Source organism: Lissotriton vulgaris, chromosome 10, assembly GCF_964263255.1.
Source record: "Lissotriton vulgaris chromosome 10, aLisVul1.2, whole genome shotgun sequence".
NCBI lineage: Eukaryota > Metazoa > Chordata > Amphibia > Caudata > Salamandridae > Lissotriton > Lissotriton vulgaris.
Window position 1 is genome coordinate 293,567,807 of NC_141698.1, and position 72,089 is coordinate 293,639,895.

The following is a 72,089-nucleotide window of genomic DNA, read 5'->3' on the forward strand; positions in this document are numbered from 1 at the left end:
TTTCCCTTACGTCGGTCAAAAGTCTGACAGCATCTCACGCCCTTCAGGATTCAGGAACGAGCCAGCAGCCCTCCTCCCAAGGGGCCAAGTTTTATACCTTTTCTCTATCTAAAACTAACTAAAAGAATACTTTTTCTTTGACATTCAGCGTTACGATTGGCTGACAACTGTCAGTCTATGTGAGCTCATTGCCTTTTCAATCCATAATTGTGCCTAAAACGTCTTTGTCCTTTGTCCACAAGCGACATTAGCTTCCGAGGATTTTGCAACATCCTATTAAATAACAGTTCACTGCTTCCTCAGCTTGACTGTTCTGCCGCTTCCTGTCCTTGGAGTTAAACAACACAGAGCACATCTTGCACAGTTCCTCTTATTTGTTTACTGATGGACAAACTTTTCCATTATTTGACTGTGCTCGGCTCTTCACGACAGGATTCCAAACACCCATTTAAAAGCTAGGCCTCAGGCCTCTTTTTCGAGAACTAGTATGCAAAGAAACACAAAACATTAATTAATTTGAGTAATGAAAGTCATTCTGTTACCCACCCCCTTTACTAATGTTAACCCATTAGTTTATGTTATCTAGCTTTAAGCACATTTAAGCAGCGTTTATAAAAACCTTCTTCACATGGGCCTCAGGATTCTCCACAAGCCTTTACCACATAAAAGACACAACATAGACAAAAGCACATTTAAAAATATGCACATGCCATTATTTAAACAGACGCAATTAATGTTGACAAGACAAGTAGACAAAGTTAGTTGATTATTTTTCAACGTACTTGCAATTGCAACAAAGAGCACATAATGTTAAACCCTTATGTTCGTGAATGCATTTTAAACTAGGTTGATTAGTACAAATCGTGCATAAACTCATTAATATAATTAATTCATTGTGGAAGTTTAATTTTGTGAGTCAAAACGTATTTAATTTCTAAAACTCGCTTCATCAACTCCCTCATCTGGTGATTTTTAAATCACCAAACAATACCCAAAAATGTTACCAAAAATTTTAACTTTTGAAGACAACATATTTTGAACACTCTCTGTGTTAGTATTTCTAAACTCCTGTCTCAGCAGTTTGTCTGCAACTCTCATATTGTGCTCTTCGAAACTCTTCCATCTCTATCTCCTTTTCCTGTGCCTTTCTGAGTTTGTAAATCCTTCTCTTTTCCCTCACATGCCTCTTTCTCTTGTGAATCATGCAACTAATTTTTAACAAAAGAGTCACTATAACTATGATTATTACAGGATAAAGTATTTTGCCAATGATTGAACTGCCAATCTCTCGAAACCAATTTCCAATTGCTGCAAATCTTTTGCTCAGACGTTCTGAAAAATTGTCATTCTCCAGGGGTTCTATTTCTGAGTGAAATTCAGTGATGTTTTTGATAAGCATCTCTATATTCTGGCTCTTATCTGGGATGTAAGTACAGCAATGCTGGACATGTAAAATCCCACAAACTCCTCCTTCTTTTGCTAGCTGAATGTCTAATGCAAGACGGTTCTGCATAACCATACTTCTTGTGGCAAAAAGTTCAGTGTTAACTAATTGGAAACCACTTGCGGTGTCTGTGGACAATCTATCTACAATTGTGGAAACCTTTCTGATTTTAATTGCATTCAGGGTTATTCCCACCATAGCAATTATTGCACCAAATATGTCACCCATGATTTCTGAAAAACTTTCCCTCCTGTACCTGTTCAGGTGTTTGCCAATTTTGAATGAACCTTCTGCATTTCTGTCCACATGAAAATGTTTTGGAAAAACCAAACCAAGATAGCACGTACGATACCAATGGTCTGGGAGGCTAAAGTAAGCTTTGTTCCCACAGATAAAATAAATTCCAGGAAAAATTGGGTCTTTGCCACCTTTAAATCCCCATCCCCCTATGATACGATAAGTATCCTCACATTGACTAGCACCCACAATATAATTGTCATATAATGTGTTGTCTCTCCTAATACAGAATTTTCCACTAACAGGATCATCTATGTGAATAGCAGCGTAACTATTTCCACCATTGAGCTTCTCATCCTCAAGTTGCCAACATTTGGATTTTGTTTGTTTCAGCATCTCATTTCTCTTATAAATCGCCCTTCTCTCCTCAACCAATTTCAGAAATGATTTTTCTTCATCTCTCATTTTGCATGTTAAATTGTTTTTATAAGCGTATTCATAGGTAAGTTCATTAGTCACCAAAAAGAATTCCCTCATCCGTTTAGCAGGTCTAACTTTGTTCAAGCTATTTACAACTGCATGTAATGCCATAAGTAAGGGGAAGCATGTTATACTTAACCCCCTCTGAAACTGAAGCAGGAAGCTTCACACAGACATAACAATCCTTCACATCCATGACTTTTACATATTCTGACAAGAGTCTTGAGAAAGAATTAGTAGAAAAATCACTAACAGAGCTATCTTTGGTGGATCTCTGGTTTGTGCTCAATAACTCTATTAGTTTTGCCTGCAACATCATGAACAGCTTGTTTAGTCTCAACTTTACTTGTCATGTTAGCTTTGTAATCCCTCTTTGTCTATGCCAAAAAGGAAAGACGACTGCCAAAATTAGCCAAACCACAATTATTAGGATCACACAAATAGAAGACATTTTAGAGCATCTTCTAAAATTAGCACACCTTGAATTGTCAGTATTAGGCATCCTTTTTTTTTTTTTTACTTAAATCAAAAACAAAAATTAAATATAGTACAAACCCTCTTACACCTTTTCTTCGACCTTGCGTCTTACATCAATGTGTTTTTCCACTACGCCATATCCATACTGACTATCAGTCACTATGGTAACCTTTTTCCCTTTTGCTCTTTTACATGCACGAATTAAAGCAATTAATTCTGCCACTTGAGCTGAACGAATTCCTTCAAGAGATAAACCTTCAACTACTTCTGCAACTGTGCAGACTGAATATGCTGCTCTCAGAATGCCCTCATCTGTTCTTAGGTAGGAGCTATCAACAAAATAAACAAAGTCTGATTCTGGCAAGGGCACATCTTTTATGTCTTTTCTTGGTTTGGTTTAGTATTCCAAAACATCCAAGCACTCATGGTCAACATCAGTCTCGTTTCTGATTTCAGTAATAGCACCATCAGGCAACAATGTGGAAGGTTTTAGATTCACACATCTTGCAATCGAGACATTATCTGATCCCAGAATAATCTTTTCATATTTGGTCAACCTGTTACTTGATAAGTGTTGTGTCTTGCTTCTGGTAAGAAGAGTTTCAACTGAATGAGGTACATACACTTTTACAGGAAACCCCATTATGATTCCTTCACTTTGCTCAAGGCTTACACTTGTTGCAGCCACTGCTTTTAAACAACCTGGCAATGCTTTTGCGACAGGATCAAGAACAGCTGAGAAGTAAGCTATTGGCTTTCTCAGTTTTCCATGTCTCTGAATCAGAACTGATAATGCACAACCTTCCCTTTCACTGCAGTACAGCTCAAATTCTTTATCATAGTCTGGCATCCCCAATGCTGGAGCTTCACACAGACTCTTCTTTAGCTGCTCAAAAGCCTCTAACTGAGTTTTTGTTAGGGTAATCGGGTCTTTTATGTATGCTTTTGTCAGTCTCTGCAGTGGTTTTGCAATTACTGAAAATTCCCTAATCCATTGGCGACAATAACCTACCATTCCTAGAAACATTCTGACTTGTCTCTGTGTTGTTGGAGGTTGTATTGCTCGAATCATTTTTATTCTTTCAACTGTCACTTGTCTGATTCCCTTTGCAATTCTGTGACCAAGATATTTTACTTCTTGTTTGCAAAACTGTAATTTTGCAGGTAACACTTTATGTTCCTCATCTGCCAAACGATTCAAAAGTGTAATGGTGTCTGTTACACAATTTTCTCGTGTTTTTGTAGCCACTAGAAGATCATCAATGTACTAGACCAAGGTTGATTTTTCAGGCAAATCTAGATCTTCCAAAGATTTCTTTAACAACTGATTAAAGATAGATGGACTCTCAGTATACCCTTGAGGGATACGACACCATGTTAAGATACGATCTTGGAATCTGAACGCAAAAATTTGTTGGCTCTCTGGATGCAATGGAACTGTAAAGAAGGCATTACACAGGTCTATGACCGTGTACCATTCTGCATCATGCGGAATCTGATATAGAATTAACGCTGGGTTTGGTACAACTGGACAACAAGGAACAACTATTTGACGAACCTTTCTCAGGTCCTGAACTATTCTGTAAGTTCCGTTTGGCTTTTTGATTCCCATAATCGGTGAATTACATGGGCTGCTCTCAATTTCTTTTAAAACACCTTGTTTTATGAATTTTTCAATCACAGGAATGACACCCTCAATAGTTTCAGCTTTCATTTTATACTGAGGATCTTGGTTCGTAACTAGGAAGTGAGCGTTTTGTCCAGCGCTCTGTTTTGAATCACACGTTCCGCAGTGGCATTATCCCGTATATTCCGCTCCGCCATGCGATTGAGATCTTCGGTATTATCCTCCTGCTGCCTGTTACTGCAGGCTGTGGGTGTAGGACTCTTCCTCCGCGGCTTCTTCCCTCTTCCCTTCACCCATCCGCTCCCTAAGCCGCACGAGCGTTGTTGCTCAGAGTCCAGAGGACCCTTTTACCACAGGAGGGGTCACGCTGCCACCGTGACCACGCGCTGAGCTGCACTTAATCCACGCCGCTGGGTCCCTGACGTTGTGGTCGCCCCCGCCGCCATGAAACTCCATCAAACGGCCGCGGAGAGGAGCGGACCACAACTCCCAGCTTGCCCGGGCCACTGCAACGCCCACTTCCGGTTCACAGCGCCAGGAGGCGCACAAAAGGAGACGGCTCCCAGAGCTGAGCGGGGGTCTCACCTGAATCTTGTCTCGCCGCAGGAGGGGTCACGCTGCCACCAGTGACCACGCGCTGAGCCGCTGGGTCCCTGACGTTGTGGTCGCCCCCGCCGCCGTGAAACTCCATCAAACGGCCGCGGAGAGGAGCGGACCACAACTCCCAGCTTGCCCGGGCCACTGCAACGCCCACTTCCGGTTCACAGCGCCAGGAGGCGCACAAAAGGAGACGGCACCTCCGCCTCGCGGACGCGCGCGGGCGGCGCCGGGCGGAGCCCGGGCAGAGGGCGGGCCGTCTAAGGCCGTCCAAGGACGACCAGGGACGGGACGGGCCACGTCCCTTTCATCACTGACCATGGGTAAGCGCAAATTGGTTACATCAGCGGCAGACGAAGCTAAAGCGAAGGTGCCAAAGTACACAACTAGTATAATCACTTACCTAACAACAAAGGTGGGGGAGTTATCATCGCAGATCGCTGAGTCCGAGCGTGAGCTGGGCCTTGCTCCTAGCCCTGGGGCTGTTGATACATCCAATTCCTCTGCTATAAACCGCATTCCGCTGGAGCCTCGGGTTATCTTTGAGGCATGTAGACCTTCTCTGTCACAATCCGCAACAGTTCTTCCATTTCCGGTTTTACCTGAAACTGTGAAACCTCCATTCCCTATGACCCCGGGGGATGCTGGTAGGACTGCATTAACTGTGGCTGGATCTCCTCAGCCAACTTTTGTAACGGAAGAGGGCATTGTGGCATTACTGGAAAAATTGTTTACAGAAAGACTAGAAACCGCATTAATCCAGATTGCCTCTGACATTACTTAAACTTTGAAGGATTGTGTTAAGAACCTTATGGCAAAATGTGACCACATCAATGATGCTCTTATCATTCGGGCCCCTTCTTCATTTATGCCCTCGGCACCATGTCCTACAGTTGTGCAGGTGTCTGCTCCTCAGGTTGGGGACCCACTCACAATTAGGCCGGTTGTTACCCCTCTATTGCCCATCGTTAATCCTGTGCCACAAAAAGGGAAAGTGGATAATGGGATATATATTCCCACAGTGGAGGCCGCCCACAGTACAAGTTCTTCTATAAGGCCTAGAGGCCAGCTGGGGGCTGTGGCAAAAAGGGTACCCCCAATAAATTTACCCCCCGACGCAACTCCCTTTGTTGCAATTTTGGTTAACGTGCCCAAACTTGAAGACGGGGAGGTGGAACAACATGAGACCCTTCTCAGGCACGTTAAAAAATGGTGTATTGCTAACTGCACGGGAGAAAGTAACATCGCAGATAATATTGTAACAAGTAGAAGGGTGAATTGGGTGGGCAGAAGTAAGAAAGAGGTATCTGGAGATTGTGTCATTGTTAATTTTAAATCCAGAAATGTCGCTAGTCGACTCTTCTGGGATGACTCCCCTCTGGATCCTGTAAGTAAAGGTGTTCGGGCGATGCCCCTTGGCTTCTTTTATCCCTGACTTTATAGACCAAGTGTTGTCGAGAATAACAAGTCACAGTTTACTGATAATACTTGGGCAGAGGACAAACTTATCTCACCTATGCTCACTAATGAGTGGATGACAAAGCCAACTAAGGGCAATGGGTTAGTAAATGCTGTAAGGAACATACCCTCAAATGATTTACCATTGTCAAATAGGTTTACGGCCCTAGCTGACAGAATAGATATTGAATGACTAGAGCCTGAACACGAAAACCTGACTCCCCTATGCCTAGGCAATGCTGAGGCTGCCCCTTCTGATGTTAGGTTTGAAACTGTTATAAATGACCCATTACAATTAGGTAGAGGGCACATCCGGTTATTATCATGGAATATTGCGGGCCTACGGCCAAAACAGGATGACCAGATTTGGCTACAATCATTGAAGAACCATGATATAGTTGCCTTACAAGAAACTTGGACGAAAGATAAAGGCTTTTGGGTAGATGGTTATACCTCATTCTTTGTTGATGCCCAGAGCTCCACGTCGGGAAGGGATAGAGGGGGTTTGTTATTACTTGTTTCAGTTAAAATTGCAGGGAATGTCAGAGAAATCGCCAGTTCCTCACACTATTTTCAGCTGGTGGAAATTCGCTTGGCAGACAAGAACAAGATTGTGTTTATAAATTGTTATAATTCCATGCAGGGGGGGCCCCCTTATTTTGTTTTAGATGGTTTATCGGCCTTTTTAACCAAATATATGTCAAAACAAACCACTTTTGTTCAGTTAATAATGATGGGTGATTTTAATGTTCATCTGTGTGAGTTTCACTGCCAGATCGTAGATGATACCGGTCCTGATTATACATCGCTGCCTCACTTTGAACATAGCCCTAAGGGTGTGGCAATGGAAAACCTGCTATCATCTAATGACTTATATGAACCAGGGTTTTCAGATCCAATAAACCGTGTGGTCACGTATAACGCGAGGGGTAGTGAATCGATTATCGATTACTTTTTTATGTCCCCGGGGCTCCTACACTACGTATTGTTTTATAATGCAATTGTAAGTGGGTTCAGTGACCACAACCCTGTGCTGTTGGTTCTGGACGTTCTCTCTGGTTTGAGTAAAGGAGAACTAAGGGCTACCTCTACAAGGGACGTAAGGAGCAGAGATCAGGGAAGACGCCTTAAATGGTGTAAAGTCTGTCCAGAGGATTTTCATGGTCTTATTGTGCAAGATATGGCAGTCTAAATTGAGAAATGTAGGGATGGAGAGAGGAGGGGGGGGAGGTTGTGAGTGCCTTTGAAGCCATTTGTGCCAGAGTAGAAAAAGAGCTCAGAGCTAAACCAGGGAGGGGTTCTGCTCCAGTGTTTAGGTGGTTTGACCGCACTTGCTCGCAGGCACACTCGGCTTTGCTGAAAGCACTTAAACAATCTCCTAGAGATAGGTCTTTGGTGGCACAGTTGAGAAGAAAATATGCTTTGGCCGTTAAATTACAGAAAAAAGCCATCAAAGATGAAGCATGGGATTCTTTAATGGATCCTACAACCCTCAAACATAGCTCCAAATTTTGGGCCACAATAAATAATCCTTTGTTTTCCCATACTAACAACATGGATCTTGAAATTAATATCCCTGAAGCTGACTGGATTAACTATTTTTCAAACATATATGGCTCAAATGTAATAGTCGAGGCGTTTGAAATACCCCACTCCCCACCCTCTCCCACTAAATTAAATTTTAGCAAAACAGAAGTAGAGCTGGCAATTCTAGGCTCTGCTGCAAATAAAGCCCCGGGCCCAGATGGGGTACCCCTGGACCTCTACAAACTTAATTCTGAGATGTGGGCTGAGATTTTAGCTAACGTTTTTAATTGTGTGTATGAGGGGGGTTTGCCAAAAACTTGGGCATGTTCTATTATAGTACCCATTTTTAAAAAGGGCCAAAGAAGCGACCCTAAGTGTTTTCGACCAATTTCGTTATTGGATTCTTCTATGAAGATTTTGGGCAAAGTCTTGCTAGCTAGAATTAACACCTGGTCCCTAGACAATGATATTCTAGTAGATGCCCAGTATGGGTTCCGTGCTGGTAGAGGGACTGAGGACCAATGCTTAAATCTTCATTTGTTAATTTCGAAATACACTACTGACAAAAAAGGGTCAATTTTTGTTGCTTTCATGGACCTGTCCACGGCCTTTGATTTGGTTAATAGAGCCCGGCTGTGGACCATGCTGTTAAAATTGGGTCTTGATCCTCCCCTTGTATATTTTTTGGCAGAACTACATAAGGACTTAAAAGCTTCAATTAGAATGGACCAAGAAGGTAATCGTACCGCTTGGTTCAAATCAAGCAGGGGCGTGCGGCAGGACTGCATCCTTGCGCCCATGCTGTTCACTTTGTATATAAATTCACTTGAGGAGACTCTTTTAACTGCTACCTTGGACACTCCGCGTGCAGGGGACACTCGTATTCCTGTTCTCCTGTACGCGGATGACGCAGCCTTGATAGCTCGGACCCCCATAGGTTTGCAAAAACTCTTAAATGCTTTTAATGATTTCATGTCATCACTTGACTTAGTGATAAATAACTCCAAATCTCACGTCATGGCTTTTGGGGCTGTCAAAAATAATTCAAAACAGTTCTATTGCAATGGTGACGTGATCACTAATGTTAACATTTTTACGTACCTGGGTGTAATTTTTGACACCAAGGGGAGCTGGGCTCCTCAAATTGTAGCTAAAACTAAAGCGGTTAGGAGCTCGGCCAACGCTATTTTAAGTTTTTCCAGGAGACTGGGCGGGAAGCCAACTGGTGCTTTACTAAACTTGTACAGGGCGAAATCTGTAGCAATAGCCAGGTATGGCTCAGGTTTGTGGGGCTATGTTAACAGTGAACCAGTTCAAAGGGAAGAAAATAAGTTCCTCCGTTCCACTTTAGGGCTCCCCCAATCTACAGCCACGTTCTCAGTTCACCAGGAAGTTGGTCTTGGGTACATATCTGACATCCTTCAAATGGCTCCCATCTTGCTATGGATAAGGATCTGGACCAATAATAATCTAGGTCTGAATCATAAAATATTGGTGGACTGTTTAAAAGTGGACAATTTCAAAAATATTACTTGGCTATCATACATACAAAAGTGTTCTCTGGACCTGGGTCGTCCTGATATTTTTTTGGTCCCTCAGGGTCTAAAGAAATCTGATTTAGATTGGGTGAAGGTCAATTTTATTACATTGAAAAATGTGGAGAGGGAGGAACGCCAACTGCTTAAGCCCACGGTCAGAGCCCACTACTTGACCATTACCCGCCTTACTATACAACCGTACCTTACCATCGTCAACATCCCCTTTCATAGGTGGCTTCTGGTTAAACTTCGGTTTAATCAGATTTACACAGTCCTTTGTGATAGTCAAGGCTGGTATAAGGAGGAGGACGCCCCTGTCTGTAATTGCGATAACTTTTCAACGCAAGATAATATGCACTTTATGTTGTTTTGTAATTTTTTTACTCCGCCTAGAAAGAAATACCTGGTACCATTACTGAAGGATAAACCCTTCTACCAGGCAAAACCTGCCCTCCTGTATCTCCAATTATTGGACTCTGCTTTGGCTATGTTTAGCGTGGCCAATTATCTTGTTGCTGCTGTTAGGATCAGGAGGAGAAGACTTAGAAATGTAACATAAGGGTTTTGTACAGAAGGTTGAAACGGAAATGTTGTTTATATCCCAAAATTCTTTACTGAGTATTTACTCTTTTAAACTGTATTTTTACACTGTAAATTAATTAATTACTATTGATGTTTTTTTTTATCAGCTTTTATACTGTGAATATGTAAATATTATTGATCGATGATTTCTGTAATTCCTCATGAATTTGTATTGCCCTTTTCTCTTTGTGATTGTAGAATGCTTTTATGATTTTTAACTAAATCGAATAAAGTGGCTTTGACTTGACTACTGAGGAATGTTTGGAAAATCTATTCCTTGTTTTACAGTGATTTTTACTGGGTCCACATGTTTCATTAAACCCATTTAATCTCTAGTCAAATCCCAGATTTTTAACTGTCTCTTTCAATTCTTCAGGCAAATTATTTTTATCAAAAGCAGGAAACAATTTATTTTCTTCTTCAACCATTAGCATTGTTAATTTGTACAGACCATCTTCTTCCAAAATTTGGGCCTCAATAACATCCGGTGAGCAATATATTTTGCAATTCATCTTGCACAACAAGTCCCTCCCTAATAGGTTAACAGGACTGCTGTTACAAACTACAAATCTGTGTTTATCTTTGTAATTTCCAATCTCAATTTTAACTGGTTCTGTTAAGTCTGTTTTAATCTGTTGATTTGCTACACCAACTACTTGGATGGACTCACCAGAGAGAGGAAGGCTTTCAATTTCCACTGATCTAACAGTAGAAAGGGTAGCACCAGTGTCCACAAAAAAAGTGATTTCTACATCATTCACTTTACCATTTACAAATAGACCTGACTGATCTACCTCAAGAGTGGCTTCAAGCACACACTCTTCTTCCTCTCTCAGGCACCGTCATGAGTAATCCTCTGAATCACTCCCTTCATTTTCTTTTAACCAAAATTGTTGAGAAACATTTGACACATTCACTCTTGGCGATCTATTTACCTGTTCACCTCTGCAGAATCCTGTTTCAGGACTGAATCTTTGCGCATTCACACAATTTGGAAATGGCGGTTGTGGAATTTGGCTCTGCTGATTCAATTGGCTCTGCTGATTCACTAACTGTCGCTGTAGCTGTTGCTGCTGACTTATTTCATTTAACTGTCGCTGTAGCTGTGGCTGCTGATTTATTTCACTCTGCATCTGTGAATTTAATGATGAATTTTTAACATTTGTGGGCGGACTCTTACATTCATGCTTCCAGTGTCCAATTTCGCTGCAATTAAAACATGGGTGCTTCTGCTTAAGCTCTTCAATATTTACATTAAATTTTGGTTTGTTAAAATTCCCTTTATATTTGCCTTGATTCTGCTGAACATTTTTATTTTCTAAGGTTGCTATTTGCTGTTCAGCTACCTTCACCTGTGCCCACATTGCTTTTTCCTTAAGCTTCTTTTGCTTTGCATCTATCTCATCACTGCAGTATTTTGCTTTTCTCAGAATGTCATCAACTGTAAGTGATTGCCAACCGACAATTCCGTTTCTAATCATCTCACCAATTTCAGGTCTCAAGCCATAAACAAACCTGTATATGAAATGGCTCATGTCTTTCTCACTTAATTTTTTTCGTAACCACTGTATTGTTTGAATACCAGCAGTAATCTTTCATAAAATGAATGTACTGACTCTTTTGGTTCTTGATTTGTTCTGTCAATTTTAACCCAATCTACTTCTTTTGGAGGAATTTTGTTTTTCAGCCACACAATTACCTTGTCATAGAAATCCATGACATCTGCTGAAGGAGCACCTGTTATTTTATTTCGAGCTGGTTCTTCTTTAGGCCAACCTACAGAAATTTTACATTCTGTCCAAAGATCTGATGGGACAACAATGTCAACGAATCCATCAAGATCAATCCACAGAACTTTTGAAACTTTAATGAATCTGTCTACCTGACGAAAGCATTCTACTGGCTTTTCTCAGCCAAGGAAAATCATTTGTAAAGAGTAAAATGTCCTGCCTTGTCCATGGGACATAAACATAACCTCCACCAGCTATTTCCCTCATAGGAAACTCATTCGCAACTTCCCCTCTTTCTCTTTTTTCTTCTTCTCTTTTCTTTGTCCATTTCACTCTCCATTTACTTAATTCACCTAATCTTTTTAGAAACACAATTAATTATTTTACATGAGTTATCCTACCTGTGGTATTCAAATTTTTATTGTCTTTTTCAGAAAAATCCACTCTGTAATGTTTCTGCAATTGTTTCTGTCTACTCAAATCTATGTTTAATTCAGCAGCCACTTCTTCAAATTGATCATATTTGTTTTTCGTTTTCCATTGTATACTCTTAAAGATAAATAACAATTCATCATCCTGATATTGTTTTAAACTGTCAGTTCCAATTGTGCCAATAATTAATTCTTCCAAATCTGCTTTCAATTTTGCGACATCAATTTGTTTCGATTCAGGGACTTTTGGGGTTAATGGAGTCTGTGTTAAGTCTGTTTTATTCATGCTCTTTTCTGGAGATCCAGAATCAGAACCTTCAACAGATGGTGTATGACCATTTGACAAATTTTGATTAAAAGTTAAATCTGACATTCTTTGTTCTCGATGTATTTCTGATAATTCTGAATAGAATTTTTCAGCCACTTTCTGAATTTTCGCATTTAATGGAACATTCAGAGCTGAGTATCTAATTTCTCCTTGGTCAAAAACCGGTAAAACAGGACCAATTGTTACTGGTACTGTTACTGCTTCCATCCCTTTAGTTAATTGCTGTATTAATTCCTCTTTTGCTCTTAAATATTCTGAAATATCTGGTATATTCCCAAGTCCCTCTGTTCTCTTTACATTCCTCGGGAATTAATTTCTCTTTTCTGGGATTTCTGGATAATTTCTGTTTTCTCTTGAAGTATTAGAATTATTTCTTGACCCTACTCTTTCAGGTAATCTTAAAAATCTAGGTGAATTTTCACCAGCTTCTCTAGAAGGTGCACTAGGAGAGGTTCCTGAAGAAACTCTTGGGGTAGACTGTGAACAATCTGGCTGATAGGGTGGCGGATTACGATTTGTAATATACATTTCTTCTAAAACCGCATCATCTAATTCTTCTTCAAGATGACCTCTCTTTCGGGTATCCTTTTGACCTGGTGTTTCAGTAACCATCTCTCTTACTGGGTACAAACCATCATACATGTCTGCTTTTCTCCAACGACGTACTCTACCTTGATGAGTTTCCCTATTTATGTCTAATTTTGGGCCTCTTGTTATTCCTCTGTTTTCTCGTTCAAGTTCCATCATTTCAACCTCCCATTCAACTAAAGCTTCAAATTGAGTAGGTCTAGGCTTTGGCACAAGGGCCATCATTTTTTCTCTTAGGTTTTTCAAAACTTTAACATTAAATGACCCATCTTCTGGCCACGCTAATACACCATCATCTTTAGTATATTGCATCCACATTTCAAACCAAAGGACAGTATGATAACCATATTCACCTTCCATATATGCTGCAGGTGTTTTGTACTTATGAAGTAATTTTCCACCATGCGTTTCAATTTTCTTATTGGGGCTGAATATATTTTTCAATTTCTGAAACCATGAAGGCTTCTTTTCCTCCTTTCCGTACCAATAACTCATGTTTTAAAACTATTCCGCTTAATTTGGAAAAGATTTGTAAATATTTCTTTGTTGTTCTGCTACTCTAGCCAATCCGTGCGCGAAACTCACCAACAGACCAATCAGGTTAAGCCACGTCACTACCTTGCTCAACCAATAGAAGTACTGTTTTCAGAAAGGACCAATCAGCTATCAGCTCGTTTTGGTCACATGAAGCAATCAGTGCGCTTGCTGTGACGTATGTTACCCAATCGCAGCGCAAACCCTGTGACGTTTACTGCCGCTGCAGCTTCACTGTCTCCGCTCTGCAAACTCACCCCTCCTTTACAAAATATTTTCACAGCTCCATTTTAACAAAATATTTTTCAATTAAATTGAATTAGTAACTATAGAAAAACAAACCATTTGCCTGTTTCGCTAATAAAGCAATAGTTTTTATCAATCATTCGAATTCTCTCTCTCGTGAAATAGACAACGCTATTCTCACAAAATTATTTATACACATTCAAACGGAAAATCCTAACCATGTATATGTAATTATCTTTGGTAGGACTTTAACCTGCCAATAGAAAATCCTCATTCGCCAGTAAAAATAGACAACGCTTCCTTCCCCTTCACTCAAGCTTGAAAAAATCCTATTACTCTTTTCACAGTGAGTTTTAAAACAGGCTCCTAGTCCCTATACTCAAAGCTACGATTTCATAGGCAATCCTCACTATACATTCAACCTTTCACACCTAAAATCCCTAAACTTGTACTGTACGCCCACAACACTAGCAATATGTTAATATCACTATTTTGAAACAGAACAAATGAACTGTGTAACTTCACCTGTTACACTACTCTGCCGGCAACCAACCAGGAATTTTCACACTGCTGGAAAAAACCTTTCAACTACATGTAACAACTGGAAAAACATGTTTTAGACATGTATCCTATGTATCTATATGCAGCATGTCAGTTACCATAGTAACCGTAACTCTGCTACCAGAGAATTGATCCAGCGGCCCCTACAGAAAATCTGTCTCAACAACACTACCCAACACCATGATACTCACCATTAATCATAAACTCTTCACAAGTCCCATAAATGACTGAGACAAGTATTGGCCAACTGAATCATGTGACCTAATTAATCGGAACTATTCACAAACTATTTACATTTATATACAACTGCAGTTTATCATTATCATATTTATAAAAATGGAAACATTTAATTAAGTCACCTAGGTAATGGATCAACTGATGGTAACTAGACTCAGAATAAACAAGACCAGCTTGTCATTTCAAAATCAATTTTATTAATTTTATTCTCAAATAAAGAGCATTTTAAATAAAGAAATGTTTTTATTAGCATTAGAAAGCATCGTTTTATTAAGTCAGGGCACATTAGACTGTCAATTCAAACAAATCAGCATGAGAAGTATTTAAGCAGTAAGGTCACATTCCCTAAATTGTATTTCCGTGACTAAACTTATTAGAACCAAAAAGAAAAGTCATTAGTTCAGTTTCCCTTACGTGAGTCAAAAGTCAGACAGCATCTCACGCCCTTCAGGATTCAGGAACGAGCCAGCAGCCCTCCTCTCAAGGGGCCAAGTTTTATACCTTTTCTCTATCTAAAACTAACTAAAAGAATACTTTTTCTTTGATATTCAGCGTTGTGATTGGCTGTCAACTGTCAGTCTATGTGAGCTCATTGCCTTTTCAATCCAAAATTGTGCCTTTCTAAAATGTCTTTGTCCACAAGCGACATTAGCTTCCGAGGATTTTGCAACATCTTATTAAATAACAGTTTGCTGCTTCCACAGCGTGACTGTTCTGCCACTTCCTGTCCTTGGAGTTAAACAACACAGAGCACATCTTGCGCAGTTCCTCTTATTTGTTTACTGATGGACAAACTTTTCCATTCTTTGACTGTGCTCAGCTCTTCACGACAGGATTCCAAACACCCATTTAAAAGCTAGGCCTCAGTCCTCTTTTTCGAGAACTAGTATGCAAAGAACCACAAAACATTAATTAATTTGAGTAATGAAAGTCATTCTGTTACCCACCCCCTTTACTATTGTTAACCCATTAGTTTATGTTATCTAGCTTTAAGCACATTTAAGCAGCGATTCAAAACGTATTTAATTTCTAAAACTCGCTCCATCAGTACAAAACAGACACTTCTTCTTGCACCTTATCAACAACAGATGATACAATATTGTCTAATGTGTAAATGCGGGAAGAGAGCGTGTTTATGCTATTATCTACAACTGCTAGCACCTTTTCTAAATTGGCCTGATCTATAGCCCTAATGTGGGTAGCTGCTTCAATCTGGGATGCTTTCCAGACTTCGTTGTAAATAGCATCTATCCATCTTTTAGATCTGCCGTTAGCCGGGCCCTTAATAAAATCATTCAGATAAACATTGTCAGTCCGTTTAGACAAATGTAGTTTGACTGACGCCAAGGTAGAATGTATGAGCCAATTCTGACATAATTTGCCTACAGAATAGGTAGTCACAGAATGGCCACTTTCAAAACGGGGATCCACCCTGACCTGTGTAAAGCCTTCTGCTAAACTCAGAAAACGATGCTGGCAAGAGTCAGCACTTTTGTGCCAGAGCAACCAGCCTTTGGGATCCAACTGGAAATGTTAAAAGAAGAATTTAACAGCAGAGTTTGTAACTCTCTCATTGAAAATTTAGTGGCATTATTCCAACCGGAATATTCTTCTAATTCAGGAAAAGAAGGAGCATTTAATATTTTAGTAGTAGCCAATCCAAAGCAAGTTGTCTGTGAAATCGAAGAATTCAAAAACAACATGTGGTTCGTTATGAGGCATGCACGGTGCAAAGCCTCAGTGCCTTGCACTTGCCAGTTTTTAGAACCCCAAATTGATTTAAGGTCAATGGTATCCTTTCACAACTCGTAGCCCCCAACAGCCAACTGGTCTAGAAAGGACTTCGAATACAATAATTTAGTATTGGTAAGTCTTACTTTTGATGTGGACTTTTCATTGGGATTCGACTGATTAAAATCGGTAAAGTAAGTGAACCTTTTCAAAAAGGAAGCAGAACTACCTTGTATAGGAGTTGGACAATGTTCCCATTGCGTATAATTCACAGTGTTCCTCCTGGTATTAGCTTTATGGAGGTAATGATTGTTAAAATGATGGTAACAATATAAATCACCGTAATTAGCAGATTCTAAATACAAATCTTCAGCATCAAAGGCAGCATAATATTTCAAATCAGAAAACAAAGCTTCTACGGCCTGAACATCCCAAGCATCAGAACGTATATTTTGTTTAATAAAATCCCCCATAGAAACTCTAAGCACATTAGGGACATTTATAACCTCAGTGGGCCCATGAATTTGAAATCGAACAGCACCCCATACAATCCCATCTAAGACAGGCCAAGCAGGGATATTAACAAAAGCCAGGTCCCTCTTCAATCTGTGTGATGAGGAATGGGGAGTCAATGTTCAATTGATATGTCAGATGCATGTTCTCTCCTCGACATAGTGTCCATTCACTAGTCGGAAAATATACACCACAAAGCCAACTGACATAAAAAGGAAAATTGAAAAAAGAACCAGCCATATGTAGGTCCAAGGGGGAATCAAAAAATGTTTTTTAAACAGTCTTGCCAAAACAGAAATTCTTGAATGTTTCCCCGATGTGTGTGAATCAGTGTCAAATGAAAATCTGGATTCCGTAGCCAAACGAGTTTGCAACTCAGGCATTGATAAGTCAGTTGGGTAAGTGTAGTCTGTTTCATTTCGCTGAGTACCAGGCAGTGTACTCAATAAAGGACTAGAAATTGCAGGCATCTCGAGGGCAACATTGGATTAGAAGCTGGAGCCAAAACAGAATTTCTCAAAATCGAAGGACATGAGACTGCCGGTATCATACTAAGAAGAATCGGCCACTCTGTGTATCTTGACATTGTCAATGGAGATGTACCTGTTTTCCTTACAACCTGGAAGTGGTGGTAAAATGACGTTTCTTGTACCCTTCACAGCAAGCACTGGAACCAGAGCTCGATAAGAGGGACCAAATTCTTTCTTGTTTTCGATCTTCTCTCGAACCAGTTTTCCAACTTGGGGTAGCCAGCCAACTCCCGGGATCTGCAACGCATCATCCGAGGTGGGGGGCAAATGTTCCTTTGCAACACTGTCTCTTGTCTCTTGTAGATTCTGTAAAACATTGCAATGTTCATCTACGTCAAAGGAGGCAGCAACAGCCGCCTGGTCTAGACCGTCAAGGTCCGGTACAAACATCTTGATACCAAAGCATTCCGTATGGGGTCCGCCCACCCAGAGGCCTTCTAGGGAGATTAATAAGAGCACGCTATTGAGGTGGGCCAGCCAGTGCCTATAACTCTAGCTGTCAAAGACTGCTTTAAATCTCGGTTCATTCGTTCCACAACACTATTACCCTCAGGTCTGTATGGAGACGAAAACGTGACTTGGACCCCCAACAAAGTCATGGCATTTCTTATGACAGTTCGTGAATCAGCGATGCAGTGTGGCCACACCCACACAAAGCGTGTGCATGAATCAACTGCTACTAAGATGTACTTATAGGCAATATCAGAAGAAAAAGGACCGCAGTGATCTAAATAAACACATCGAAGTGGTTTATTAGAAATGTACAACTGTGTCTGGGGCGAACACGTAGCAGTCGAAGGCTTAATCTGCTGGCAAATGTCAAATTGAAGGACATAATCACGCGTCTGTTTGTTCAGCCTCGCCATCAGAAACGTTGTTGTAACTGAGCTACAGTAGCCGAAACGCCCGCATGAGCAGATGCAACACCTTCATGGGCTGCAGTAATCAGTTTAGGCCTGCGTTCCGCGTTGGGAATTAACCTTTCACCAACGTAAGGTATTTTCACATAAGGAACTTTATCAGGACTTAAGTGGTATGAATACTTTGAAGGGAATCCCTTAGGATATTTTTTTCCCCTCTCAGTTGCAGCAACAGCTGCCAAGATATCATCATCGATCTTACTTTTGGAACGTGTAACTGCTGCAACCAAATATGTCGATACTGCTGATTTCGCGGCCTCATCAGCCAACGAATTGCCAACAGTGTGGACTCCTACGCGCTGATGACCATGAGTGTGAATTACAAACACGAGTGGCAACTGTTCTTTAAGCTCAGCCACTCGGACCCAGATCATTTTATGTTTTATTGTGCTACCCTTGGAATCACGAAAATTATTCTGAATCCAAAAGAACAAGTTTTCATTGTAAGATTGGACACAATAATAAGAATCACTCACAATAAGAGTTGTCACACTAGGATCAGCGTCCTCCAATGCAAGCATCAGAACACGAAGCTCTGCCAATTGTGCAGTGCTGTCCCCTAAAGGATTGGGCCAAATGTCTATAAACTTTCAGGTTAATAATATGGGAAATGTATTTAGTGAATGTTGACTATAGCAATATTAATATACTTATATTAATATTTTCCCATTGTTAATTTGTTATTTTCAATTTTGGATTCTTTAGCGAGTCTCTGCAATACACTCTAGGGGTGCTTGCATTAAGAGTATAGCTCCCCTCCCCCTCGCCTGCTCTATCGACAGGCCAAGCTTGTCCCCGAGTATAATATTCTGTTTAAATATATATTTTAATTACGCCTTATTAGGAGATTTTTCCTTTTTTAGCTTAGTTTAGTTTTATCTTATGAGGGTACTTATGACAATCATCAGCGTATAACTCCTTTATCTATAAATACACATTAGGTCAAAGGAAGCCCACACGGATTTCCTAGTTTATCTAGAAAAGGGCCAGGATTCTAAAGCAGTCGATACATATCCACAATGCTGACCCGGACCAGGTTATGCATACTGAAAGCAACTTTCTTTAGTGGGGGCTGACAATAACTACCCTCCTTCAACTGCGATTACATAGGAACCCTGTTGCACATTTTAGGGATAATTTGAGTCACGAAGCAGGGATAGTAGACAGCGGTACCTTCTGTTGTTTGTGTTATTGTTTGTTCTCCTAAGTATGAAGTGAAATAACAACATGTATGTTCTTCTATGAAGGTAGTAGAGGAAAAATTCAACAAACTGATAACTTAGTAAAAAGTTTACCATTTAGTCATTTTTGTCTTCCCTTTGTTAGATAGAACATCAAGGGCCATACAATGGGTCCAAATTTATCAGCTTAAGTTAACATTTGATCTAATTATGAGTACCTTAAAAGTCCTTACGCATTATTCTAACTGTATATATATCTATTATAGGGAGATCTGACCGACCCCCTTGTTGTGACAGATAAACGAAAGTCTTGATAAAGGTGGTAATTATCCCTATAACCCACCGAAATGCGTCGACGCCATTCCTGGTATAATTCAAGACTCTGACATCGATGTTGACGCACAGATGCTGTAGTAGCAAAATATCGATGGAATCATAATGGAGTCTGTATATACAACCTGTATTTAACACCTTTCATGTTTTACATTTTCTGACTCCAGTTTCAATTGTGCAGGCCATAATTGACTGTCTTGTGTTGTTTTATGTATTTTAGATTAGGGCACTAGATTAGTTAGCCCAACTATATTGCTTTTACTTACAATGTATTAAAAATAAATGATTTTTTTAAACTGTCAATATTTGGGTGTTATATATAATTGTACTTTTTGCACTGGAAGGTATGTTTATGTGTACCTGTTTCTAATTTGTCTCAAGGGAACCTTCAAAATTTTGTTTTTTTTAATACTAGCCAGATCTTTGGATTTGATTGCTACCACTAATGACTTGTATGCCTCTCTGCAGGTCTCATTGTAACAATTGTCTTGTGTTGTTTCCTGCTTACTAGGGTCTCTAAGAGGTTTCAGAAAAAAATCTTTATTTTTCCAAACAGGTTTCATGTGCTCTGTTTATAGAGTTATTTAAGTGTACCTGAGTGGAAGCAGATTCCAACACTGCCAGAGTGTTATTAACATCTGACCTCATTGATGAGAGCAGTTGTTTGTTTTCCATTATTTTATTCCATTTAACCCGCCTCATATCATTACCGAGCAGGGTGATTTTAGTCGTACACTGTATAGGCTGGGTTTAGACCTTAATTTGTACTGGAGCCTTCAGTTTTTAATACTGGGGGATTATGGTTGCTTTCTACTCTTTCTTGAACCTCCATGTTGATGAGGGAAGGCCACTGTTCCAAAGTGATAAAGATGTAGTCAATACGACTCGTATTTTGGCCATTGTTAAAGGTGTTTAACCCCAATCTACCTGATGTGGTTCTCCCATTTACTGCCCTGACACCCCTTTCCATACAAAATGCATTAAGTTCTATTTCGACCTCTGTCCATGACCTACGGCCTCTCTCTTGATCGGGTGTAGCTCTAGAGAGGGCATGCTCAATTGAGCATCTGCCTCTTTGGTAAGTTTGGCATCATCTAGAGGGGTTCTAATGTAGTATTGAAATCCCTGCAATTACAAAATTGGCAGATCCAGACTTACATTCCAAGAAATCCTCCAGATGGTAAACTGTGCTAGACAGTCTTCTACCTATAATACCCCTTGCATATACATTAAGGACTATGATTTGGACAGGGGAGATTCTGTAAACAGATGGCGAAGATATCCGGGCTATCAATAAAAACTTCCTAGATCCTAAAACGTGTATCCTGCTATACCCAGATTGTTAGGTCACAAGATGGTGTAACCCTCTGTCCTTGGCTTGCCGATTTGTAAAAATTGAGATAGCCTGGACGATGGATAGGGCTTCTGGACCAGGCTTCCTCGAATATGCAGATGTCCTTGGATTCGATTAATTCGGACCGTTTCAATAAATCTAGCTTTGACTGCAAACCCGCAATATTCCATGAAATTTAGGCTATCTGGGCTTCTTCCGTAAGGGAGAGCTGGGTCTATGAGCCTGTTAGGTTCATATAAGCTACCTTCCTTATTTTCAGTGTCTGGCTGGGCTATCTCATAAAAAATGACGGCTCTACGAACCCGTTGGTACACCTACACTGCCTTCCTTACTCTCTGAGTCCATTGGGGGAGCTGTGTAAGCAACTAAGCTACTAATGCGGGCAGGTAGCCGACGAACAGGGACCTCACCACCAGACTCCAAAACTAGAACCAATTGGGACTGCTGGAGAGGACTCCACTACCAACAATCCACCGCTCGTGAAGGGGATCTCTCAGTGTGATTCCAAACAGATTTGTGGGTTTTTAGATTGTTTACTAACTCTGGGAGATTATACTTCATCCTAATTGTTGTGGTATTCATGTGTGAGGTCCGTATATCAAAGCCCACATGGTTGTCCGCAAGGTCAGCACTATCTAGTATTAGGCAAAAGTAATACAAATCAGTGCCTACTTCAGAGAATCTTTTAGCTGAAATGATGTCTTCACTGATGAGTGATCTACGCTTCCTCATGTGTCTAAGCCACTGAGGGCATTTATTTATGGGAGAATCTTCATCTCCTATAATTAAGCTGGATGCTCATTTTGGAATGTTGATTAGAAATATGTGTCTGTTCAGGATAAGCTCCTTAGGCTGTTCATGGGAGGGGCGTGCTTCCTGTGACATTGCCCCCCCTCAGTTGCGTGATTCTGGAATGGAAACAGTGGTTGTTTACAGATTCTAATCGTGGCTGCCTTGGTCCATTTGGATACTCTTGTTTCTATTAGTGGGAGCCGGCGAGTGTGTAGTGCTGTTTCAGGGTGGGAGTCGGTCCCCTCTTGTTTGATGAGAATCTACTATGTTGTTGTATGTGGCCCTACTTTTTATACCCATGTTGCCAGTGAACTGCTCATTCAGCCTGGTCTTCTGGAGCCTAAGCAGTTGATCCTTCATACTAGAGGTATCACGTGCCACCAATTTGAGGGAATCTGTTAGAGTACCAACTATTCCCTTGAGTGCTATTGCCTCCTCCGTTAATTTGCTAATCTGTGATTTTAGGCCGACAATGTATACATCTTCGGTAACCATGGTCATAGTAATAGGAGGATTATGCATGGCTACTGATGCTTCTACTTCTTCTACCCTAGTGCGATTTGAATCAAGACTCATGGCCCTTTCTGGTGGTCTGCCATTATTGCTGTTACTATGGAGATGACAGGTACTGTAGTGTTGAACTGATTTAGGTTAATAAGGTCACCCCTTAACCTATCCCCTGGCGGTGAGAGTACAGTTAAAAATCTTTCTATTGAAGAATGCCCTCTTCTCACTGATAATTAACTCCCAGTTGGGACACCCCTGGGGACAAGCACTGTTAATGTAGCTAGCTTCATACTGATTTCATAAAAGCTTTAGATGTACTTTGGTGAATCAAAACTAATAATCTTTGGCCTCTTTAGAAGGTTACAACATCTGGGATACTACGCACTTCCAGGTAGTTTGTAGCTGTTTTTGGCACTAGTCATGGCCCCCAGATTATGGTACATTCAAATATTAGGTGAAGGAACCTACTAAAATTGAAATGTAAATACATATAACCAACTTAGCACCTACAATAATGGTCCAATACAGTTTTTTAACAGATTTTTATACAGTGCAAACTTGACCTGAAGGTATCGGGTATCAGAGCGCTCTACATAGCACCAGTTGCGTTACATGAGGACACATTCATTTTTGTTAGGCACGGGGAGTTTAAGTGATTTGCCCAGAATCACAGGATGCTCAGCATCATTGCTGAGATTCGAACCTGGTTCCCCTGATTCGAGGTCGACCACCCTAGCCATTAGACCAACTCCTCTCCTTCTCTTAATGAAAACATATCCAGCCAACGTCCTTCTGGCAGTAATCTATTCAGAACTCAAGAGTCAAAAAAGGATCATGATAGATTAAAAGCTGCAGATGAGTCACTGAACTGTGAAAAACTAATCCTCTTGTTGCAGTTAGAATGGAACGTGGTATTAATTTGAAGAAAGAAGTAGCAAACTGTGCATCAAGAAATTGGCTCAACAAAATTTGTAATGCAAAGGTGGGTGTGTATTTGTTAGAATCACTATTTTTCTTTAAAAGACGCAGCCACAAATGAGTGATGGGACTATAGCTGATTCTGGATTGCCAAATTAAATATGAACAGGTTTAAAGTGGGATTGGGTCAAGAGGATTAGCTCTAAAGGGTGTTTAGATAAACAAAGACGGTAAACAATTTCTTAGCAGAGGTGTGCATAAGCTATTGTCTAAAGGACTCAATTTTACAAACTTTGAGATGGCCATTGAGAAAGTAGCAAACCCCTCCAATTTGTTACTTTCCCCACAGCCATAGGCTCTGTGAGTGATATTCACACACCATTTGGCAACCTGTCCGTTATATCAAAACAGCTGGGGTAAGAGACCTGATAGGCTGTGAAAATGCCCAAGCAACCCCAACATTTCTGGGGGCTTGAGGGAGAATTTTTTGAGGCCACAAACTTTTCTATTGAGTCGTCTCCTACCAGACCTCAAAGGTAGAGGTTCAATGGCTTTCATCTAAGAATTCTGTCAGTTATAACCTACTTGGGAACTCAGGCATCAAAATGTCAACAATAATTGCTCAATTAATAATTAGGCTATTCCATTGGATTGGAAGGATGAAGTTGGAAGTTCTAAGTGTCAAGGCAGAACAAGTTGTCAAACATTTGGGCAGCTGTTTATGTTTATATTGGGTAAAAGTAGATTAAGGAGTTATTTGGGTTTTAAAACATGAATAGAAGGCATTATCATTTACAATACTAATAGCTTAAACTCTCACAAATGCGAGACCTATTGAATTGCAATAAAGGGCCTTCTCAACTGCTTGTTAGATTGTAAATATCAGAGGAAGAGATCAGCCTACAACATCTTCAAAGTAGTGATAAATAGTGCTTTGAAGAAGATGTGTAAGTGTTGTAAATTACACAGGCACAAAGTGTGAAGTGAGAGTTACATATGATCCGAACTACAAACACTAACAATGCGCTCCAACACCTTTTGCACTGTGATTTCACTGTCGTGGCTCAGGAGGAAGAGCAGGAGGGGGGCTATTTCCTGCCCTATCCGTGATTTGAGTATGCAGGGTGGCATTGCGTAATGGCCTAATAAACACTCCAGCTGTAGAACGGCCCTAGCTTCACCTCCTGGTGCAGGGCGGGCTGTGCTTTATGGCACACTTGGAGGGAGGGAGGGAGGGAGGGAGGGAGGGAGGGATGGTCTCAGCTGCAGCTCCAGCCTCGTACAGTGCCCCTGCTATTACTAGTGAACAAGAGGCACTCAGGTGGTGGTGGTGCTGGTATTGGCGGTGGTGGTATTGGTGGTGGCATTGCTGGTGGTGGTATTGGTGGTGGTGTTATTGGTGGTGGTGATACTGGTAGTGGTACTGGTAGTAGTGGTGGTGGTGGTGGTGCTGGTTCTGGTGGCACTGGTTCCGGTGGTAACGGTGGTACTGCTGGTAGTGATACTGGTGGCACAGGAAATGGTGGTACTGGTAATGGTGTTACTAGTACTGGTGGTGGTGGTATTTGTGGTGGTGGTAGTGGTGGTATTGGTAGTGGTACTGGTGGTATTGGTGGTGGTACTGGTGTTATTGGGGGTGGTACTGGTAATTGTGGTGGTGGTACTGGTACTGGTGGTATTGGTGGTGGTACTAGTACTGGTGGTATTGGTGGTGGTATCAGTGGTATTGGTGGTGGTACTGTTGGTATTGGTGGCACTGGTACTGGTGGTGGTTCTGGTACTGGTGGTATTGGTGGTTGTACTGGTGGTGGTATTGATGGTGGTACTGGTGGTAGTGGTACTGGTGGTACTGGCACTGGTGGTGGTGGTGGTGTCACTGGTGGTACTGGTACTGGTGGTGGTGATACTGGTACTGGTGGTGGTGCTGGTACAGGTGGTGGTTGTATTGGTGGTGCTGGGACGGGTGCTGGTAGTATTGGTGGTGGTGTTATTGGTGCTGGTGGTGGTGGTACTGGTGCTGGTAGTACTGGTGGTACAGGTACTGGTGGTGGTGGTACTGGTGGTGTTGGTTGTGCTGGTAGTGGTTGTGGTGGTGATAATGGTGGTGGGGGTCTGGGGTTACTCGTCGTGGTGGAGGTAGAGGTGGTACTGGTAGTGGTGTGGTACTGGTGGTGGCATTGCTTGTGATGAAACTGGTAGTATTGGTGGTGATGGTACTGTGGTGGTGGTAATGTGTTGGTGGTGGTGGTGGTGGTAATGGTGGTACTGGTGGTGGTGGTACTGGTGGTGATGGTGGTACAGGTTGTGGTTGTACTCATGATGGTGGTAGGGGTACTGGTAGTGGTGATGGTACTGGTGATGGTGGTACTGGTGGTGCTACTGATGGTGATGGTACTGGTGGTGTTACTGGAGTTGGTACTGGTGGTGATGATGGTGGTAGTGGTGGAGGTGGTGGTTCTTGTGGTGGTACTGGTGGTGGTATTTGGGGTGGTGGTACTGGTCATGGTACTGGTGGTACACCAAAAGGGTACTGCCGAACTTATGTTTGTCAGACTCTTCCCTAAAATCCCTGCTATCAAGTCTTTTCCCTTGTGGTATATTTGGACTCCAAAATATGTAATAGTGTCATACATATGAGCAAGAGGAGTGGCTGGTAATGCTAGCTGCTGCGCTATTGGTACTGGTGTGAGTGGATTTGCACCAATTCACATGCAGGCCAGATATCTTGCTGAATTCCTCTAAAAGAGGAATTAGAGGAGCCATGAAGGTTGTGTAGTCACAGAAATATATTCGGACATCTAAGAAAAATAATATGCCACTGTCTATCCATCTGAATACCCCATTCAGGCCTTCTTGCTCGCAGGGCACAGGGCAAGGGTTTATGGCTATAGCAAAGAGGATGGGAGACAGTGGGCACCCCTGACAAGTGCCACACTCAATAAGGAGTGGTGGTGGGACTGCTGGTGGTGGTGGTACTGGTGGTGGTTGTACTAGTAGTGGTGGAGGTACTGGTGGTGGTGGTACTGGAGGTGGTACTGGTGATGGTGCTGGTGGTACTGGTGGTGGTGATGGTACTGGTGGTACTGGTACTGGTGGTGGTACTGGCTGTGTTGATACTAGTGGTGGTGGTACTGGTGGTGGTGGTGATACTGGTGGTGGTGGTACTGGTAGAGTTGGTGGTTGTGGTGGTACTGGTAGTGGTGGTGGTGTTGGTGTTGGTACTGTTACTGGTGCTAGCGGTGGTGGTACTGGTAGTGTTGGTGGTGGTACTGGTAGTAGTGGTACTGGTAGTGGTGGTGGTGGTACTGGTAGTGGTGGTATTGGTACTGGAAATTGTGGTGGTAGTACTGGTAGTGATGGTGGTGGTGGTGGGACTGCTGGTGGTGGTGGTACTGGTGGTGGTTGTACTGGTAGTGGTGGAGGTACTGGTGGTGGTGGTAATGGAGGTGGTACTGGTGATGGTGCTGGTGGTACTGGTGGTGGTGATGGTACTGGTGGTACTGGTGGTGGTGGTGATACTGGTGGTGGTGGTACTGGTAGAGTTGGTGGTTGTGGTGGTACTGGTAGTGGTGGTGGTGTTGGTGTTGGTACTGTTAGTGGTGGTAGTGGTGGTACTGGTAGTGTTGGTGGTGGTACTGGTAGTAGTGGGACTGGTAGTGGTGGTGGTGGTACTGGTAGTGGTGGTGGTGGTACTGGCAATTGTGGTGGTAGTACTGGTAGTGATGGTGGTGGTACTGTTAGCGGTGGTGGTAATAGTAGTACTGGTACTGGTGGTGGTACTGGTGGTACTGGTGGTGGTGGTACTTGTGGTGGTGACACTGGTGGTGGTATTGGTGGTTGTACTGGTGGTACTGGTAGTGGTGGTGGAACTGGTAGTGCTACTGGTGGTGATGGTACTGGTGGTGGTACTTGAGATGGTACTGGTGGTGCTGGTGGTGGTAGTGGTGGAGGTAGCGGTACTTGTGGTGGTACTGGTGGTACTGGTGGTGGTGGTACTGGTGATGGTACTGGTAGCAGTGGTGGTACGGGGGTGGTGCTACTGGTGGTGGTATTGGTGGTTGTACTGTTGGTAGTACTGGTGGTAGTTCTGGTGGAGGTACTGGTGGTGGTAGTACTGGTGGTGGTGGTACTGGTGATGGTACTGGTGTAGGTGGTACTGGTGATGGTGGAAATGGTGGTGGTACTGGTGGTGGTAGTGGTTCTGGTGGTACTGTGTCCCAGTTTGACAAATTTCACCTGCAGTGCCAACTAGCAAGTTTCTTTTGAAAACTGTGCTTAAAAGCTCATTTTGGTGAACAAAACCATGCTGAAGACCTCTCAGGCATGGGCCTGTGGAAAACATCTACATATCTCCCTCGCACACATGCAACACCAGTAGAAATACTTACCTTTGAAAAGGCAGTATATAAAGAAATTTTAGATCTGAATCCGAACAAGCAAAAGACATTTCAAAACTTGAGCAACCAAGAAAAATTGGCCCTGAGAGAATTACACAATGCGCAATCACATGATCCCGAACATCAATCAGGAGCGTCCTTAAAACCAGGATGTAAAACACTTGATCTCCAACATGCATGGAGTCAGGGGCACTCCTCCAGGGTTGAGCCGACCGGTACTCTTGACGAAGTAAGACAAAACCTTATACTTACTGAATCTCTCATTCCAAAAGAAGCATCTAAACTGTGAGTAAGAACATCAATCTAAATAATGATGTGTCCATTCCCCTTAGTGTGTGTCTATAGGGACGGTTCATCCCTGAAATTTACCTATGATGTCGGTAAATTGACCTAGACATGTAGGAATTCCTTACTTTATTTTGCCATTTTTTGTTATCTAGTTTTAAACACCACTGTCTGTCTGATGTTTTTAAATGTTGTGTGTCGGTCATGTTTATTAATACTAAGAAATGTCACAGGATACAACACAACAATTATTTAGCACTTATTAGGCATAAAATTAAGGGTGCACATTAAAAATTTAAGGACGCCCAAATTTGATTATGAATTTCTCTAGTTTCAGCAGTTGACCATACAAGGAAAAGGTCCTCAGTGTATGGTATGTATGTAAATGTGCATGTTTTTATAAAAACAATGTGATTTGTACATGCCAATAGGCTGTTTATTATAACTAGCAGGGAAAACACAGGTCCTGAAGAAAGCCAATTGCTCTTTCGGGACAGTTTGTGACGGAAAATGTGGCCCATTAAGACACTTGGGACCATTATATCTGAATATAGTGTCACTTTTCATACTTTTAATCTATCCCCTCAACCTAGACCATTAAATAACTTTTTAGGTTTCAGAGGTTATTTTAAACTCACCAAGATCCCCCGCCTTCACTCACAGTTATTACAGAACTCCACTTACAAACATGTCTAGTCCACTCACACACCTTATGTGTGTTAGTGAGGGTCCAATGATGAAGCAAACCACAGGTGGCCCCTGTGGGTGAGGACCCTAATAAATATACATATATCCATACTAATATAATAAAGAGAGAGCCCAAACCTTTGAGGCGGGTAATCTCAGGAACCAAAGTTCCAATCACAACACCCAATACAGCGTTGGAAAGGGCAGTTGCAGCAGAAGAACATAGGCTATGCAGACGCCTCCATATACATTTAAAAGGTAAAAGAACCATGCCAGCAAAGTAGTCCCTTGTGGGCGTGTCTGCGTTGTGCTGTGGGAGTGTGCTGGGGGCGTGACAAACACTGGGGGCATGTGGTACGTTCCGCCCTTCATGCCATGTCTCATATCGTGCGCTAATCCCACCCTGCTCCCTTTAAATACCTCTGCACCCCATAATCATAACACACCCTACTCCTTAAAATACCCCAACACCCTTAAACCCTAAACCATCTTAGTCCTATAAATATACCCTGTACCCCAAAACCCAAACCTATCCTTAAACCCTAAAATACCACTGTACCCCAAAACCCAAACCTAGCCCTGAACCCTATAAATACCCCTGTACCTCAAAACCCAAACCTACCCCTGAACCCTAAAAATACCCCCCTGTCCCCCAAAACCCAAACCTAGCCCTGGACCCTAAAAATACCACTGTACCCCAAAACTCAAACCTACCCCTGAACCCTAAAATACACCTGTACCCCAAAACCCAAACCTAGCCCTGAACCCTCAAAATACCCCTGTACCCCAAAACCCAAACCTACCCCATAACCCTAAAAATACCCCTGTACCCCAAAACCCAAACCTAGCCCTGAACACTAAAAAAACCCTGTACCCCAAAACCCAAACCTACCCCTGAACCCTAAAATACCCCTGTACACCAAAACCCAAACCTAGCCCTGAACCCTAAAATACACCTGTACCCCTAAACTCAAACCTAGCCCTGAACCCTTAAAATACCCCTGTACCCAAAAACCCAAACCTACCCCTGAACCCTAAAAATACCCCTATACCCCAAAACCCAAACCTAGCCCTGAACCCTAAAAATACCCCTGTCCCCCAAAACCCATACCTATCCCTAAACCCTAAAACTACCCCTGTACCCCATACCCCAAAACTATATCTGAACCCTTAAAATACCCAAACACCCCAAAACATATACCTCAGTACCCCAAAACATATACCCCTATACCCATACTTACCTTATCCAAACATTAAAAAAAACATGCTTTTACCATTCATGCATTTACAATGAATTTCGTTGTAAATGTATGTGTGGTAAAAGCATATAAAATGTAATGCCATGCGTTATAATGGCATTGCAGAGTCATGGTACTTTTGTAATGAAAATATGCGGAGTGATGGTATGCAGAAAGAAAGATGCGGAATAATGGGTGTTTACCCTCCCCCGGTAAGTACATTGGAGGCACGGCGACCCATATCTCAAGCAACATACTCATACTTTTTCACCACCCATTTGAAAAATGCACAGGTCTCTCTCATTGATGGCCAGCACCGACATACACTTTTAGACACACCTCCGCCACAAGTTCTAGAATTGTGAGCTTTAGAGCTGGGGAGCTACGTTCGAATCTCGGCATCAGCTCAACATCCTGTGATTCCAGGCAAATCGCTTAGTCTCCCCGTGCATACCACAAATTAATATGTTCTTCTGTAATGGAAATTGTGCTCATGCCATGTTGTCGAGTTCGCTCTATATAATATTGGAAGGAAAAATAAAGTAGGGAAACTCGAGTTCACACAGTACTGAACGCGCACTCTTAAGTGCACCAGCAGTGCACTGTGAATCGGAGCGTTTCACAGGCCTGTCATAGATAAGAAATGCTATCAAAACGAAATCCTACAAAACAATGTACTACTGGCCGGCAGCAATTCATACCCGGACAACGTCAGGGCGGGCTGCTAGTATATATATATATATATATATATATATATATATATATATATATATATTACCTACTGGCGGTCGCCAGTAGGTATATATAGTTAGGATTTTTTCCCTATGGGATTTCTGAAAATTCTATGTCTAATAACTTTGGCGTTTGTGGACGGAATCGGCTGAAATTTTCAGGAAAATGGCACATTTTGTTTCTGAGCAGCCCTTGAAAATTTGGGGGGGTTTTGTCGAGGGGGGGCCGAGAAAAAAGGGGGGTCCCAAAACGCGTTTTTCCCATGTTAATTTCCATAGGGCGGTTGGACTCACTTTTAGCTCGAACGGCTGAATGGATTTGCACGAAACTTGGCAAAATTGTAGGGACTGTTAGCCCGATGTGCCTTTGCTAGGTCTCAAGATATGTGCTCCAGTAGTTTTTGAGAAATTAACGTTCAAAACAAGATATATATCTGTAACAGCGCTCCGGGCTGCGGTCCGGTTCGCTTACTTTTCGCGAAACGGAACTTTGCGCGCAGAAAGCTGATTGGCTCTCCGGTGTCTGTCAACATTCGAAACAGTCCGGAGCGGCCGCCATCTTATCTCTCGGTAGGATCGAGAGAGAAGAAGAGGTGAAAAACGAAGGGGGAATTTATTGAAAGGGGGCAAGGTATACCCCTCTTGACCCCCTAGGAATGTTGTTGGGGTTATTAAAGGGTCCCGTGGGGAAAATAAAAAAAAAATGATTTTTCACGGTAGAAGCGCTTCACGGGCCGCGAACTGGGCCGCAAACTGGTAGCGAAACGGGAATTCGCCATTTTGTGCTTCGTTTTAATTGTTTAGAGACAAAAATTATCGCCGCACATCGGCCACAATGCATGAATATCGCTGAAAAGTCAGCGATATTCATGCATTATCCAGCAAATGCTCTTAGCCATGTTATCCACCTTCCATTGGATAACATGGCTAAAAACTGCTCTGTGCGTGAGCTTTTTTTTTTTTTTTTTGCTGCGTGACGTTTGTTAACGTTCGATTCGATGGAAATCAGGAAGTGTTGACCACCATTTTGTCACTGCGAGTAAATATTTTGTTATAAATGAATCCTTATTGATAAACATTGTCTGCGCCATCTTGCGTTTTTGTCCAATGCCACAATTTTGTCGTGCACGGCAGCCATTTTAGATGCCTTGACCAGGCCCACTCTGCACGCCGCCGATCCTCAGCATGGCTCCCCACCCTCGCAAGCATCTCCCCCACGCACTGGTCACCCCCGCTCTCTCTCTCATGCATGGGCCATATACTTCCCCCCATCTGCGCTGCTCTTCTCTGAGAATCACACCCTGTGCCCGCCCGACACCTCCCTTTCACCCTATTCACAAACGCACCCTCTGACACTCCTCTTCCTCTGTGTCCGATTGTCCAGGCCGGACCTAGGCTATCACCTAGCCCTGCGGATGTAGTTTATGGCCCCAGCTGTAGAGTATCCCGATTCAGGCGTGAGACTACTGATTTCAGTGCTAGTCTTTCGCCTCCCGATTTCTGCAAGGAAAAATCCGGGGGCATATTACCAACAACTAGCGATAATTTTTGTCTCTAACTTGTTTAGAGACAAAAACTATCGCCGCACATCGGCGAATTTTATCGCACATAAACCTTGCTATTAGCAAGGTTTATCGCAAATGCGATAAAAAACGGCCGCAATGCATGAATATCGTTGAAAAGTCAGCGATATTCATGCATTATCCAGCAAATGCTCTTAGCCATGTTATCCACTTCCCATTGGATAACATGGCTAAAAACTGCTCAGGGCAGGTGTTAGGTTTTGGAGATATTCGCGCTTAGCGCGAATATCTCCAAAAGTTGGTAATAGGAGATAGCGATGGTTAGGGACTGTTTCCAGTCGCTAAAATCTTGGCACGCCCACTTTGCATGTCATTAGTGATAAATATCACTGATATGCAAAGCGGGGCCCAAGATGGTCGCTATCTCCTTTTAGCTGTCACTAACTGGTGTTAGCGACAGCTTGGTAATAGGGAGATAATTTTATCTCTTTTTTTTTGGCTTTTAAAGCCAAAAAAGCGGAAATAAACCCCCTTGATAATATGCCCCATGATTTCTCTGGGGTTTCAGCTGACAGGGCTTGGTATTGTGTTACGTGCTAATTCTTCCAGGAAACGTCAGAGGGTCGATGCAGGGGTTCTAGAAGGGGTGATAAACCATTTAAGCCTCATGAACAAGCGCATGGTCTTTTAAAGATTTGTGAAGTACTCGGGGCGGCGGTGTGTGTGTGCCCTCTTTCAGGAGCGGGCGGGGGGGCACTGCCAGCAACTTGCCAGGCCAGGCAGTGTTCAACACGTGCATCACCCTTTCTCTGCCTGCTATTGCGCTCCATGCTTCGGAAAGGTAAGAAAAAGTACGTGCATTTGAGTTTGAAATGTCCGATCTTGTAGCAGTACACTTGCAAAGCCCACACATGACAATAACCCGATTCAAGGCCCCATTCACCCGATTTTTTAAACATATATAGCACTCCAACAAAGTTAGATTTTAAAACTTTATTAACTTTTAAATATAACGAACGCAACAAAAACTGTAAATATATTTAACCATTTTTTGAAATTAACCAGAACTATAACGATAACAACAACAACAACAATAATATAACTTTTATGCCTAAATTACGCAAACATTTAGCTAATCTGCTAAAGGGGGGAGTCGCCATTTCTTTACAATAATCAATAATGAAAAATCCACATCAATAGGGTTGTCCGTTTTCTCGATGCAGCACTATAGTGCAACATACACAGCACCTGGGGTGTCAAGAGTGAACAGGTCTTTCTTTGTTCCTTAAGATGTTATCTGTGTCAACCTCTTCCGAGAATGCTGATGCGTTAGGATTTCCTTGTGTTTCTTAATAGCATTGGTGTCTGCACACTTCTTTGTCAATTCTGTGAAGATGATAACTGCTTCATAAACAGACGATATCTTTGTTTAGTCATTAGTGTTAAGTGTGTCTGAAACTACAGTGCCCTTCTGTTTTTTTTTCTTCAGGCTCTACAGAGTTTTGTGTGTTGTTCTTTTGAGCGACAATTATTCCAGAGGTTTCAGGTTTACTTGTTTTGTCCTGCAGTGAGTTAACAGCTTTAGAGACTTCATGTTTATTTGCTATGTCCTGCTGTTCGTCAACTGCTTCAGAGACGTCAGCCTCATATGTTATGTTTGACTAGATCCTGGACCTGCCCGGCCGCGCCCAAAATGGTGCCGGTGTAAATGGGACTCGTAACTGCTTGTTGTGTACTGGTTGCCGAACCTTGATATCACGAGATACATATGCAGTTTTGAAGCACATGGCGGAGGCTTGTCTGCTGTAGTGGGGCGCCCCTTTATCGTTTCAGTCGCCATTCCGCCCGCTTTTGCTACACTGTGCCTTTTCCGCCATTCAGCTGTTTAGCGCCCGCTCTTACGGCTACAGCGTCTCGCTCACCATGTAGTTGAGTTGCTCCCACTCTTGCGGTGCAGCGATAGGCGGCTTCCACAGGACTCTTAAAATGGCGGCCGGCTCTTCGGATTTGGGCCTGGTCCAGTAAAATGGCCCTGGGACACCTTGGAACTCGGACGCTTGTCTGCCAGGGCTTGGGTTCCATTCTCGAAAGCGTCCCCTCAGCCTTGAAGATTGTACAAAAGTCTTGGGGGCCGTCGACTCCCGCAGGCTTCCGGTGGGGAGCGGCTGCCATGATTGCTTGCGGAATGGCCACGACGGAGCTACGAGATGGTGGTGCTCTCATGGTGACGCCAGCTTCAGTCTGAAACATCCAGAAACAAGGTGGGGCTTTCATCGTTTGGGAAAAAAAATGTTTTAATCCAATGAAAAGTGTTATTTTTAGGTCACATGACCTAGTCTTACATCATTAGGAAAACAAAAGTAAAATGAACCAATGAAAATTTTTATTAACAAGTCACATGACCTGTTATGCTTACGTTACGCGCTGCGCGGCGCGCTCTGGATCGTTTCCGGGAAGCTGCGCCTTGCGCACCGGAGCACTTCCGGGTGCGCTAACGCTTCGCGTCATATGACGCATTACGCGACAATGCAGGTCCAGAATATAGTCAAAATGTCTCCACCAACCAGCGGTCGGAATACAACCGCTTTCAGCAGTCCAAAAAGTTCGGTTAAATCTTAAGAGCGGGAGCAACTCAACTACATGGTGAGCGAGACGTTGTAGTTGGAAGAGCGGGCGGTAAACAGCTGAATGGCAGAAGAGGCACAGAGTACCAAAAGCGGGCGGAATGGCAACTAAAACGGTAAAGGGGCGCCCCACGACAGCGTGTCTTCAGGTCAAAGGGATTGTGGGACAAGGTCCAGAATGGAAGAGTCATCAAAAGGGAAAAAATTCCGCCGGACCCCGGGAGCCGGCCGCCTATGCCGGGGGCGATCTCAGGCCACACCAGAGCAACACGACTTGGGGAGGGGGCAGGAGCCAAGCGCCCCCTCTCAGTCCGCGCCATCTCACCGCCCCTCGGGGGCCTCCGTCAAGCGGTTTAGGGAGGCACCATATCACATTGTTTTCCAATGCAGTCAGGTCCACAAATGGACCCCACTTACTTTGAATAGTGAAGCTGCAGCAGGTGCAAATAAGGTTTAAACAGTGTTACAAGAGCTGCTTAGAACTCTGAAGTATGGCACTCAACAACCAGGACTTATGCCATTTGTGTAAGGCAGTGACATGGAAGCAACTCAGGGACAAAAAGCATGAACGAACATTCACGTATGAAAATCTTATTTGGGGAAGGGGTAGAATCCAAACGCCCCCTGCCAGTTCGCGCCACTACACCGTATGTGGAAAATCTGAAGCCATCATTCTACAAACTCTCAACGCTTGCTATCAGTGCATGAGTTTCATGCTCGATCGATTGAGCTAGCCGGATCGGGCAATAAAAAGTATAAAATAGTTATGTGAATAGTTATTTAATAAAATGTTTTACCCTGTTTCTTTGCTGGTGTGTTGTGTATATTTATAATATTTGCATAGGGTTTGTCGTTATTTTGGGCGGGGTGGGTGGCGGAGTCGAGCTGTCTTGCAGCCCTCATGGTGTGGAGCTCAGTTCATTTCACTATTTTCGTATTTCTCATGAAGGGTTGTTCCTAATGTTTGTATTTTACCGAGGTCAAAAAGAGATCGAATTAGTGGTCTACTGATTTTGCTCGATTACTTTTATTTTTTTACACGATTTTTCACTATCTGCAAAGACTAAACAGAGTATTGCGACTTTGTGCTTGTTTGTAAATAGAGAATGATCCAAAGAGAACCAATTCTAAAACAGTAAATGCTTGGATAATAATCAATCAAATGGAAAGACAAGCAGGTACGACGGATTACAACAGGGGTAAAGGTCTGCGTTAACTACCGTTCACTATCTGCAAAGAGAGAGTACTACTAAGAGAAAAGAGGGGAGTGTGGGGGGGGGGCAGCGTTCAAAGCACATCAGCGTGCATAAACACGAAAACGTTTTTACCTATCACGTACTTGACATTTGACAGCTTTTGATATTTGCTATTAAAAAACCATTGAAATTCACAGAAAAAACCATAGGTTATAGTCGATATATAGTTAGGAATTTGCATTTACAAAACCTTGAAAATTCTATGAAAAAACCATTGGTTTTAGGCCATATATAGTTAGGGATTTGCATTTAGAAAACCTTGAAAATTCAATGAAAAAACCATTGGTTTTAGGCCATATATAGTTAGGGATTTGCATTTAGAAAACCTTATTTTACTCGCATAAAACCATTGAAATTCCATATATAGTTAGATGCGCTAACTATATATCGCGCACCCGCAATCCACTGCTGATGATGTCACATATTACATCATTCATGACATGGTTAGTGACATCACTGATGACATCACTGATGACATCTCAAATGACATCACTGATGACATCACTGATAACATCTCATTTGACATGACTGATCACATCACTGATGATATCATTCATGTGATAATACCATGAACCTCTTCAGACTCTAATATAACCTTAGATACAATCAGTGTAAACAGACAGTCACAGACTGTCACTCATCCATGGAGTTACTCACACACCTAGTCAGTTATGTCAAAAATCAATCACACCTCCATTTTCTCAACTATACAGTTATACACACCTTACTTATTCAAACATATACTAACACATATTTACTTTACTCTCTTATACAATCTCTGATACATGTTCACAATGATCCATACAGCCACTCACACATTCACTGGCTCTTATGCACAGTTATTTATAGATGTCAACTCTCACATGTACTGTATTTTACATATGTACTTACTTTGACATGTAGCACTGAGATATCCATTCACTCACTAATACACTCATGCACAGTCAACCGCCCATACAGCTGTTTCCACATGCACTTTTGAATCCATACATATAGTGAATCAACTACTCACACATCTATGTACAGAGTCACACACCTCCCAGCCACCCATACACACACACTCAGTTTCCCATACAAATACTTGGACAACCAATCAATAACCCATACAGTTACTCATATAGCTACTGATCAACTTATGCAGCAGTTTGTAGAACAACAGATATAATGATGCACAAATTAAAACAGTTTAGTCACTAACCCATGCACTCAGTGAGACACATTTAATCACTCACTCAATCAGTCAGTCATGCACCTAGTAAATCCTTCATCCAGACACTTATATATCCACTCATTCTTCAATATGTAAAACATATTTTAACTTTACAGAAACATACAGTCACTGGATGTTGTAATCAGTGATGTCATCAGTGATGTCATTTGAGATGTCATCAGTGATGTCATCAGTGATGTCACTAACCATGTCATGAATGATGTAATATGTGACATCATCAGCAGTGGATTGCGGGTGCGCGATATATAGTTAGCGCATCTAACTATATATGGAATTTCAATGGTTTTATGCGAGTAAAATAAGGTTTTCTAAATGCAAATCCCTAACTATATATGGCCTAAAACCAATGGTTTTTTCATTGAATATATATATATATATATTCTTTGCAAATGTTCCCGTAGCAGAGGGAACTGCTTGCGTTGGTGCCCGCGTTGGAGACCGCGTAGGAGTTTTGCTTGGGACCTACATAAATCTACTGTGATAAGAAGAGTGCCGCGTCCTTGCCTTTGTTTTTGGATATATATATATATATATATATATATATATATATATATATATATATTACCTACTGGCGGTCGCCAGTAGGTATATATAGTTAGGATTTTTTCCCTATGGGATTTTTGAAAATTCTATGCCTAATAACTTTGGCGTTTGTGGACGGAATTGGCTGAAATTTTCAGGAAAATGGCACATTTTGTTTCTGAGCAGCTCCTGGAAATTTGGGGGGGGGTCGTCAAGGGGGGGCCGAGAAAAAAGGGGGGTCCCAAAACGCGTTTTTCCCATGTTAATTTCCATAGGGCGGTTGGACTCACTTTTAGCCCGAACGGCTGAATGGATTTTCACGAAACTTGGCAAAATTGTAGGGACTGTTAGCCCGATGTGCCTTTGCTAGGTCTCAATATATGTGCTTCAGTGGATTTTGAGAAATTAACGTTTAAATGAAGATATATATCTGTAACAGCGCTCCGGGCAGCGATCCGGTTAGCGAACTTTTCGCGTATCGGAACTTTGCGAAGCGAAGCTGATTGGCTCTTCGGTGTCTGTCAACATTCTAAACAGTCCGGAGCGGCCGCCATCTTGTCTCTCGGTAGGATCGAGAGACAAGAGGAGGCCAAAACAAAGGGGGAAATTACCATAAGGGGGCATAGTAGATCCTCGTTGACCCCCTAAGTTTTATGTGGAGGTTTTAAAAGGGCCTAGGAGGGTCCAAAAAAAAATATATTTTTTTTTTTTGCGTGGTAAGCGCCAAGTTCGCGAACCGGAAAGCGTTCTGGGCAGCGTACTTTAAGGATAAAAGAATGATAGACTTTTCTAATATTGTATGTTAATTATTTGTTGTTTTTGTTCGTTTTTTTTATTTATTTATTTATTTTGATTTAAAAAAAATTTATTTATTATTTTCATAGTTCATTAAAACTTCCAGCATTATATCATCTGGTATCTCGTCAAACATGGATGTTTCTGTCTCTTGTAAGGTTTGAATAAATTGTTCATCAAAAGATTCATCCATAAAATCTTCATCCACATTTTCTTCAGTTAAAATGTCTTTGGATGTAATGTCGAAGGAAACATTAGTTTTTTCTTGCTCCCCTTCCATTTTTTTGCTGTAAATTGCATAAAAAAATAATTATATTAGAAGAGTTAGGGCACTGTTGGGTTTAAGTTCAGACATGTAGTTCTGTTTTTTTAACAGTGAAGTTAAAGTAAGTAAATTCATAATTATAGCAGAGAAGTGTAAGTCAATCAATAAATGTAACAGAGGAGGTTATCTGTATCTATAACTATAGCAGGGGGACAGTAAATAATTATCAATAAACGTTTTTACAAATTAATTTAAAGTGCCACTTACAAATTATCAAATAACTTTACAGGGAGGTGAAAAGGCTCTTGAAATGTAGTTCAGGAAGTAGCAGTGAAAATGGCTGTGTTTCCTTCTCTTCCTTTATATATATTCAGGTATATAACCAATCAAATGTCAGGTAATAAAAATTGTAAATGAAAGTAAAGTTTTCAATGGTTGTCAATTCCAATATTTTAGATGTGTTTTGTGAAGTATTTTACCTCAGGGTATTTAGATAGGTCTACAGGCTAAATGGCTAAATGAAATTTCAATCAAATTTGTGAGAATGAAAGGGATTGTTATGTAGTATGAGCTAATCTATATTTGGTGAGAGTGTCTCTAGTCGTTTTTCTGCTAATTACTTTCCCACCTTTTTTTAGGACCGCTTTCTGGAAAGCGGCCCGGTTAGCGAACCTTAAGCGTCACGGGAGTCCACCATTTTGTGTTTCGGTCGCATTAAGATACAAGATGGAGGGCAAATAATGTTCAGAATGTGTAGAAGGGGGCACGGTAGACTTATCTTGACCCCCTAGGTTTTCTGAGGGTGGCTGAGGAGGGTTAAATGTGCGGAAAAAAAACATTTTTTTTAAAAATTCCGCGAGGTTAGCTTTCGGTTAGCGAACCGGGGAGCGTATTTTGTGGAAAATTAGTGAAAAAAGTTAGAAAAAAATAATAATTGTGAGTGATTAGATGAAGGGTAGCTCTGAGAAGAGTTTTTGGGTTTATGGTACATTTAGGTACTTAACCAATGCACATTCTTAAATTCAGAATGAAAATTCTGTTGCCCTCATCTGAGAAGTGAACTCCATCTCCTCTGTAGATATCTTGCATGTAGTAACGCAAGTTATTGTTGTACAGGGAGCCCATTCCATGGTCTCTCATGAAAGCTGAAACAGATTTGTTTACATGCTTCCTCGACTTCTCAATTTGTGGACAAAATTGGTTGGACCACCTCCATTTCTGTCTTTGGCATATATTGGAATATACCAAGGCAGTTTGAGGAAAAAGTGCCATTAATTGCTCAAAGGTGTCCTTTAAAAGCATTTCCAGACCTACCCCTGTCAAAGTGCCCAAATCATTACCTCCACAGTGCACTATTAACAGGTCAGGTTTTGGCAAATGCATAAAGGTTTTCACCAATGGTATCAATTGGTGACATTTTAATCCTCTTTGGCCCAACCACCTAATTTCCACATCTTGTAAATTGAGGTTGGGTAAATTTCTGCTCTCAGCATACCTTTGAGCCCAGTGGATGTAACTATGTCCAACAATCCAGACGTTAAACATGGTGGGAGAAGGTTGTGCTGCAGTCAGATGAAGTGTGGTAATGAAAGGGCAGTTGAAACAGTAGGAGTTTGTAAAGAAAAAAAACTGTGGAGTTCCAATGCTAATGATTCATTAGCAGTGATTGGTGTATTTCCATTTCTAAAAACAGAAAGTTAGGGTGCATGGATGTGTTCTTTGAAAGATGTAATTTGAATGGTCAAGGAAGAAACTTTTAATGAAAGATTGCACTGGATACGCAGGTGCACTGAGAGTTCAATTGAAACATTGTTGTGTGAATTTGCAAACATGAGAGGTCTTCCAGGAGGTCGTTGCTATGGAAAAAAGGCAGAGAGGGCAGAGGGGGGAAGGGTTTTGATTTGAAAAAAGTGAGGGAAGAGTTATGATTGGCTAATATGAGAGATATGTGAAATGAATATCTGTATTTCCGTGCTTTCAATAGCTGCAGACTCTGGAGTGCATCCTTTTTCTTCTGCTGAAGACAATTTGGTGTATTTCTGAGACTGTTTTCAAAACTCAAAAAGTATTTGCTAAGGTGAGAAAAGATTTATTTATTTTAGATAGAGAATAGTATGAATTAAGGAGAAAATGATGAAGAAAGCTGTGTTTTTAAACTGTGGCTTTGTCTGTAGTGATATAGAAATAGATTTTGTTACTTTGAGAAAATGTAATTGCATATTCGGTGTAGCATTCTGGAATGCAGTTATACAAGTTATTGTTGTATATGAAGCCCATTCCATGGTCTCTTATGTAAGCTGAAACAGATATGTTGTTTATAAAAATAATTTTTGAAATCAATTACATTTCTGCATATGTACTGCTAGAGCTTCATAGGTTGTTTTGGGTCATATTTATAAGGCATTTGAGTGTAATTGATGTTATTTTTTTCCTTTTTAAATGGAAAGCATTCCTCATGGGGCAAGTGTCTTGTAAATACGTTCCCACCTGCGCTTGGCAAATTTAGATTTTGATTATGGGAGTTACATAGCCATGTTAATAATGTCGAAAAAATGGTGCTAGGGCATTCCAGAAAACGCTTTCATGTGTCTCAAGGATATTTTCAGTCATTTCCTCTTGAATGCAGGTATACAATTGATTTATATGTTGTGTTTAAAAACGATTCTTTTCTATAATGTTATTTTTTCCTTTTTAAATGGAAAGCGTTCCTCATGGGGCCATGAGCAGTTCTTAGCCATGTTATCCAATGGGAGGTGGATAACATGGCTAAAAGCATATGCTGGATAATGCATGAATATCGCTGACTTTTCAGCAATATTGATGCATTGCGGCCGCTTCTTATCGCATTTGCGAGCAGTTCTTAGCCATGTTATCCAATGAGAGGTGGATAACATGGCTAAGAGCATTTGCTGGATAATGCATGAATATTGCTGACTTTTCAGCGATATTCATGCATTGCGGCCGTTTTTTATCGCATTTGCGATAAACCTTGCTAATAGCAAGGTTTATCTGCAATAAAAATCGCCGATGTGCGGCGATAATTTTTGTCTCTAAAGAAGTTATCGCTAGTGGTTGGTAATATACCCCCGCGTTTTTGGTTGCAGGAATCGGGAGGCGGGAGAGTAGCACTGAAATCAGTAGTCTGACGCCTGAATCGGGAGGGTTGGTATGTGTGGATTCTCTACAGCTGGGGCTAGGTGATAGCCTGGGACCGGCCTGGCATCTAAAATGGCTACCGTGCACGACAAAATTGTGGCATTGTAAAAAAGACAAGATGGAGCAGACAATGTTTATCAATAAGGATTCATTTATAACGAAATATTTTATCGCACTGACAAATTGGTTGTCAACACTTCCTGATTTCCTTCGAATCGAACGTTAACAGACGTGACGCAGCAAAGGAAAAAAAAAAGCTCACGCACAGCCGCTGGAACACATGTATCAACATATATGAGCCTTCTCAGCCACCCTCAGAAAATATAAGGGATTAGGATACGTCTCCCGCACCCCCTTATACTTAGTAATTTAATTAAAACGAAGCACAAAATGGTCTCCCGCACCCCCTTATACCTATTCCCATTTCGCCAGCAGTTTGCGGCCCAGTTCGGTGTTCGGAAAGCGCTTCTACCGTGAAAAATATATTTTTTTTATTTTCCCTACGGGACCCTTTAAAAACCCCAACAACATTCCTAGGGGGTCAAGAGGGGTATACCTTGCCCCCTTTCATTAAATTCCCCCTTCGTTTTTCATCTCTTCTTCTCTCTCGATCCTACCGAGAGATAAGATGGCGGCCGCTCCGGTCTGTTTAGAATGTTGACAGACACCGGGGAGGCAATCAGCTTCGCATCGCAAAGTTCCGTTTCGCAGGTGGGAGCGTATTTATAAGAAACTTGCACCATGAAGAACGCTTTCCATTTAAAAAGGAAAAATAACATTATAGACACTCATATGCCTTATAAATATGACCCAAAGCAACCTATAAAGCTCTAGCAGTACATATCCAGAAATGTAATTGATTTCAAAAAATCGTTTTTAAACACAGCACATAAATCAATTGTATACCTGCATTCAAGAGGAAATGACTGAAAATGTCCTTGTGATGCAGTGCTGGTGCAAAAGATTTTCTATGTTAAATAATAAGTAGGGCGTTAAGTTTTTGATGACTGTTATTCATTTACTGTTTGGTAATAGTGGTTAATAACATTTTTTATTATATTTTTCCACAGATTCAACTGCAGATCTTTTTTAAATTTGAAAAATGCCTACGAAAAATAGAATTAGAAAGGCTAGAAAACGTCAAAGACAGCAGGATGATGTTTTATTGCAGCAGTCCTCTTCCCCAAATACTTATCAAAACACCAAGAAAGCTCCGGGTAAGAGCACAAAATCATTCTTAAAAAATATTTTTAGTAAAAAAAGTATTTTTCGCCAAAATGTTTCAGTTCAGAAAAAGAAGAGTAATTTAAATGGAAAGGAAAGACCCATCGAAAATGTTATTGGTAGAGGAAGAGATAACTCTGCGCATGATAGTAGAAGGAAACAACAGTTTAGGGACATTCGAAAACGAATGTTCCGTAACAGGATAATAGTTAATTTATTAAGAAATATTAAAAAAGGCCAACAGAAAGCGGCATTTTATAAGAAGAAGAAAAATGTAGAGAAAATTATTGATCATGCTTTTGAAATTAAGCGAAAGTTGTTTATTTTGGTAATCAATAGAATTAGGAAACTAAGCAAGGTAATTTCTGATTTCAAAACAAACAGTAGATGGAAGAGAGTAGTAAATCGTAGTAACTTTTGTGAAGTTTTTTCCGGAGAATGGATGCATAGTTCAAGTTCTGAGGCATTTTTTAATGAGGAGAGTTATTTTCAGGATAATGATTTGATGTTTGCAGTTGACACCAGTGGTCGAGCTTATGAAGTGAAGGATGGTTGTCCAGTTGAAAAAGAAAAACTTGTGACAACAGAGACAGAAGAGGTGCTAAGTGATGAGGTTTTAGGAAGACGTCCTAAGGGTCCTGTGTACATTTGGAAGTGTAGTTCTATTTGCAGTGTGCGACAGGTTTCCATCAATTTGCTTTGTGATTTTATACGGACATTTAATAAGAAAAGTTTGAAGCAGAAAATGAAGTTGTTGCAAGATTTAGATCCTTGCAGAGTGAGACAAATGACAGGTTTGCGTGGTCATTCACGGGCTTGTCTTTACAGGAGAGTATGCCAGAGTGTTTTTCATCATTTCAGGATGCTAGCAGTGCATCATAATAAAGTGAGAAAATTAGTGAGAATGTTGTATTATGCTAAGAGTCCAGCAATTATGCTTAAACAATTATGTGCTGCTCTTTTGCATGGTTCTGAAATAGATGTGAAGAATATTTGTGAAGAAATTGAGTTTTGTTACTTTAGTAGTAAAGATGAGAATGTTCAAATTGACCCTGAAGTAGAGGGTAATGTTGAAGATAATGTACAGGTTTCCAGTACAGATAATTTTCAGAAGGAAATTGCCACTTTTCAGATGAAATCAAGTGAGAGGCCTAATTTCACTTGTGTATGTTGTCGACGCACTTATTATAAGAATCAGACTAAGGTAGTGGATTTATATACAAAAAGTGAAAGGGAAAATAATAGTGAATGGAAGGATTTTGCCACATACTTGATGGTAGAAAATTATTTTGATTTAGGATCGGATCAACGTGTGTGTACTTATTGTTGTAATAAATTAAACCAAAACCAGATGCCTGCTAGGGCAGTTCATAATAATCTGGAATTGGTTGAGAATCCTTCTGAATTGAAGGATTTAAATACTTATGAATGTATTTTGATTCAAAGTATCCATCCCTTTCAGGCTATTGTAAGAATGGAGCCAAAGACAGGGAAGTTGCCTCCAGCAGATTTACAGAGAGGATTAAAGGGAAGAGTTGTTTATTTGCCTCTAGATTTGAACAAAAACATTAACACAATTGGAATAGAAAAAGTGGAAGAGGAACCTCTGGTTATCTTAGTTAATGGGGTTCCGACAAATAATAAGAAAATATGGCAAGATTTAGTGGATGTTAGGAAAGTCAAAAAGGCAACAGTGTATTTGAAGACAAATAATAAGTACTATAAGAATGTATATGTTGCAGAAGAGGAAGTAAGTGATGAAGAGGATAGCGATTTGTGTGCTGGCCAAATTGAGAAAGTAGAAGCCTCTAAAAGTGAAGAAATATATGAACATTATAGTGTTCATCCTTTGCATTCCAAGGAAGTCATGGGGAATGCTATTGAGTTGTTTCAAATGAAACAAGCTAAAGGGAGTCCCATTAGTGTTTGGGAGGAAAGTTTGGAAGCTCGGTGTTTCCCACAGCTATTTCCCACAGGTCGAGGAGGAAGATATGATGAGCGACCTCATCAAATTCCTGCGTCTGAATACCGGACTTTACGATTGTATGCAGACGATCCTAGGTTTCGTCAATGCATTCCCTATTTGTTTCATCTCCTGTTTGAAAGCGATCTGTCTGGACTGTCATATGCAGTGAACCACATCTTAAAAAGTGGTATACAGATGCAAAATATCTCGGCAAGGGACTTTATGCATAAAGTCAATGTCCAAGACAGTATTTTGGATTCTCACTTAATTAATCTCATGGCGTGTCAGCGTGGTACTAATGAGTACTGGTACCGTCGTCATGGTGATTTAAAATGTATGCTGAGGAACTTAGGAACTCCGACATGGTTCCTCACTCTGAGCTGTGCCGAGTATGGCTGGGAAGACTTACTTGAATTTCTACGAGAGGCAAATGGAAATATTGAAAACATTGAATTCAAGACACCTGGAGAACTGTGTTCTTTGGATCCTGTGAATGTATGCAGGTACTTCAATCATAGATTTGAAGCTATGATGTCTTTCATCACAAATAAGAAGAATCCACCTCTTGGAGAGGTGTTGGATTTCTTCTGGAGAAAGGAGTACCAAGCAAGAGGTGCTCCTCGTATACATATGTTGTTGTGGATCAAGGATGCACCTAAATTTGGAACAGATCCGGATGACTTAGTGATGAATTTCATAGAACAGTATTCTACGTGTGCTGTTCCAAACGCAACGGAGAAGAAAAGCCTAAGAGAACAAGTTCTACGTTTCCAAAGCCATCGTTGTGGAAAGTACTGTCGTCGTAAATTCAGAAACAAGGACAAGTTCTACACCAAATGTCGTTTCAACTTTCCACGACCGGTGATTTCTAAAGGAAAAGTGAACAGTTTGATGTCTTCACTGCGACATAATGTGACGAGGAAATCACCCAAAAATACATACAATTTGAAAAGGAACGAAGAGTCCAAGTACATCAACGACTACAACCCAGTTATTTTGTCCATGTGGAATGCTAACATGGATATACAGTTTGTGGGTGACAACTGTATGGCTGTGGCTCGGTATGTGACATCTTACATCACCAAAAAAGAAAAGACAGAACTGAAGGATATGTGGGAGGACATTTCCCATGAAAAGAGCCTCAGCAAGAAGTTGTACAGTTTCAGTCTGAAGATGTTGTCGCATCGAGAAATCAGAGCTTACGAATGTTCAGATCGATTGTCTTCAGCAAGTCTCTATGCCAAATCCAGGAGTATTGTTTGGGCGAGTCTTGGTCTTGCTGCAACGCGAAATCGGGTTCTAAAACCTGTCCGGGAAATTGAATATTTGGCAGAAAAGGAACCAAACAGTACCGACATTTTGAAAAGCAACATGTTGGATACATATTATCCAAATCGAAGCAGTCACCTTGAGAATGTTTGTCTATATGAGGTTCTACAAAATTATATATTCAAGAGGAACATCAAAGAAGATATTGAGAAAGGAGTGTATGTTGTAATTGGAAGTGAGGGATGCCTGGTCAAGCAAAGAAAATGCCAATTAGTAAACCATCGAAAATTGAGTGGCGAATCTTCAGAAAAAAAGGAGTTTTTCTATTTAGCACTTTTGCAACTTTTCAAGCCTTGGCGTGCAGAAGAGGAACTGCTTGGAGATTTCCTCTGTTACGAAGACTCTTTCACTGCTGCTAAGGATAGCATAGAATGTCCTGCTTTTCCCAAATATCAAGAAATGCTAACTTTGGAAATTGAGCAGGAAGCAACGATTGCAGCCGAGATTGCCAGAGACAGTTCTCAGGACAGTCAGAGTTCTGTTTCATTGAGTCAAGATCCACTTGGAGGACCTATTATGTTATGTTATGTTATGTTACAGCGTTCTTTTATAGCGCACGGCTACTCGAAAAGAGTGTCCTGGCGCTTTCCACCTGCATCTCAGAATAAAAATAACACAACACAGCAAAAGAATGAGAAAAAGAACTGAAACTGAAGCAATAAGAACAGCCTAAAGATTAAAAAGCCAGGTCTTCAGGCTCTTCCTGAACTGGAACAAATTGACAGTGCTGCGCAGCGAAAGAGGAAGCGAGTTCCACAGCTGTGGGGCTTTGCAGCTGAAAGAGCGCCCTCCCGTGCAGGCCTTCCTCACCCGAGGGACCACCGCTTTGTAAAGGGATTCCGAGCGCAAGGAGCGGACTGGTCGATAGAAGGCTAGTCTCCGCCGCAGGTATCCAGCCCCTGATCCAAACAGGGCTTTGTGCATCAGAGTCAGGGATTTAAACTGGATCCGCTTCCGGACAGGCAGCCAATGTAGCGCCTGAAGCAGCCCGGAAGCTCGGGCTCGTCTACGCAGGCCAAAGATAGCCCGGGCGGCAGAGTTCTGTACCACCTGTAGGCGCTGAACTAGGTAATCAGGGAGGCCAAGGAAGAGGGCATTAGCATAATCAAGCCTCGAACCGACGAGAGCCTGCACAGTAATACGCCTCTGCTCCTCAGACAGCAGGGGCAGGAATTTACGGAGCATTTTCAAAATTCCATAACAGGTGCCAGCCAGACCCAGAATGTGTGTTCGCAGCGATAGCTGGTTGTCCAGCTTGACACCCAGGTTTTTAGCCACCAAGGAAGACTGTGCAGGAGGGCTCATGTCGGACAGCCACCAATGCTGCCACTCCGGATCGACACCGCAACCAAAAAACAGAACCTCGGACTTGCTCGAGTTGGCCCTTAGACTGTTCCGTTGGAACCAGTCAAAGACCAATGTAAGACAGTCCCGAATTCTCCCTCCATCAAACTCCTGGTCTTTCCCGCATGTGAAGAGGAGTTGAGTGTCGTCGGCGTAAGAGATGATCTGGGCCCCATATGCTTCCACCAAGGCCGCCAAAGGGGACATAAAGATGTTAAACAACGTGGGGCTCAACACAGATCCCTGTGGAACCCCAACTCCCAATGGCGGCATCTCGGCAGAGCTCTGGGAAACCCAGACCGTCTGGCGGCGGCCTTCAAGGAAGGATGTAAACCACCTGAGCGCCGTCCCCCTAAGGCCGATGTCATAAAGCCTCGCTAAGAGCGCCCTGTGGGGGACGGTGTCGAAGGCCGCCGATAGATCTAACATGACCAGCATCGCCCTCCCGCCGACATCAAGAGTCTCCCTGATGATCTCAGTAACCTCTAGCAATGCCGTTTCCGTACTAAAATTAGGACGGAAACCGGATTGAGATGGATGGAGCAGATTGTTAGCTTCCAGAAAGCGCGTCAGGACACCGTGGACGTGTTTTTCCGTGATCTTCGTGAGGGCCGGAAGAAGTGAAATTGGCCTATAATTGGCCAGAACCTCGACGTCGAGACCCGGTTTCTTTAGGAGGGGGATCACCATCGCTCTCTTCCAAGAGCTGGGGACCCTCCCCTCCCTCAGCGAGGCGTTGAGGATGGGATTAACCAGCGGATTCACCACCTCCGCCATCCCAGCCAAAAATTTGGCGGGGCAGGGGTCAAGTGGCGAGCCAGATTTCAAATTGGCCAACAGCTGCCTGGACACAACGCTGGAAACAGCATGAAAATCAGACAGCACCGCCGTCGGTGTGTGCGGAAATCCGCACCCAGCCCCGGTGACGCCGCTTCCATCCTCCGGTCCTTCCACAAAGGAGGCCTGAATCGCCTTGATCTTATTAGTGAAGAAGCCGGCCAGATCACCTGCCCACGTATCTGAAGAAACTAGAGGGGGCGATTGGGAACTAGGGGTCGTGAACTCCTTCACAATGGTGAAGATCTCCTTACAGGAGTTCGCGGATGCCTCGATCCTCCTAGCCAAATAGTCCCTCTTAGCTCCCAGAATGTCCCAATGGTTATCGAAAATGAAGCTGCCACTGCTATGAATGAAGTGGAAAGAGCCATGGCACATGCTCAGGAGGATTCAGTTAACTTAGAAGACTTGGAAAAACAACTCAACGTTGAGCAGAGGAAAATATATGATGAAGTTACCAAGCAAATTGAGCATGGATTAAGTCATGAGAAGAAAGAGTGCTCATGTACATCGTTGAAGCCTGTCCTACTGTATGTGAGTGGAGAAGCAGGAACTGGAAAAAGTTTCCTCATTAAAGCAATTTCATGCTATCTGCAGGAAAGGACTGAGTCATCGCTGTCTTGTGTTGTCACCGCTCCTACTGGACTTGCAGCACATAACATTAAAGGTATTACTTTGCATCGTCTACTGATGCTGCCGGTGGAGCATGACAACAAATTACAATATCACAAGTTATCTGGGGATGCTTGCTGTGAAGTTTCAAGAGTCTTGAGGAAAATGAAACTACTTATCATTGACGAAGTAAGCATGGTTTCCAATGTCATGCTTGCCTTTGTGCATTTGAGAATGCAAGAAGTACTTAAAACTGAATATGATGTGTTATTTGGTGGCAAACACATCATTGTTTTCGGAGATCTTCTGCAGCTGACACCAGTAAAAGGAGAACCTGTGTTCAAAATACTCACGCATGAAGATACCAGGAAGTGCCTAGGGAGCATTGGCAACGTCAATATATGGTTAAACTTCAATTATGCTGAACTGCATGAAAATATGCGTCAGGCAAAAGATGAAGATTACAAGAATATTCTACAAGATATTAGAATTGGAAAAGTGACCGAGCATGGAAAAGAAGCTTTGAATGCACGATTACTTTCAAATTTATATCCCGAACAAGAGATTGTGGCTGAGAATATTTTTCAGAAAATTACTGAGAAGAAATCCGGAATATGTTTGATGCCAACTCTTGCAGAATGTGCCATCTTCAACAACAAAATGTTGAATTTAGAAAAGCAAGAGATTGTGAAACTTGAAGCTATTGACAAAATAGAGCACATGGGATCAACAATTATTTTGTCAGAAAATTTGAAATCAAAATTGGATTCATTAGAGAAGACTATATCTAAAACAGCGGGTTTTGAAAAGACTTTGAATGTGTGTTTAAATTGCCGAATCATTTTGAGAAGAAATTTACATGTTGAAAGAGGTCTGGTAAATGGATCAATGGGTAATGTTGTTGATTTTGAGAAGTACAGAAATAGAGATGGAATAGAATTTTTAAAAATTAAATTTGATGGCATTGAGGAAGTACAGCTAATTGGTCGTTGTTCTGCTAGGTTTTTGCTTGTTAAAGACTTATATGTTCGCCGTAAACAGTTTCCTGTTTGCTTGGCATATGCGGTAACAATTCATAAATCGCAAGGTTTAAGTGTAGACAGTGCATTGGTGAATATTGGCAGTTCTGTGTTCAAGGAGGGTATGGCATATGTGGCATTGTCACGAGTTAGAACTTTATCAGGATTGTACTTGATTGACTGTGATGTCACAAACATTTGTGCGGATCTAGATTGTGTTAAGGAATACAATAGGTTAAGAAGAGAGTATGCGCCACATTTGCCTCAATATCCTTTGTCGGTTTTCAATTTGAAAACAGTTCTGGTGTCAACTGCTATGCAAATGTAGTGGTTAATGTTCTCTTTTCACTAGAGAGTTTAAAAGAACAGATTCTGTTGAATTCAGAACAAATTTTATGCTGTTTATTGAATTCTGTTTTCGAGAAATGTAGCAGTGATCGAACAAAAGTAGAAAGTGTGTCTGAAGTTCGTTATCTGTTAGATGAATGTTCAGGGCAAACAGACTTCTCTGAAAATAATCAGCAAGATTGTCAGGAGTTTTTAATGTATATGCTTGATGTATTGCAAGATGAGGGTGTAGATGTAGATCACCTGTTTGGGCTTTCTTATCAATGGCAGCATGACTGCGAGAATTGTAGGGTATCAAGTACTACTAGTGTAGACTCAAAAAGATTTATATATTTAACTTTGCCAGACAGTAAATCAGTCTCCTTTAATAAGCTAGTAAATGCAGCGGATCACAACATGGAGTGTAGCCAATGTAAATCTGAAATGATGTCAACATTATTTATACGTAGATATGGACAGTATGTCATTTTAATGATTCAACGATGTAGGCCTGATGGATCAAAATTGTCAACTTTAATAAAAAAAATTGTGGCTTCTCAGCTTTCAATATCAGGAAGGACTTTTGTAACTGTAGCAATTATCTATCACGATGGTCCTTCAACAACATCAGGACATTATACAGCTTATTTAAAGTCTAGAAACGGCTGGTCATTCTGCAATGATTCCGTTGTAACTTTCAAAAAAAAATTGCAGTTTGACCTTAAAAATTCTTACCTGGTGTTTTTAAAACCAAAATTTTAATGAAAGAATCTCGGGATTTCCTGTGAAGAATTGCAAAAGGTTCATGAAGTAGAGGGAATGTATGTCTGCAATGCTGTCTAGATTATTGGTCCAAAACTTTTAATTATAATGTCAATTTAAAAATCCAACTATATAAACCTGATGCAAGTAAGTCTGCTTCATAGTAAGCAGTATCAGTGTCATAGGAAAAGGAGAACATGAGTGACAAAGAAGGGTAAGATATTAGTAGTCCAGGATTGTGAAAATAATCTTAAATGTATTCTTTTTGAAAGTTGCGAAAATAGAAAATGTCGGGATTTGATTGGAAGAATTACAAGAGTAGCGAATCGCGGCAACATGATTTGGCCTAGTGGAAACATGTGATAGAATGAGAGAAGTCTTTTCTTCTATGTAACATATTTTTCGTATCGATGGAGGTTTTCTTTCAGAAAGTGGCGGGCTGAAAATATTTATAGCACAACAGAGCGAATGCTGTTCATAGGAGATCCTTCGACGTCATTGAAAGTAAGTTAATTTTAAGGAGTTTTGAAATCAGATTTCTTAGGTTGTATGGGTTTTTTAAACACAGTCATTTTGATTGTGTTTTTTTTTCCCCGCTGTTACATGATGAATACGTTCAAGTCACTGATTTAAGTGAAATTTCATACATTCTGAGAACAGCAAAAATAAACCATATAACATGTATAATTAATGTTCTTCTGTTTGTACTTATGATATACATTTAGAAATGTGAGGTAGATATGGAAAAACTGAGTCTTCTGTAAGTGTCAATTTTAATGCTTATAGTGCTGTATTTCCGGGTACTGTTTTTTTTAAAAAAAGGAATAGGCCTCACCTCAAAGAAAGCTCTTCAAAGCACACATCTTATTTGCATCCTGAAACTATCATTTAAAATATTAGAGACAATTTTATGATGGCTTTACATCTTTTTTGCGCTGCTATTGCATCACTATTGTGAGACATCAGCAGTGCAAAAGAAGTACCATGTTCCAAAATAGGTCTCAGTTCATCAGCATGAAGATACTGTTTATTTAAAATATATATCTTTAGGATTGTGTAGGGGACGTAGAGAAGCAGAGGCTTCTGTAAATGTCAAAATTGTTGAAAAAGTGTTTCTTCTTGAACCTTTTCCCTTTTCTTTTGTAATTTTTAAATACATGTAGTAATATTTTTGGAAATGTTTGTTTTCTCTTTTACAGATTGAAAGTATGAAAAAATATTTAAAAAAGGTAACAAGAATTATAAGGTAAATGTTTTCTACTCTTTTTACCCGCAATGCACTGCTGATGATGTCACTGACCATGTCATGAATGATGTAATAAGAGGACATGATTTACTTCATTGGTAGGCCTTCACATGCTTTATCTGCTCTGTATTCTTCAACAAGTGTAAAATTGATCTGTAACCCTGAGTAGGTCTCACCTTAAACAAACCTCACGAGACATCACACCTTATCGTCATCCTGAATTAATAAATAGATCTATTAAACACTATCTCTGATTTACTCTCTATAGCTGTCTTTCTTTTTACATTACTCTCTGTTTACTTCCCTTATACTAACTCTTCTTTTTTTAAAAAAAATATTTTTTTGGTTCGCTTCAAGTTCGCAAACCGGGCAGCGAACTTGAAGCGAACCAAAAGAAATAGAGCTTGCTAGAGTGTTAAACATTCTAGCAATTTTATTTGAAAGGGGAGGTAGTTCTGAAAAGAACTTTTTTTTATGTTTTTGTTGTTTTATTTTTTATTTTTTATTTTTTCAGAACATTTTTTGTTTTTTTTGTATTTTTAGAACAGTTTTATGTTTTTTTTGTGTTTTTCATGGAGGGGAAACAACAAAAAAACAGGCATTGAAAAGGGCTCAACAGGAGCAAAGAAAAAATTACTGCTTGGGTGGGTTAGGGCAGTTATGGTTATCAAACACCAAGTTTATTAAGTTTACGCTCATGTTGCCACATGAGAGCATAGCACCACAATGTATGCACGTTAACTTCATGTGCTTGAAGTTTGGCTGTATGTTTGGCACAGTTTCCTGTGCCTCTCTTACAGTCAAAGATATATTAGAAGTTGATTTGGCCACAGGAGTTGTCGGGGGATTATCTTGCAGATCCCTTAACTCTGCCCGGCTGTAATTTAATGGATGCCACCTGACCATATGGCGATGCATAGTATAGTTGCCCATACTATACTTTTTCTCTGTGCCTCGAGATAATCTTTTTTTGCAAATTAGGCAGGTGGCATATTTGGCATTAACCTTCTTCTCCCCTCGAGGAATTGAGAAAAATTGCCAAATGAAACTTGTTTTCCTTCCGGAAACACGGGGCAACTCCTGAATAAATTCAGGTTCATCAGTGTCCTCTTCTTCTAAGTCGTCTTCTTCCTCCTCTCTGTTTGAGATGAATAGAGATGGTGGTCCTCTCTTGTCATGAGGAGGTTGAGGTGGTGGTGGGGGTCCACCAGCTGAAGCAAAGATAGAAGCCATTGCAATCAAAATTGAAAATGGTCTTTCTCTCACCAAGATGAAAGTCAGAGTGAGGAAAGAAGAAGGGGTTTACGTGATTTTGGAAAAGCAAAAGTTCGGAACCAATGAAAAGTGTTATTTTTAGGTCACATGACCTAGTCATACATCATTTGGAAACCAAAAGTGAAATGAACCAATGAAAACTTTGATAAACAAGTCACATGACTTGTTCCGCTCACGTTACGTGGTGCGCGCCGCGTCCCGCATCGTTTCCGGTTCGCGGTCCCGAGCACTTTCGGGAGCGCTAAAGCGGCGCGTCATAAGACGCATTACACGACAATGATACGTCGCGCTTCCGCGACGCGTCACAGTTCCGCTAACGTAACGTTTACCGGTTCGCGTACTAGATCGCGGCAACAAGATGAGCTAACGGAAAGCTTCCCGGTTCGCTTACCGGAAGCGAAGAAAAAAAATATTTCAATTAAAATTATCAATAAACATCTAAAATATATTTTGGGTTTTAAAGTAGAATACATTTTACAGCTACAGATGTTAGCTTTTAAAAAACCAATGAAATTCACAGAAAAAACCATAGGTTATAGTCCATATATAGTTAGGAATTTGCATTTACAAAACCTTGAAAATTCAATGAAAAAACCATTGGTTATAGAACATATATAGTTAGGAATTTGCATTTACAAAACCTTATTTTACTCGCATAAAACCATTGAAATTCCATATATAGTTAGATGCGCTAACTATATATCGCGCACCCGCAATCCACTGCTGATGATGTCACATATTACATCATTCATGACATGGTCAGTGACATCACTGATGACATCACTGATGACATCTCAAATGACATCACTGATGACATCACTGGTGACATCTCAAATGACATCACCGATAACATCTCAAATGACATCACTGATGACATCACTGATGACATCTCAAATGACATCACTGATGACATCACTGATGATATCATTCATGTGACAATACAATGCATCTCCTCACACTTTAATATAACCTCTGTTACATCCAGTGTAAAATACAGAATATAATTTTTTAAACCATTGACACACCAATACTAGTTACTACATACACACTCACTGATTCCAATGTCTACACACAGATTCACTCATTCACCCATACAATCATTCATACATACAATCACTCATCTTTACAACACTATCATATGCACTCATACACCTATACAGACACTCACACTCTGCCATTCATCCATGGAGTTACTCACACACCTAGTCAGTCCTGTAAAGAATCAATCACACTTCCATTTTCTAATCAATACAGTTAAAGATAGAGTACCTTACATTTTCAAACATATACTAACACATACTTACTCTCTTATACAATCATTGATACAAGAACACATTGATCTCCACAGAGTCATACATCTCCCAGCCAGCCACACACACACTCAGTCTCCCATACAAATACTTCGACAATCAATCAATAACCCATATAGTTACTCATATAGCTACTGATCAACACATGCAGCAGTTTACAGAACAACAGACATAATGATGCACAAATTAAGACAGTTTAGTCACTAACCCATGCACTTAGTGAGACACATTTGATCACTCACTCATACAGTCAGTCACGCACCTACTAAATCCTTCATCCAGACACTTCTACATCTACTCATTCTTCAATATGTAAAACATATTTAAACTTTACAGAAACACACAGTCACTGGATGATGTCCTCAGTGATGTCATCAGTGATGACATTTGAGATGTCATCAGTGATGTCATCAGTGATGTCACTGACCATGTCATGAATGATGTAATATGTGACATCATCAGCAGTGGATTGCGGGTGCGCGATATATAGTTAGCGCATCTAACTATATATGGAATTTCAATGGTTTTATGCGAGTAAAATAAGGTTTTGTAAATGCAAATTCCTAACTATATATGTTCTATAACCAATGGTTTTTTCATTGAATTTTCAAGGTTTTGTAAATGCAAATTCCTAACTATATATGGACTATAACCTATGTTTTTTTCTGTGAATATATATATATATATATATATATATATATATATATATATATATATATATATATATATATATATATATATATATATGTATAACCTACTGGCTATCGCCAGTAGGTATATATAGTTAGGATTTTTTCCCTATGGGATTTCTGAAAATTCTATGTCTAATAACTTTGGCGTTTGTGGACGGAATCGGCTGAAATTTTCAGGAAAATGGCACATTATGTTTCTGAGCAGCCCCTGAAAATTTGGTGGGGTTTCGTCAAGGGGGGGCTGAGAAAAAAGGGGGGTCCCAAAACGCGTTTTTTACATTGAGTTTTCCATAGGGCGGTTGGCCTCACTTTTAGCTCGAACGGCTGAATGGATTTGCACGAAACTTGGCAAAATTGTAGGGACTGTTAGCCCGATGTGCCTTTGCTAGGTCTCAATATATGTGCTTCAGTGGATTTTGAGAAATTAACGTTTAAATCAAGATATATATCTGTAACAGCGCTCCGGGCAGCGATCCGGTCCGCTTACTTTTCGCGTTTCGGAACTTTGCGCGCAGAAAGCTGATTGGCTCTCCGGTGTCTGTCAACATTCTAAACAGTCCGGAGCGGCCGCCATCTTGTCTCTCGGTAGGATCGAGAGAGAAGAAGAGGTGAAAAACGAAAGGGGAATTTAATGAAAGGGGGCAAGGTATCCCCCTCTTGACCCCCTAGGAATGTTGTTGGGGTTATTAAAGGGTCCCGTGGGGAAAATGAAAAAAAAATGATTTTTCACGGTAAAAGCGCTTCACGGGCCGCGAACTGGGCCGCAAACTGGTAGCGAAACGGGAATTCGCCATTTTGTGCTTCGTTAATTAAATTACTAGGTATAAGGGGGTGCGGGAGACGTATCCTAATCCCCTATGTTTCCTGAGGGTGGCTGAGGAGGCTGATATATGTTGATACATCTCTTCCAGCGGCTGTGCGTTAGCTTTTTTTTATTTTGCTGCGTGACAGTCCGGAGCGGCCGCCATCTTGTCTCTCGGTAGGATCGAGAGAGAAGAAGAGGTGAAAAACTAAGGGGGAATTTAATGAAAGGGGGCAAGGTATCCCCCTCTTGACCCCCTAGGAATGTTGTTGGGGTTATTAAAGGGTCCCGTGGGGAAAAGAAAAAAAAAATGATTTTTCACGGTAGAAGCGCTTCACGGGCCGCGAACTGGGCCGCAAACTGGTAGCGAAACGGGAATTCGCCATTTTGTGCTTCGTTAATTAAATTACTAGGTATAAGGGGGTGCGGGAGACGTATCCTAATCCCCTATGTTTCCTGAGGGTGGCTGAGGAGGCTCATATATGTTGATACATCTCTTCCAGCGGCTGCGCCATCTTGCCTTTTTTCCAATGCCACAATTTTGTCGTGCACGGCAGCCATTTTAGATGCCAGGCTGGTCCCAGGCTATCACCTACCCCTGCGGATGTAGTTTATGGCCCCAGCTGTAGAGAATTCAGACATGCCAACCCTCCTGATTCAGGCGTGAGACTACTGATTTCAGTGCTAGTCTCCCGCCTCCCGATTTCTGCAAGCAAAAACCCGGGGGCATATTACGAACAACTAGCGATAATTTTTGTCTCTAACTTGTTTAGAGACAAAACTTATCGCCGCACATCGGCGATTTTTATCGCAGATAAACCTTGCTATTATCGCAGAAAAGTCAGCGATATTCATGTATTATCGAGCAAATGCTCTTAGCCATGTTATCCACCTCCCATTGGATAACATGGCTAAGAACTGCTCAGGGCAGGTGTTAGATGTTGGAGATATTCGCGCTTAGCGCGAATATCTCCAAAAGTTGGTAATAGAAGATAGCGATGTTAGGGACTGTTTCCAGTCGCTAACATCTTGGTACGCCACTTTGCATGTCATTAGTGATAAGTATCACTGACATGCAAAGCGGGGCCCAAGATGGTCGCTATCTCCTTTTAGCTGTCACTAACTGGTGTTAGCGACAGCTTGGTAATAGGGTGATAATTTTATCTCCGCTTTCATGGCTTTTAAAGCCAAAAAAGCGGAGATAAACCCCCTTGATAATATGCCCCACGATTCCTTGGGGGTTTCAGCTGACAGGGCTTGGTATTGTGTTACATGGTAATTTTTCCAGGAAACGTCAGAGGGTCGATGCAGGGGTTCTAGAAGAGGTGATAAACCATTTAAGCCTCATGAACAAGCGCATGGTCTTTTAAAGATTTGTGAAGTACTCGGGGCGGCGGTGTGTGTTTGCCCTCTTTTAGGAGCGGGCGGGGGGGCACTGCCAGCAACTTGCCAGGTCAGGTAGTGTTCAACACGTGCATCACCCTTTCTCTGCCTGCTATTGCGCTCCATGCTTCGGAAAGGTAAGAAAAAGAACGTGCATTTGAGTTTGAAATGTCCGATCCTGCAGCAGCACACTTCCAAAGCCCACACATGACAATAACCCGATTCAAGGCCCCATTCACCCGTTTTTAAAAAAATAGATAACACTCCAACAAAGTAAGATTATAAAACTTTATTAACTATTAACTATAACGAACGGAACAAAAACTAAAAACATTTAAACATTTTTCAACACAAAAAGCAACAATGGTTAGAAGCTGTCTTTTGTGCGAATAGTCCCAAGGCAGCACAACGTGCAGAGTTCTGGACGGCACCCAGGTGATGTCGCCTGGGTGCCGCACTGGTTTTGGGATCCTACAATGCAGCTCAGAAAAACAGCGTGGGGCGTCCCGGGTGGTGCGGGGGGAGGCCTCGTCAGTAGCGGCCTGTTGTGCGAATAGTCCCAAGGCAGCAGAACGCGTTGAGATGTTGATGGGACTGTGTCCAGTGTCACATGGCTGACACAACATGTACGACAGGCACCCAGGTGATGTCCAGTAAACTGCTGCACTGGTTTTGGTATCCTACAATGCTGCTCCGAAAATTGGCGTGCGGCGGCCCGGGGGTGGGGGAGGCGGCGTGAACGGGCCTCCCCAGGTGGCGGCCATCTAGCTGAGTTGCGCCCGCTCTTGCGGCTACAGCGTCTCGCTCACCATGTTGTTGAGTTGCTCCCACTCTTGCAGTGCAGCGATAGGCGGCTGCCACATGGCTCTTAAAATGGCGGACGGCTCCTCGGTTTTGGGCCTGGTCCACTGAAATGGCCCTGGGACACCTTGGAACTCGGACGCTTGCCTGCTAGGGCTTGGGCTCCATTCTCGAAAAGCGTCCCCTCAGCCGTGAAGATTCTACAAAAGTCTTGGGGGCCCCCGACTCCCGCAGGCTTCCGGTGGGGAGCGGCTGCCATGATTGCTCGCGGAATGACCACGACGGAGCCACGAGATGGTGGTGCTCTCATGCTGACGCCAGCTTCAGTGTGAATGATCCAGAAACAAGGTGGGGCTTTCATCGTTTGGGAAAATTTTTTTTTCTAAACCAATGAAAAGTGTTATTTTTAGGTCATATGACCAAGCCTTCCATCTTTAGGAAACCAAAAGTAAAATGAACCAATGAAAAGTTTTATAAACAAGTCACATGACCTGTTATGCGGCATAGGGCTACAAAAAGCGTAGAAAATCCGTTGGCACGTGAGGCGGCATCAGTAGCGGACCGATGTGCGAATAGGCCGAAGGCAGCACAACGCGCCGAGATTCGGATGGCACCGAGGTGGTGTCCAGCAAATTGCCGCACTGGTGTGGCCATCCTACACTGCTGCGCCGAAAGACGGCGTGTCCAGCTGAGTTGCGGTCACTGTTGCGGTACAGTGACTCGAACGCGCCGAGATTCGGATGGCACCGAGGTGGTGTCCAGCAAATTGCCGCACTGGTGTGGCCATCCTACAATGCTGCGCCGAAAGACGGCGTGTCCAGCTGAGTTGCGGTCACTGTTGCGGTACAGTGACTCGAACGCGCCGAGATCCGGATGGCCCCGAGGTGGTGTCCAGCAAGTTGCCGCACTGGTGTGGCCATCCTACAATGCTGCGCCGAAAGATGGCGTGTCCAGCTGAGTTGCGGTCACTCTTGCGGTACAGTGAGTCGAACGCGCCGAGATCTGGATGGCCCCGATGTTGTGTCCAGCAAGTTGCCGCACTGGTGTGGACATCCTACAATGCTGCGCCGAAAGTCGGCGTGGGGTGCCCCGTTGGCTTATGAGGTGATGTCAGTAGTGGACTGATGTGTGAATAGGTCGGAACCAGCACAAGGCGCCAAGATCCGAATGGCAAGTCCTGGATGTTGAGTGCCTCAGTTGAGAGTTCTGAGCAGTGCTTGTAAGACTGTCTGAAGCTTATTTGCACCTGCTGCAGCTTCACTATTGCCCTGGTGTGGCCAAAGGTGGCACATGACATAGGCGGCCGGCTCCCGAGGTCCGGCGGAACTTTTTTCCTTTTCCTTTCTGCTTCTTTTCCTACAATCCGTTTCATCTGAAGACACGACCAGGTCCCTGAATGTGTGCAGCGGGACGCTATTGATTGAATGAAAATGGCGGCTTGACACAAAGCTGACTCAAGCGTTACTGTTGATGCTATACAGACAAAAATTGGTTTTCAGTTTGTACATTCTTCAGGTTTTTTTTTTCCATCCAAGTCTGATTGAGAGTTTGTAGAAAAATGGCTTCAGATTTTCCACATACTACTCTTCAACATTCTTCCTAAATGTAACAATGTGAAACTCACTAGGAGAATGGCTGTTTCTGTTTCCTTTCAAAATGCTGCCAACAATATTTTCTGAATGGAAGACACCATCTTGTAGCATAAAGGGACGAAAGGGGTTCTGGTCTGGCCGATGGTTGGTGGAGACATTTTGACTATATCTTGGACCTGCCCGGCGTCGCCCAAAATGGCGCCGGTATAAATGGGACTCGTAACTCCTTGCCCGCAAATGTATATCTAGAAAATGTTATTGTAAGTGGCCGTGTCGTATTTTAATTACAAAATGTACGTCCACCGATTCCGCAACTGTTAGACACCTTAGTTCTTGCAACCTAATGGCCCGCTCATTACGTTCTTCTACAGTGTAAATGTCTCCTCATCATATACGATTTCAGTTTGCTCCGTGGCCGGCCCACGTGGTTATAGGCCCGTATTTGTATACTGACATTTTCACAATAAAGGTTTTTAAAACAAAACACGGTAGTAGTATTTACATTGGTAAAGTTTTTACTTTTAGTCACTGTTTTCGAATCAGTAAAGGCAAGTGAAATAAAGCAGTCCAATTACATGACGGATAAAAGGTATAATATGTAGGAACGCAGTAAAGATAAATGCTTAATAGCAGTTGTGTTTTTCATGTCTGCAATATAAAGTGATCGATAAGAATCTGATAATCAGGCGTATCGGCGACTAAGATAGCAGGCCGAATCTCTTTTACTCAGCGGCTCCGTCATGGAAGGAAGAAACGCCCTTTTTCTCGAAAAAGGAATATATTTTACTTACAAGACAGTTGTAAATTTTCCGGGAAAGTACATTAGCCTGGAATATTATAACATATGTTTGAAAAAAAAATATTGTTCGAAAACAATAAAAAGCGTAATTTTTAGGTCATATGACCAAGCTTTTCATCATTAAATTAACAAAAGTAAAATGAATCAATGAAAAGTTTTATTAACAAGTCACATGTCCTGTTATGCTTACGTTACGCGCTGCGCGCCGCGCCTCGGATCACTTCCGGGTGCGGTAACGCGGCGTGTCATATAACGCATTACGCGACAACGTAGGTCAAGAATATAGTCAAAATGTCTCCACCAACCAGCGTTCGGAACACAACTCCTTTCAGCAGTCCAAAAAGTTCTGTTAAATGACAACAGAGGGGACAGGCAACAAGAACCATCAGTCAAAGAGGGGAGGGCAAGTTCTTCTCTTCCGGGTCATGTTGGGGCGCTACCGGAACTGATCGAATTGGTAGTCTACAGTGTTTCTGGATGTTTCAGACTAAAGCTGGCGTCAGCATGAGACCACTACCATCTCGTAGCTCCGTCGTGGCAATTCCACGAGCAATCATGGCAGCCGCTCCCCACCAGAAGCCTGCGGGAGTCGGAGGCCCCCAAGACTTTTGTAGAATCTTCACGGCTGAGGGGACGCTTTTCGAGAATGGGACCCAAGCCCTATCAGGGAAGCGTCCGAGTTCAAAGGTGTCCCAGGGCCATTTTAGTGGACCAGGCCCAAAACCGAAGAGCCGGCCGCCATTTTGAGAGTCCTGTGGCAGCCGCCTATCGCTGCACCGCAAGAGTGGGCGCAATTCAGCTGGATGGTGGGCAAGACGCTGTAGCCGCAAGAGTGGGCGCAACTCAGCTAGATGGGACAAGGTTCAGAATTGAAGAGTCATCAAAAGGCAAAAAGTTCAGCCGGATCCCGGGAGCCGGCCGCCTATGTCGGGGGCGATCTCAGGCTACACCAGTGCTATAAGACTTGGGGAGGGTGTCGGAGCCAAGCGTCTTCTCCGAGTCCATGGCCATCACACCGCCCCTCAGGGGCCTCCGTCAAGCTGTTTAGGAAGGTAACATATCACATTGTTTTCTAATGCAGTCAGGTCCACAAACGACACTCACTTACTTTGAGAATAGTGAAGCTGCAGTAGGTGGAAATAAGCTTCAGACAGTGTTACAAGCGCTGCTCAGAACTCTTAACTATGGCACCCAACATCCAGAACTTATGCTATTTGAGAATGGCAGTGACATCGAAGCATCTCAGGGACCAAAACCATTAACGTACTTTCACGTATGAAAATCTTACTTGGGGAGGGGGCAGGAGCGAAGCGCCCCCTCCCAGTCAGCGCCACCACACCGTATGTTGAAAATTTGAAGCCATCGTTCTACAAAGTCAACCAAACTTGGATTAAAAATCTAGAAAAATGTACAAACTGAAAACCAGTTTTGGTCTGCATAGCATCAGTAGCAACGCTTGAGTCAGCTTTGTGTTAAGCCGCAAATTTGATTCAACAAAGCACAGACATTGAAAAAGGCTCAAATTCAGAACTCTAAACTATGGCACCCAACATCCAGGAGCTTGCCATCCGGATCTTGGAGCCTTGTGCTGCTTTCGATCTATTCACACATCGGTCCACTACTGACATCATCTTATAAACCAACGTTATGTAAATAGTTTTTTAATAAAATGTTTTACCCTGTTTCTTTGCTGGTGTGTTGTCTATATTTTTAATATTTGCATAGGGTTTGTCGTTATTTTGTGCGGGATGGGTGATGGAGCCGAGCTGTCTTGCAGCCCTCATGGTGTGGAGCTCAGTTCATCTCACTATTTTCGTATTTCTCATGAAGGGTTGTTCCTAATATTTCTATTTTAGCGAGGTCAAAAAGAGATCCAATTAGTGGCCTACTGATTTTGCTCGATTACTTTTATTTTTTTTACACGATTTTTCACTATCTGCAAAGACTAAACAGAGTATTGCGACTTTGTGCTTGTTTGTAAATAGAGAATGATCCAAAGAGAACCAATTGTAAAACAGTAAATACTTGGATAATAATCAATCAAATGGAGAGACAAGCAGGTACGACGGATTACAACAGGGGTAAAGGTCTGCGTTAACTACCGTTCACTATCTGCAAAGAGAGAGTACTACTAAGAGAAAAGAGGGGAGTGGGGGGGGGGCAGCGTTCAAAGCACATCAGCGTGCATAAACACAAAAACGTTTTTACCTATCACGTACTTGACATTTGACAGCTTTTGATATTTGCTATTAAAAAACCATTGAAATTCACAGAAAAAACCATAGGTTATAGTCCATATATAGTTAGGAATTTGCATTTACAAAACCTTGAAAATTCAATGAAAAAACCATTGGTTTTAGGCCATATATAGTTAGGGATTTGCATTTAGAAAACCTTATTTTACGCGCATAAAACCATTGAAATTCCATATATAGTTATAAGCGCTAACTATATATCGCGCACCCGCAATCCACTGCTGATGATGTCACATATTACATCATTCATGACATGGTTAGTGACATCACTGATGACATCACTGATGACATCTCAAATGACATCACTGATGACATCACTGAAAACATCTCATTTGACATGACTGATAACATCACTGATGATATCATTCATGTGATAATACGATGAACCTCTTCAGACTCTAATATAACCTTAGATACAATCAGTGTAAACAGACACTCACAGACTGTCACTCATCCATGGAGTTACTCACACACCTAGTCAGTCATGCAAAGAATCAATCACACCTCCATTTCCTCAAATATACAGTTATACAAACTTTACTTATTCAAATATATACTAACACATATTTACTCTCTTATACAATCCCTGATACAAGTTCACAATGATCCATACAGCCACTCACACATTCACTGGCTCTTATGCACAGTTATTTATATATGTCAACTCTCACATGTACTGTGTTTTACATATGTACTTACTTTGACATGTAGCACTGAGATATCCATTCACTCACCAATACACTCATGCACACAGTCAACCGCCCATACAGCTGTTTCCACATGCACTTTTGAAACCATACATCTAGTGAATCAACTGCTCACACATCTATGCACAGAGTCACACACCTCCCAGCTACCCACACACACACTCAGTATCCCATACAAATACTTGGGCAACCAATCAATAACCCATATAGTTACTCATATAGCTACTTATCAACACATGGAACAGTTTACAGAACAACAGACATAATGATGCACAAATTAAGACAGTTTAGTCATTAACCCATGCACTCAGTGAGACACATTTAATCACTCACTCAATCAGTCAGTCAGTCATGCACCTAGTAAATCCTTCATCCAGACACTTATATATCCACTCATTCTTCAATATGTAAAACATATTTTAACTTTACAGAAACATACAGTCACTGGATGTTGTAATCAGTGATGTCATCAGTGATGTCATTTGAGATGTCATCAGTGATGTCATCAGTGATGTCACTAACCATGTCATGAATGATGTAATATGTGACATCATCAGCAGTGGATTGCGGGTGCGCGATATATAGTTAGCGCTTATAACTATATATGGAATTTCAATGGTTTTATGCGAGTAAAATAAGGTTTTGTAAATGCAAATCCCTAACTATATATGGCCTAAAACCAATGGTTTTTTCATTGAATTTTCAAGGTTTTGTAAATGCAAATTCCTAACTATATATCCACTATAACCTATGGTTTTTTCTGTGAATATATATATATATATATATATATATATATATATATATATATATATATATACACAAACAGGTATATCTCCATAAAAACTCTTCTTTATTCTCACACAAGTCTGAGACAAATGTAAGATGAGCACCGCTTTACCTGGGTGCTGTTACTTACCTAGTCTCTGATAGACCAAATACATGCACTTTAATATATTCAAGATATTTCCTCCTTTAGTTTGTTGAAGCACTTTATTTGAGAAGATGAGGATATATCTTCTGTAAAGACTTTTTTCACTCCTTCTTAAGTTTTGGTGCAGGTTGTTTAGACAGCATTGGTTTAAACCATGATTTAGACTGGTAACTGAAGAATTATGCCACAGATATGTTGTGTGGCAACAGAAGAATGTAGGAAAAAGAACCACAACGACATTGAGTCATATAAGAAGATCAGGAGGGCCATTCAACAAAATGTGGATGGGCTTTATTGAAATGCCTGTGTGCAAATGGCTGGGGTATGTCCTGGTGATTGTGTACATCTTCTTGTGTTAGGTTGAAGCCTACCTGACCTGAAGAAATGACAGACTCACAGTAGTTAAATTGTTGCTGAGGGAGCTCATTCCAACGTTCAGTTTCCAAACTTAGCTGGACTCAGACCGCTGGACTCATTCCAATAATGAGGTTCTGAAAATGTTGTATGCAGCGTTGCAAGTGGAGCAGAGATTGCATTGCAGTTATCGACCAGAGGTTTCAGGCATTGTAGAATAGGTGAATGTGACGCTGAAAGCTAGATTGGCCAAAGTATGTGCATCAACATCTCTGAAGAAGCCGGGCGCTTTGCCTCTTGCACTGATAAGTCTTTGCTGCTTTCCTGATCTCAAAACAAGACTCTCCCACACTAGATATTCATGGGGAGAGCAATAACACTGGGTGCAGTGCCCGTAAATGCACTTGTGATTATTACTAATGATATGGTTCTTGACTATTGCAAGGGACATGCTGACATGGTCCATTCTGTGTCACACCAGGTTGAAGCTGTTTCTTTGGAGCACTGCTATGACCTCAGTCCCGGCGACTGCGTCTTGTTGAAGAAACATATCCAGAAAATGTGTCTGGAGCCTAGATTTCATGGGCTATACCAGATTATCCTAGTGATAATCTGGTATAGCCAGCATATTAGCCACCAGCCACCGAACGTGTGCTGTTCAGACAATCACACCGACGGTGGCTTTGGCGCACGTACGGCAGGGCTAATATGCAGGAGATGTAGTGAACTTCATAACCAACAGTGGTTGCATGCAGAGCATACTGAACAGTCAACCCACTGGTTCAGTATCATATTATTGTTTTTTGCACGTGTTTTTCATGTTTTTTCACGTTCATTTTCACCTAAATATTGCAGTAGCTGAACCATTGACCCTGAAGAAGGCCATGACACTGCTTTTGGTTCTTCTGGCCAAAACATGCTGGTTGAGTAATTGACACATTTGCCTCTAATGTCGGCACCTGTGTTACCAGCTATTCATTGTTTTTAATCCTTACAACGGGTAGCTGAATAAAGTCACAGCTTAGCTAACCCAGTAGCCAGTTTTAACTATTCACATCATAGCACTGCACTCCGACGCACACACCAGTCCCACATAGGGTTTTAGTACACCCGCCCTGACTCAATAAAAACATCCCTGAGCTCCTCCCTTGCAAAGAGGGGGTTGTAGCCCAACTGCACACTAGGTTTTTCACATCAGGAGGCACCCTATGATGAAGCATGACACCTCTGTGTGTGAGGGGAACCGTCCTGAAAAGGGATACCCCTGACCCTCCATGGCAGAATACCCTCAGACAGTTGTGTAACCTCCCTTCCATTCCAGACCCGTGTCTCTCTTTGTGTTATATTGAATTAGTGGGGAGTTGGCTCCCGCAGGTCCTTAAAACTCCTCTCGCCCTCAAGTGTATTTATATTATTGGTTCTAGATAAGTCATGGAAACTAATAACAGAAATAGATGTAGACATATATTAGTAGAGGTGTTGTTCTTCATTGTTGTAGTACTAATTGTTCTTCTTGTAGGATTATTTTCACCCACGTTTTCCACAGGACTTGAGATAAAACGTAAGAATCTTATACCTAATGATAATAGTTTGCATACATTAGAATATAACGTTTGCATGTAGATGCCTTTAGAGGAGATTATTCTTGAAATGCCTATTTTAAGTTGCTTTATAAATATCACAAAAGAGGGTAGTAGTGTTCCCCAAAGGGAAATACCGTACATCCAAATAAACCAATATTATACACATTAACAGTCAATGGCATGAATAATAAACAAGTTGCTGTAAGTACACCGGGGTGCTTAGCTAGCTTGAGGCACCCACCACCCAAGAGTGCTAACACGTGTTTCGCCTGTACCAATATGTATTCAGACTTTCTCAAGTCTAAAGAAAGTTCATGGTAGGTTCATAGTCAAATCAAGATAAATGCAAGATCCAAATGAAATTGTGTATCACAAACAAAGACAGTCTATGATGGAAATGAAGGTGCAGCCTCAGGTTAAATCAAGAATACGGGCTGGTACAATAAGAGTCCAAGGAATAAAACTCCTAATGTAGTTCGCAATATGTCCATCACACCAAAATCTATAGTTGCAAGAATGCTGTTCTTAGACCATGTCACGTAAAGAAGAAGTAGAACAGCAGCACGATCAAGGCTATAATGTGTCAATAGCCTAATGAGGTGGTGCGGTTCCACTAAAGCTGCACTCAAAAAATCGAGGAACGACAACCAGAGGGGTTGCTTTATGAATATGTTGACACTATCGATGCAAGTGATTGTTCTGTCTGGACACAGTTACCTGAGACAGAGGGAATTACCTACCACCATATTCCTCTCACGTATGGTGTTACGTGCAGCCTTCTGTTAAGTAAGTTTTATAGAAAGAGACACTTCCAATAATATTACGCAAATTATGAATTGGTACTTTCTGAAGGTCCTTTGCTCAAGTATTTGAATAGCCATTTTCATGGCAAAACAATTAATACAGTAAACAGTGTTCTTATACTGAAAACACTGGGCACAAATTAAGCTCATAAAAACAATTTGCATGTTCCTTAACTGAGGGTGAGAAGAAATTTGGAGGTTTAACAGAAGACAGGAATAGAGCAATAGATGCAAGGGGAAAACAGGATGGAATCAGAAATGTAAGGGACTGTGTGATACGGAACAAGCAAAACATCAACATTTAGGAGTTATGCCCACACTGCTTCTAGATTGGCACCCCAAGGGGTAATAATGTTTGAGTAGAGATAAATCGACCTTTAACACTAATTTCATGGGTAAAAGTAATTGTAATCATATATTTGAGTATGTAGGAGTTTGGCTTCTGGTCTTGGTAGAACAAGAACCCATTATTCCTGGAGTTTATTTTGTTTGTGGGTAGAATGCATACTACAAATTGCCCAATGGATGGTATGGTACATGTTATTTAGGTGTTGTTTATCAAAAGATTTATCATGTGGAACATTTGAATGATCCTGTCTGAGAAATGAAAAATATAACTAAACGAAGTAGTAGTGGTGCTGAAATTGTGGGAGACATTTTGTGGTGCAATGATTCCATCTGTATGTGTAATCTTGTATGATCTCAAAATTGGGAAGTTATTCACCATAGTGGATAAATCGGCCACAAGTACAACAAGTTCCTTATTGTCTATATATATTGAAATGGTTGCTATGAGATCTCTGGTTTTGCAGAACCGCCTTGTATTAGACATCCGCCTCATGAAGGAGGGCGGAGTCTGAAAAATGTTAATGGTTCAGCAATACTGCACCTATATACTCATGAGGACTTAAAAAATACATTAAGAACATTACTGATCTGATGGGAGGTTTGAAGGAGTTAGAAACTGTAGCTGCTTGAGAAGCAATTGGCAATGGGTTTGCTGCTGTATGTTAATGGTTTGGGAACCTTGGAAGAGGAGTACTTGGTTCCGTTTTGAGACCCTTTGTGATAATTGCCCTTTGTGCAATACCTTTGTTTGTAATCTTTAAGGGGTACCAATACAAACAAAGCAAAAAGAAAAGTAAGAGAGGAAGGGAATAAAGGGAAAGAATGTGGAAATGGAGGAGAGTCAGTGTAGCTTTTAAAATAGCATGAAACATTTGGAAAATACTGGACGAAATTTGCTGAAAACCTCAAGGTTTTTACTTGATTTCAGCTTACAAGGACTCATATGTGTCTTATTGTGATGGCTAACATCGCCATCAGAGGGGAGGATTGGAGTAGCACAATTTATTCACCCTCGCTTACACGTCATCATTGCGCAATTTGCAATTATATGTTGACATTATATATACTGTGTGCTTTAATATTATTAATATGTGTGAACATTTAAACACATTAATGAAATATGACTATTGATAAACTGAAGCTTTATAACCGTGCGCTAATTTTCAGTTTAAAATGGCCATGTATTCCGTATTCACATTTGCATTTATACTAAAAGTTACAGTTGCATATATTCTGAAACTCATATTTGAAAGTGTAATCATGTGTGATAATGTATGCGTTCACTCATGTTTTCATTTATTCTTGAGTTATATGTGCACAAGCATAACCATGTATTTAAAATGCACACTAAGGAGCTTATTTATGAGAGCCCTACATCACTTTTGCACCATGTAAAGTGATGGGTGTATGACACAGGGCTCTCATAAAGATGTATGAAGCCTTGCAAAGCCACCTTGCATGGCTTTGAGAGGCCTCATAAATCATGAGTAAGGCAACGTAGCGTAAATCGCTACATCTCCTTATGGGAGGCATTCCCTGGGCTTTGCAGTGGTTGTTCCCATGCAACATCCATGGAATTTGATGCTGCCTCAGATTTTCAAAAACATGTAAACCTGGGAAAGTGCAAATCCATATGCCTCCCGAGGTGAGACATAACGGGGAGAAATGTCTTTATTTCTCCTTGTTTTTTCCTCGTTCCATCAGTGATGCATTCTGCAGCACACATAGAAAGAGGAAAACACCTTGTATAATTGTTTTTGTGGAGGAAGGGGCTTCTTACCCAACAACAACAATCCTGACTGCAGCAAGGCACCATTGCTACATGGTGCAAGGATGCCTACATTGGTGCTAGGCTGCTGAAACGGTGCCAGCTCTGGCAAAAAGGACCGGAATGCACTATATTGCCTAAATAAGGTTTATTCCTGCCCTTTTAATTTGGTGTAGGGCAGTGCAGCAAGGTGCCTTGCTGTGCTGCTCTACTCCAAAATGCCAGAAATGAGGCCCTAAATGTTCAATTAAAGTTAACCTGACTAAAGGCCTTGTGATTTTGAAATGTACTTTGCTTGGTTAGTGTGTTTTTTCTTTTGCAGGTGCATTCTCAAGGTTTCATTAGCTAGAGAAAAGGAGTACTGTTGTCTGTATTCGTTTATTGATAGTAAGGTCTGAGAAGGGAAATCTTGGCAAGAAATGTGAAAGCCTAATGAGCAGATGAAGCTTCCTATTGAACGTGTATTAGGAGCGAGGAATGATCAAGATTGCAATAACAGTCCAAGATCTGTGGAATGGGAAAGTTTGGGAATGTTGCAAATTCACAGTAGAAGAAGAGAAATGATTGGGTCCTGGTGGTTTGGGAAGAGATGGGGAACAGCCTTTACAACGCGGGTATTACCACGCGCTACCATTACAACGCTGATATTACAATGCAAGTCATTACAACGACTTGCCCTGGAGGGCGCTGTTGGATAGGGAATAGTTTAATTTTCTATTCCAATACCCTCCCTACTGTAACGTGGGCTGGAGTTGGAATAAAAAATTAAACTATTCCACTATCCAGCGCTTACAGCCCAAGTCATTGTAATGACTTGCGCTGTAAAAACAGCGTTGTAATGGCACGCGTGGTAAAAGCCTGCGTTGTAATGCCATACAACCGGAAGAGATATGCCTGTTGCTGAAGTTCTATTGGTTTTAATTAGTGTACACACTGTTAAAAGTTAGAGAAGATTCCATTAAATATTGAAGGGTATAGTGCTCTCTGCTTCCTTTACTTGCAAGTGTGAAGCTTCTTGCTAAACACTTATTTCAATTCTGCAAAACTTCTACTGAAGTCCTCACTGTGTTAACAAACTCTTTAGAGTCTATTTTACGAACCATCCTTATTCTAAACTTAGTTCATTGATTAGATGTATTTAGAACGTATTCATGTTTAGGAGAGAGATTCAAAGTTTCTTTAGGGAATACCTCTTTCTAATTCTCAGTTTCTGAATTGCTGTGGCTCTGATTAGTTTGTACCTTATCTTATTGAAACTGAATCAATTTCAATATTTCAGCTCGCCAGCTATACTTTTGTATCTGTTTATTCTCCTAACTTGCATATTTATTGGATTGACTATTAACTGGAAATATAACTACTTAACTTCAATCACCGATTCTTGGTCCTTAGTGTGAGGCCAAATGGGCTTCATGAAAGTTGATTTTCTTTATTGTTGCTAACTCGCCATTTCTTAGTCAACTTAAAAAGATGAGAGATTGTAAACGACACACCTGGTCTATCTCCAGGAAGAGTGCCAGAAACTCCACTTTTGAACATTTGGGGGATAGGGCACGGTCTTCAGGTGTGAAAATACTCTTGCAGTCTATAAAAGATTTGAGGTATAACTTATGTATGAAGACTAGGGAAATTGAAAAGGCAGCAAAATTCATTGAGCAGCAATTAAAAGGCGTTAGCATTAGGTTGTTAACGGTAAAGAAAGTGCAGGAAGAGTCTAGGGCCATAATTAGGTAAGGCATGTGACGGAAGCAGTGGATGGAGTACTAGAGTGGGAATCTTTCAGAAAGGAGGTAATTGTGAATATATGAGTCTGTTGACAACCTGAGAAAGAGTTCACACCTAAAAGGGATGGGTGTGCCTGCGGAAAATCCAGCAAATGCCCTTCTGGTCTGTATTGGTGGAGCGTCTG